Source organism: Terrapene carolina, unplaced genomic scaffold (assembly GCF_002925995.2).
Source record: "Terrapene carolina triunguis isolate 2854851 unplaced genomic scaffold, T_m_triunguis-2.0 Scaffold103, whole genome shotgun sequence".
In the NCBI taxonomy this organism is placed as follows: Eukaryota; Metazoa; Chordata; order Testudines; family Emydidae; genus Terrapene; species Terrapene triunguis.
In genome coordinates this window covers 3,380,806-3,452,894 of record NW_020664454.1, presented here as the reverse complement: position 1 = coordinate 3,452,894, position 72,089 = coordinate 3,380,806, and the positions used below count along the sequence as shown (strand labels likewise).

At 44.1% G+C, this 72,089-nt stretch overlaps 1 protein-coding gene and 1 pseudogene across 1 annotated transcript in view; one reads left to right on the top strand and one right to left on the bottom strand.

The window, feature by feature from the left end:
* Nucleotides 1-50,351: 50,351 nt before the first annotated feature.
* Nucleotides 50,352-51,518, bottom strand: LOC113406536 (annotated as a pseudogene).
* Nucleotides 51,519-67,646: 16,128 nt separating this feature from the next.
* The window catches only part of LOC113406526 (doublesex- and mab-3-related transcription factor B1-like), a 10,850-nt gene continuing 6,407 nt past the window's right edge, over nt 67,647-72,089 (top strand). Inside the window, exons 1-2 of the mRNA XM_026651789.1 lie at nt 67,647-68,070; nt 69,985-70,217. Of these exons, the coding sequence (XP_026507574.1) occupies nt 67,647-68,070; nt 69,985-70,217 (657 nt within the window). The remainder of the gene's footprint in view (nt 68,071-69,984; nt 70,218-72,089) is intronic.

Sequence of the window (72,089 nt, the reverse complement as noted above, 5' to 3'; positions counted from 1 at the left end):
ATTACATTCTGAAAACTAGATCTGGATTCAATTGTCAACATACAAGATACAAACACACACCATATGCAGAGCAGAGAGCAACATGGATCCACAATCCCTCTTCCATGTTTTGGTCTCCAATTCAATCCCACTGCAGGGACTTTTGAAAAGGTCAACTTCATAAGCCTGGAGAATAGGGTGTTAACTAATTATATGCCCCCCTCCACCAAAAAACCTCAGTGATTCACAATCTTTTATGTATTTATCTTCATAAAATCCCTGTAAGGTAGGGAAGTCCATTCTACAGACGGGAAATTGAAATGGAGAAAGACTAAATAACTTGCCCACGGGTCAAAACAACATAAGAATGGCCATACTGGGTCAGACCAAAGGTCCATCTAGCCCAGTCTCCTGTCTTCCGACAGTGGCCAGGTGCTTCAGAGGGAATGAACAGAACAGGTAATCAACAAGTGATCTATCCCATGTCGCCCATTCCCAACTTCTTGCAAACAGAGGCTAGGGACACCATCCCAAGAAGTCTGTAGCATATCAGAGCATTGAAATCTGGTCACTAAAGCCCCAGACTAGCACCCAGGGCCGGCTCTAGGCACCAGCAAAACAAGCTGGTGCTTGGAGCGGCACATTTTTAAGGGCGGCATGGCCGGCGCCAGAATGCCGGCCCTAAAAATGTGCCCCGGCCGCCCTAGCTCACCTCCGCTGCTGCCGCTCGCGCGCCGCTGCTCGCCCTCCCTCCCAGGCTCTCAAACCTGGGAGGGGGGGAAGATCCCGAGCGGCCGCGGCGCGCGAAACAGCTGATTCACGCGCCGCTGCTCACCCTCCCTCCCAGGTTTGAGAGCCTGGGAGGGAGGGGGAGACTCCGAGTGGCCGCGGCGCGGGCGCCGCTTCTCCCCCTCCCTCCTAGGCTTGAGAGCCTGGGGGGAGGAGGCAGGGCTGGGGATTTGGGGAAGGGGCGGAGCTGAGGCGGGGCCGGGGGTGGGGTAAGAAAAAAACGGGGGGGGGGAGGAGGGCGGCCAAAATTGTTTCTGCTTGGGGCGGCAAAAATCCTAGAGCCGGCCCTGCAAGCACCCTGACCACCAGACCATAATTTAAACACTTGCACTGTGCTTTCTATATTGTTTTAAAACAATTAGTTCAGAATTACCTTTTTGACATTAACAGAAAGATTTTTATTTTGGACCTAATAGAGAAATAGCTATATCCTATACTAATACAGGTGGACTATGAAATACAGATTGCTGGACTTCACTACTGCATCCAAATTGGAGCCAGACTATGAAATTAGCAAACAATGCTTTTTTATACTGATGTAAATTTAAGGAGGTAGCTGTATTTTTTTTAAACAGAGGGTTTCATTTACAAAAACAGGGATAAGAATATAGCTGTGTAACCAACATGCTATAAAACAATTTTCACACATTGTGTAGAATCAACACTGGGGTCTTTAGTAACAATAAGATAACATAGCCGCCAACTCAGATCTTCTCCCCAAACTTGACTACTCAGTCTTCTCTTTCCAGAGAATCCTTTCCCATCTCCCGTATATCAGGGAGAGTAATGTGCTGACTGAAGCAGGCAATTCAACTAACATGGGTCCAGATCCACAACTGACTTAAATCAGGCCATCAGCTTTTTCATGGTGGGGTGTTTAAGGCAAATAATTCTTTTTGCTCACAAACATGACAACACTGACTTACCGATTTGACAAATATCAGAAGTACAACCAAAAACCTGAACACCAAGAATAAAAAGCTTGGACTTTAAAATACTAGCTAGGATATAGGCTCTACCTCAGGGGTAGGCAACCTATGGCACGCGTGCCGAAGGCGGCACGTGAGCTGATTTTCAGTGGCACTCACACTGCCCAGGTCCTGGCCACCGGTCCGGGGGGCTCTGCATTTTAATTTAATTTTAAACGAAGCTTCTTAAACATTTTAAAAACCTTATTTACTTTACATACAACAATAGTTTAGTTACATATTATAGACTTAGAGAAAGAGACCTTCTAAAAATGTTAAAATGTATTACTGGCACGCAAAACCTTAAATTAGAGTGAATAAATGAAGACTCTGCACACCACTTCTGAAAGGCTGCCGACCCCTGCTCTATCTGATTATATTAATCTACAGCATAGTAGTATGCAGACCACTATAAAATACCCATCCTTCCTTTCCTTTTTTTCCTCCTTCCTTTATCCCTCTTTTCTTTCTTCCTTAGCAAGCTCATATGAACTCTCTAATGGCTGCCATTTCATATATTCTTCAGGGTAACTAAACAACATATTTAAATCTAATCTGGTTACTACTAGTTAATATCTAATTTATATGAACGTATGTGTAGGGTTCAGTGTATCAGGTATTAATTACTAATGCACACTTGCAAGTGATAATTAAATATAGTTGCACATGAATTCTTAGAGAACAGCAAAGAATCCACTTCCCCCCCTCACATGAACCCATTTGAAAGCTGGTGCTGATTCTTTCAAATGTGAATCATTTGCACACATGCTATTCTTGTCAGACTCCTTCACATTCTAGTCACCTGTGAAAGCAGTTTCTGGCTGCCGGTGCTTTAAGCCACTTATCCACCAACATTTTTGTGCACATGTTCTTTTTTGTTCTCACATCTGTGAGAATGCCTATTTAAGCAGAGTACCACATTACTGCTATTTCAGTGAGAGCAGCCACCTTACTTCAGTAGGTGTTTCTTAATATACTGAATTTGTTTTGTCCTTCTAAGTCTAATAGTATTTCTCAATCTAAACCTAAAAACCACAGCATACCTTTAGCTACAATACTTGTAACAGAGTTAATCAAACCACCAGATTTTTATAGCTTCTCTGAAACCAAGCAGTAGCTATGAGGTAAAAGACTAGCAAAAAAGAGTAATAAAATAGTGAAAGAATGGCTGGTTTGTTCTGTCATGGGAGACACATTTAAAGAGCAAATGCAGGATATCATCTGGTTGTCAGTGGGCTATGGGGGCTTATCTGAAAGTTTGATAGCTCATAACTCATGAGCTGCAGGGGCTCAGAACAGTTTTCACACAAGAGATAACTTGCTATATAACACTTCTAGCAATCGACTGAGCTCACTCCATTTCATTCCAAGACAGAATTTCTCTGTAAAACTTTGCAAGTGCTGGAGTTGTTTGTACAGACTGTCCTGAGTCGGGATCTGTTTAAATAGTGCCATAATTTAAAGGGTTGGCTTCGGTCTGAATTAACACTTCCAAGGTTGGTCCACACTGTCCAATCCAATGACAGAGCCGCATGGGCATTGGATATAAACAACATAGTGTATGCACACAGTAGGATGAGATCAGAAGCTTCTTTAGTTCAGCTATGTGGACTACTTTATAATCCACACCAGTTTTTTAAAACCTACAAATCCCTATATTCAGAATATTTCAGAAGCAGATTATTTGGTAGAAGATACATGTCTCTTGAAGGAGAGGTGGCTTCCAGTAAATCTTGTTCTCCTCTGAGTAGAACCTCTGAACAGCTCAAGAGTTATAGGATCTATGATCACTTACTTAAACCTGCACAATGTCTCACCATAACCTTCCATATTACACAGCAACCTCTTACTGTTTTAAAACATATTTTCTTGCAGCATGCAATGCTGACAGAATACATACAAATATCCAGGATACACAAAACTATCATTTCCTCCAGTACTATAAAACAGGATCATTTCCCCTTGATAATTACAGCCTAAGAGAAACATTGGCTTGTGAACATTATATGAGATGGACCTGTTGGGATTACTGTCTGTTTGCACTACTGCCACAGTTTCTTAGATTATCCACAATGTATGCATAGCTGGAGCACTGGCCAATATCTTCTTTGCACTTATGTACAGCAAGGAGTTGGCTTCATATGAGCTGCACAGTAGGGGATTTTCTTTTTGAATCCAGACATAATAGCATATGGACGCTTGTCATACATAAAGGGAGATAATTAAAGTATGACATTGCATAGAGTAGGAGAAAGTCTGACAGCTGGGTTCACAGCTGTCCATCCAATGATTTATTGAATTAAGTGAAGATTCTTATTCCTGTGGCTTTTATTATTAAGAGCTAATTACTGATTAGCTTTAAGATTGAGATATACTCATTTTACATAAAATAAGCAAAGACTAGCTCTGATTCTGCTCTCCTAGACCCTGGTGCCTGTACAGAGCTCCTTGCAAGGCCACCCAGACACACTCAGTAGACAGGTCCAATTGCATTTTTAGGGTGCTCTCACCATTCATGAGTTCCTTGGGTTTAATAAAATGGGTTTCATAGACTCTCCTATGTCTCATTTGCTTCCTCCCCATAAGGCAAAGCCACAGGAGAAGGACAGTGACCTGATATAGGTACACCATGCTACACCATGGTGCAATAGTCACTTCCCCTACTTCTCAGTGAGTAAGGACATTATCTTAACAGTACTGCCAGCATGGGAGAGGTTGGCAAATTTATATTTCATGACTAGATAATACAATTTGTATTATGAATGAAGTACATTCTCTCCTGTATATAGATTGCTATAAAATTCTAGGAATGCATTAACACATCTTGAGTAAGAAGTACAGTCTCTTGCAATTGTTCACTATATGTTTTCTGAATGGGCTCCCTCACACTTTTTCCTCAGTGCTGGGCCAAGCAAGCAATTTCCGTATCTTACTCTTCCACTCACATACTTTGCCTTTATTGTATTCTAGTTGTGTGATTAGACATTAGTTCCACATATAGTTGCCTTTTAGTGGCAGATTTTTGTAGCATGCATACACCTTTCCTGTCAGTACTGTGATCTCTTTCAGTGCCTTAACATTCCTGATCAGCCAAGACCAATGGTCATTAATGTTTTTGTTTGCAAGAGTTGAATAAAACATAATTTGACACTGGAGGTAAGCTTTTGTTGAATCCTAAACCCAAGTATATGAAAGATCAGTCCCTTGGTTGTGTCTACAGCTTGTGTGGATTTAGATTTGATCTAAAATTTAATACCAGATTTGCTCTTGCAGTCTGTCCCTTTATAGTGTTCTGGTAGAGAAAAGGACAGAGAAAACTGCTGGATCTCCCCAGCTACGTGTTCCTAATGCACACCTGGCCTAGAGCAGGAATAACCTGCTCCTACACAATTCCCAATCCCCACTCTCACAGCCTCCTGTACGGGAGACACGTCAGGGGCCTGCAGGAGCAGGTGGGAGTATTATTGCACTCCAGCTATTCTCCACCTGAGAGTGGCCCCTTGGGGTCTGTAAACAGCCAGCGTAGGCTAGAATGGCCCTGGGGCTCCGGCCCTTCTCAGCCATTCTGAGGGGATGTCTACACTTTGAGCTGGGGGTGTGATTCCCAGCTCAAAGAGACATACTTGCACTAGTGCTCACCGAGTTAGTGTACTAAAAACAGAGTGCAGCCCCAGTAGAGTGAGCGGAAGGACGGGCTAGCCACCCCGAGTACATGCTTGGGTCGCAGATGGGTACCAGGTCTTCTTTCATGTTGGCCTAGCCAACCTCAGACTGAGTACCAGTCCCTCAATTAGACATATTCTATGGCCCTCCAGCTGGATATACTCTATGGCCCCTTTGACAAACACACTGTTTTATTTGCTCACAAGTACTTTGCTTATTGCCCAAGGTTTCTATTGTTTTTTATATACTTTGCATTTTTAGGAGCCACAGGTAGAGGAAAAACGTCAATACAATATTATATACAAGTATTAAAAACACAACAGAGATATTCCAGTGAAGAACTCTGTGTGCTCTGTGTGTGTGTGTGTGTGTGTGTGTGTGCGCGCGCACACACTGTACGGGGAGATTTTGGCAAACCAGGAAAGTGCCTGAAACCACTATGGCTTATTGTTAAAAGTGGCCATGTAGCAAACTCAGCTTGACCAAGGCAGGAGGGGAGGGAGTTTTGGCTGCCACAGAAAGGGCAGCTTGACCCCGCGTCCTTCCTGATAAGAATTGTGTTGAAGTTGCTGATACATTTTAGAAGAGCAGGATGTTCCCCAGGAATGTCTATTGGGGTCTCAAGGCTGCAAACTCTGGAAAAACTCACACCTGGTTAATCAATAATCAGAAGGAGCCTCTTGCTTGACTATTGGAACTGCTTGCTTAAAAAGTTTTCTTTAAGGGACATGTCATTCTATTACTAATGTATAAATAAGGGGGAAAAGTTTGAGGTAGTGGGACTCTTCGGGACTGGTCTCTCCCTCTGGTTGCATCTTGTGTTCCCCATCGGCAGACAGGCTGCCACTGTGCCACTCGAGAGCCACACTCAGCTTCGGTAATTACCGAGGGTTGGGGGTGTTACACTAACCTGTTGCGGACGTGTGTAAGTGCTTGAGACTAAGTAATGCTTAGCTTTAAGTGAAAGCACTCTTGTGTTGTCCTGTTTGTGCCAGCCATCTATCGGTTGGACGGCCGTGTCTCCCCTGATTTATTTCCTGACACCACCTCGCACAGAGTAAGAGTTACCAGGAGCTTTGGGTTGCAAGAACCCCGGGTAACAACACGTGCACACTTCACTGCCCTCTACTGGATACACTCAGAACTGCTCAATGGTGAGTCATAGACCCTAGCAACTAAGCAAGATTCTCTTTCAGCTCAAGTGATGGGACTCTGTAATTTCAGAGCCAGAGAACCTGAATTCTATCCCCTACTTTCTCTGTGCATTTTCACCATGGCCAAGGTGTACAACATAGTGACATGTGTGAAGTCCAATGAAGTGGTCATAGCTTTGGTATGATATTATTCAATCTTAGTCTCTGATCCTTTAAGTTATTCCATTCAAGTGCAGAGGTCTGCCAGTGCAAAGTGGCTTGCATGACTGGGGCTTTCTGCTGTAACTATCTATATAAACAAGAGAAGGGAGGAAACCAGATTTTTCATTTTGTGGGAAATACTGCAGTTTTGATTTTTTTTCCATTCTGAAACAAAACCAAAACCAAAAAAGGATAGATGTTTCCAGTGAAACAAATGTTCAAAAAAAGGAATCCTTTCAGGATGATCAAAATGTTTTGTTCTGATAAAAACAAAACAGTTCCTTTCAATGTTGACTTCTAAAATTTGATACTCTATGATACAATTTTTAAAATATTTAATTAAAAGGCATTTTGTAATGTAAAATTGAAATATTCCATCTTGAAAAGGCTGAAACAGAATACTTTGACCTTATCGGAATGCACTATTCTGTTCAGCCCTTCCAAAAACCAAAGCATTTTCCAATAGAAGAACATTCTGTAAGAAAAATTCCGAAAGCTCTAGTATAAACCTCATTCAGCTACAGCAATGAAAGAGCTTGTGTCAGGATGTAGATAAATTTTACTCTCAGATATTAAGAAGAAATTATACTGAACAAAGTGAAGGCCTTAAAGAAAAAAACAACATACCATGACATGAATATAAGAAAGAAAAGGATAATGTGCCTAAAATCTTTATAGATGCATCTGGAAGGAAGTGGGAAAAATAAAGTAAGTTCCACCATAAATAATGCAGCATGAAAGTTATCCGATGACTGCAGTGCTATGAAGTTAGATGGGTCTGTAATGATGATAAATATGCTAGTCTTTGGAAAGTGACAAAATAATTCCATTATCATTGTGATTTTATTCATGTAGCACAGATATGTTTAAGACACAAAGGGCTTAAAGGCTCAAAAATTAATAAAAAATACACACAGAGCTGTAACATTTTGGATCTGTATATTGGAATGTATTTTCAATCAGCCACTCTTATGAAAACAAGTACCTCATTAATGAGGTATAAACAAATTACAGATGCACTTCTCAGACGAGGATGTTGTTCTATGAAAGTTGCTATAATTACTGGAGATGACCCTCTAAAAGTATTAGTCATCCCTAGCTGTCAATCTTAGCCAGCCCTTAATAACAGAATATTCTAACTGCAGGTGTCACAATGCCTGCAACAGCTTACTTAGGAAATCAATGCCAGGTTTACCAAACAAAGGCACCGCCTTTCTCCATGCAGACAAGTAAACTAGAAGTGTAAGACATATACGCAAGGTCTAGCTAATTAAGAGAGAGAGAGTGTCAAATTTATTCCTCTTGCAACTCCGGTGAAGGGTACAGAGTTACACCTGAGGTGAATCTGGCTGTGTGAGTGAGAGAGGGATCAGTGTGATGATGTCTTTTTAGTCCTTTTTAGTGTTTTGCCATTTCTTAAGTTGTATTGTCACTTGGTTTTGCAGCATGTTTAAGGGCCTGATCCAACTGTCCTTACAAAGGCAAAACTCCAATTGAAGACAATAGGCATTTTGCCTGAATTACGAGTAACGACCAAAGGATTGGGTTATGCATGTCAGAGTGATTAGTTTTCATTGAAAAATACTTGCAAAATCTGTGAACATTTCAAGAGGTGGGGGAAGTGTCAGTTTGTACGCAGACGTAAGCTGGTTCTGTGGCCCTATACACTGCTTGGGATGGGTTCTGAAAAGTTAGCGAAGTATGAGAGATGGACGGGGAGGTGGGGGGTAAAATAGCTGCTATGTCACAAATAAATTAGTAATAACATGTGTATCATTCGGTTTTAAAAAACACCAAACAAATACTGTACATGGCTGGCACATAGAATTGTGCTTCTGCATGGGCCACGCTGACATAAATGGTCAAGGGCATGTTGAGTACAGTTGTCTGGGGCAGGCTTCTGACATATTTAAATAGACACCTTTCTGCCTGGGGCTTTCGAATGCCACAGTAGTCTATACAAGAACAAAAAAATCTCTTATCTCAACACAGATATTAACATCAACTAGAAGACAGTTCTGCTAATGCACGTTAAGTGCACAAAGCCACAAAAGACAGTCTATAGCTATTGTACCTCCAGATGTACCTGTTTATCATCTCTCCTTTTTTCCTTTTGGTCTTTTAAACAGTTTTCTTTCTTTCACTTTACTACTGCCACAGAGGAGCCTTTCCCTCCTTCCATCAGTTTCCAGAGAGAAGGATTAGGGGCAATCAGAGTTACTATCCGTCGCCTATATTTCTCTAATTTAAGTTTCAAGAAGTAAAGCAAGGAAGACAAATGACCTGTTTGTTAGAGAGAGAGAGAGAATGCAACACTAATATTAAAGACATATGTCCCCTATAGCTTTGACCATTGCATAAGATTCACCCAACTCCCTGTTTACATGCTCAGACAATGAGGTCTCTTTAGGGATAGAACAAGCAAAAAAGAATTTAACCAAATAGCACAAATATCCTCCATGTTTACGGAGCCGAATGTTTCTGAAGAACAATTGAAAGCATTCCGTTGTCAGATATTTAGGGGTATGTGTGTTAAAATGAAGACGGAGACTTCCTCACAAGAGCATTTCAGCCAACAAGTGATTTGGTTTATACTTTCAGTCATGTGACCTAAGTGAGCCATTTTGCTGGGATTCTGCAGCCTTCAAGCCCTTTGCTGTTTTTCTCTCCGTGATTCCCAGAGAAGACTAGGAGGAAAAAAAACCCTCATTGACACAGTCACTGTTCCAAGGAAAAATACACCCGTAGTGTGTGTACACCCCAAAGTACTGTTTCTTACTGTGTGTTTGTTGATGGCCTAGCACAATACGGTCCTGATCTCACCTGGGACTCCTAGGCTGTAACTTAATATTTATTTTTATTATTTGAATTAAGTAATAACCGGCCACATACCTACTCACATAACTTCCATGTTCCTGCAGAGCTAGACACTGGAAATTAGGTACTGGACACATAGCATTCATTATGGGCAGCTGAATACAGAAAGTAACCCCCAAATTTAACCTTTCCACCAGAGTCTCATTTTTATTGAATTTCAACCTTTAAAGGCATATTAGGGCTAACAGTATATAGAAATTATCTGAATTTCTTCTGTGAGCCTGTCACGTAGACTAGGAGGCTTACAATTTTGGTGAAATGGAAGTTATCTTCAGTTACCACATATATGTAATATATTTTAGCCAAAACATTACTATTTTTGTGGTGGGGGGAAATAAGCATAAAAATCACATTCATTTAAATGTTACATATTGCTGCCTACAAGATGACACATTTCTCACAAGCATGAATTCAATCACTGGCTGATAATGGAGTGTTAGTAACAGACTGGGGTAAACAGAATGATTACATCCCTCACGGTGACAATATGGTAATTCTACAGCTTCTAAACAAGCCCAAGCAATAGTATGTTCTTGTGACATGAGAATGATCTCTCTACCACTTTTACAATTAAATTACATCATTCCATTTTTAAGCAGACAATGAAAACCCTATAGGCAATGTTAGCGGGAGGCTGGGAAGCTTCACATTTATGAATAAGGGATCGATTATTAAGATAAAAGCCTCCCTTTATTGGCCACCAGCTGCCCTCTTTGATTAAAATAATAAAAGAGTAAATAATGTCACAACATGAAAAATTCAGAGTTCTCCACCAAGGGCAAACAAGTGTGCCACAGGCACTAGTGTTAGGAACCATGTGCACCCACAGAGCAGACAGCTCTGTCTGGCTATCAATCAATCATCCATCCACACAAACATCATATACATGGAGGTCATAGCCATGTGGTAAATTACATGTATCATGATCTTTAGACAATGGAAAAAGAAGACCCATGGACAGCTTGAGATCTGACCCAGATCTTGGGAGATCACTAGCTCCAAGGTCCCCCGCCTTCCAGCTCTCCAACAGAGTCACAGTGCCGAGGACCCTGCACCAGCAAACGCCCCTTGGACCACCCATGAAGGCATACAGGAACGATATACAGAAAATGTAATGCAGTCTGAAGGTGTATTACCTTTTGCATGAATTGCCTGCAGGGCTTGTGTCAAGGCTGAATTCCCACTCTGTCACTCCGAGTGCAGAAGGTGGGGGCCCTCAAGGATTCTAAAAATTAATACACCTCTACCCCGATATAACGCTGTCCTCGGGAGCCAAAAAATCTTACCGCATTATAGGTGAAACCACGTTCTATCGAACTTGCTTTGATCCACCGGAGTGCGCAGCCCAGCCCCCCCGGAGTGCTGCTTTACCGCGTTATATTCGAATTCGTGTTATATCGGGTCACGTTATATCGTGTAGAGATGTACTTGTCACTCCAGACTTGTATTAAACTCCCAAGGTTACAGCTTTTTTCTGACCTTGGCTTGGTAAACGCTGCCACCACCCAAATGAAAAAAACCTCCTTTGGACCCAGGAAGGAACACTTGGGAATTCCTCCCTCTGGGGTACCCTCAAGCTCTTTCACCCCCCCCCTGCCCCCAGGGAAGAGCTGAGAAAGAAAACAAAGGAAATTAGCTGTGGCCACCAGCTAATCAAACAGCATATGCACAAGCCTCTTAGGACACCAAAAATCCAATTCTGTTCTTAAAAAAGGTAAATTTTATTAAAAACAAAAAGAAAGAAAATACATCTGAAACTTAGGCTTTTGCTAGATTTTAAAAGAGCAATTCTAAAAATTAAGCACCCAAAATAGCTTTCTTGGGGGTTAGCTTAAAGGTTACAAGCAAACAAAAGCATCTGGGGTTAGCACAGAGGAGTCCACAAGCCTTAAAAAATAAACAGAAATAAACCTAATCGCATCTTCCTAAACATTCCTAATTTACTTACATCTTTGGGTTGTTAAAAGTCTTCTAGATATGATCTGATGGTGTCTGGTTCAAACTTTACACAGCATTTCTGCTTATAGCATTGCTGCTCCGGAGAACAACAGATAAAGGGAAAGTTTCTTTCCCAATTTTAAAAAGTTCTACCTTCCCATTGGCTCTTTTGGTCAGGTGCCCACTTCCTTTTCTTTACCTGGGGGACTTTTTAACCCTTTACAGGTAAAGCAAGTAGAGAACAGCTACCAAGAGGGATTTTACAGCTAACTGGCTGGCTGGGTGTCCATCAAAGGGAGCTACCCCCTCCCCCCACCACTTCATTTATCACAGCTTGGATAAATATTTCAGTACACACCGCATTCAACCCCATACTTTCCTTACTGCCCTCAACAAGTTCCCGGCCCACATACAGATTCCCGGATCTCCAGAGAGCACTCCACAGGTCTGGTCACCCCTTCTGCATGTATACATGGAGAAAAATCCCAAGGGTTTATCTTCTCCCATTTTGTGCTTTGGCACAGGAGCGGGAGAAGTAGACACAGAAGTGGCAGTGAGGACCTCTCTCAGTCTTTGTCTCTGGCTGCAGTGATAAAGTAAAGCTGGAGGGATATTAAGCAAGGGCTAGGTAAGCACAGTTACACCCTGGCAGTACATATCAGACATAGAATCATAGAATATTAGGGTTGGAAGAGACCTCAGGAGGTCATCTAGTCCAATCCCCTGCTCAAAGTAGGACCAACACCAACGAAATCATCATGACATAGGGCATTGCATCCGTGCACTACAATCTGTGTTGGTGATGCTGCTCTTTTCTGAGACCCAACACAAATTTTACTGCCACCATTGTTGGTTGCTGGGCTTAGTTTGCAATTTTTATACTTTTTAAAACATCTGGGTCCAAGGTCATCCCTGGTGTAATTCTACTAAAGTCAGTGGCATAGCACCAAACATTGCATAGCCCCTCAAATTCTAGAGAAGGACTGTAATAGATCATATTGGGTTGGTCTAGAGAGACCAAATACTTTTCATTTTATATTTTAAAAAGTAAGTCATTGCAGTGGGAATGACCGTGCTGCCAGTTAGCTCCGGGCTATGAATGTACACTGCCCACCTGCCAACACAGCACTCCATCTCCTAGCCTTCCCAGGTACTGTTGCTGTGATCTGCCACTCAGTGCTTGCTGCCTTTGTCTCTAGACCACACCTGTATTGCAAAGGGTACGAACATGTGAAATAAGAAAATACGCCGGGTTCTTCTCACAGTTGCCCTGCTCTTGTGCTGCTGCTGTTGTCCTTTCTTTCTATCCCAATATAACTCATATTTTAGCCCCATTTTGTTCCATCACAAGCTTTTCTAAATCAGAATAGAAATATCAAGTAAAAGTAGCAGCCTCTTTGCCCATTACATCGAGGACAACACTGCAACTCTGGGAAGTTCCCACTCAGGGTGCAGTCCTCCTGCATGGTCTGGGGCCACAAGGGTGAAATCATTGCTTAAGCATAGGCAGTGTTGCAGATCATTGATTCCTGTAAAGCTCTTATGTTCAGGTTTTGATTTCTCTAGTAGGCTTTTAATGTTCACAGTTATGCTGCACCTCACCTGTGGAAGGTCAATATTCCAAAATAATTGTTTATTCATTAGTTCTAAAAATGTCCTCTTCCCTCAAATGCTGCTTAGGTAATCAACAATACTATAGATCTGAAAGCTAAAGCCACTTCATTAATGCCTACATTCTTTTATATAAAACCTGTAATGTTTGCAATTTGCTCAGTTGAAAGTCAGGTCATGTCTGACATATGGAAATCTATATTTTTCCATAAAGCTTGGTTATCACAGGTACCTCTGAACTGGGCTCAACACCTGTTTGCATATAGTCAGTATGAGAATTGCTTGAGTTAAAGAGCAATTTCAGATCTATTATATAAACCATAATATTCTGTAACTATCTTGCATTAGACATCTCTGATGTTACCCTCCCAACCTCCCATTCTTCAAGCCAGCAAGGAAAGGCAGAACAGTGCAAGCAGCAAGCTCAGTCTCTGGGGTGGTGGCAGACAGATGGTTTGCTTCAATGAACAGCATCCCTTCCATCCAATCAAGACTCAAAATTGATGGGCTCTGGAGATAATTCAATCCAGGAAAGAGGGATCATGGTGCCCAAAATGTGTGACTTAAAGATGGGAGCATAAAGCAGGAAAAAGTGGGTTGGGAGGAATTCTCATGTCTCTAGACCAGTGGTTCTCAAACTTATTTGATCAGACCCCCCTTCTTTATGTCTATAGTCGTTTACGCCCCATCCACAAGTATATATACACACCACCATCCAGCTCTGAAGGCAGAGCGGAGAGTGGTGGCTGCTTGCCGGGCACCCAGCTCTGAAGGCAGCGTCATGCCAGCAGCAGCACAGAAATAAGGGTGGCAATGTGAAAAGTGACATTTGTCAATATCACTTTTCACAGGGGACTTAGCGCCCCATTGCCACTCTTACTTCTGCACTGCTGCTGCCCCAGGGCAGAGAGCCAGAGTCTTGCCACCTCCAGGTTAGGGATTGGGGTGAAGGGGAAGCCCGGGCTGCCTCCCATTGGGAGATTGAGGGAGTCAGGTAAAGAAGAGCCCGATCCCATGCTGCCTCCTGGTGAGAGATTGGGGGAAGGGCGGGGAAGGAGCGCCTGAGCCCAGGAGGTGGGGCTCCAGCTGTCCTCTTTATCCGCACCTCCTGGGTGTGCACAGCCCATCTGCATGAGCCCCAGCAACCCGGGGCTGACAGCCAGAGCTCTTACAAACAAAAAAAAGAGCATACAGTTCACGCCTCACTTGACACATTCCCACGCCTCCCTTGGGAGGCCTGCCCCATAATGCTGCTCTAGACACAATGTTAAGGATCCACCTGTGGGAAATGACATCTCTGACAATGCAGATTTCCAACAGGGCAGTACAAAGGATCATGCACATGTTCGGCTCTATCTATTAATAAATAATAATAGTTGGGGTATTATGGGAACAAGGAAGAGAGAAAACTGGATGAGTAGAGTTCAGCTGTGTATGGTTTTCCCACAGCAGTTTAACAAACAAATCAATGGGGAGTATGTATATATCACTGTGCACTAACAGAGGTCAACTTCCTTTCAGGAGTGAGTGTAACGCTAGTGCCAGCTCTGGCCTAGGCCGTAAGCGTCAGCCAGAAACTGACAGACTCACAACTGGAAGGCAGGCCAATTCACTTGGGTATATATAGAGCAGAGGTTCTCAACCTTTTTCTTTCTGAGCCCCCCCCTCCCCCCCCGCTATAAAAACTCCATGGCCCACCTCTGCCACAATAACTGGTTTTCTGCATATAAAAGCCAGGGCCAGCGTTAGGGGGTAGCAAGAAGGGCAATTGCCTGGGGCCCCATACCACAGGGGCCCCCCACGAAGCTTCAACCCCAGGTGGCAGGGCACAGGGACCTGGGCTTCAGCTCCATGCAGTGGGGCTTCGGCTTTCTGCTCTGGGCCTCAGCAAGTCTAATGTTGGCCCTGCTTAGAGGCCTCCCCGAAACCTGCTCGAGGCTCCTTAGGGGGACCCCTGGTTGAGAACCACTGGTATAGATCAAAGTGGTTGTTGAATTTGTTTGATGCTTACACCTCATGAAAACTAACGGAATGTTGCATGCATAGTTTTCACTTATCTGCAGCCTGTTAGAACATAGAAGCAAACATTTACATTGTATATCCCCTATATCTAAGTGATCATCAAACAGACAGAAGCCTTGTGTCATACAAATGAAGGACTATAACAGGAAGGTGCTAATTCATGCACTTTTCAAAGCAAAGTGGTCATTGTGTGTGATAATCAAAGACTCAAAATGCATTCCCCTCTCTCCATCATCAAAGAAGGAGACCACATGGGTAGCCAAACTGTCAACTTGTTTTTCTGTGAGAAGAAGCCATAAGTATGGACACAAGGAAAAAATTCTTCGTTACTGGCCTATTTAGATTCTAACAGGGTAGAATAACTGAACAAGAAGACTGAGATCCCCAGAGTTACTCTGGGTAGCCCTAAAAGAATTTTGGGAAACTGGCCGATTACTACATAGAATCATAGGTCTGGAAGGGACCTTGAGAGGTCATCAAGTCCAGTCCCCTGCACTCATGGCAGGACTAAGTATTATCTAGATCATTCCTTACAGGTGCTTGTCTAACCTGCTCTTAAAAATCTCCAATGATGGAGAGGTAGGAGATTGCCTACAACCTCTGCAGGCAATTTATTCCAGTGCTTAACCACCCTGACAGTTAGGAAGTTTTTCCTAATGTCCAACCTAACCCTCCCTTGCTGCAATTTAAGCCCACTGCTTCTTGTCCTACCCTCAGAGGTTAAGAAAAACAATTTTTCTCCCTCCTTCTGTAACAACCTTTTACATCACGTCTCAGTCTTCTCTTTTCCAGACTAAACAAACCCAATTTTTTCAATCTTCCCTCATAGGTCATGTTTTCTAGACCTTTAATCATTTTTGTTGCTCTTCTCTGGACTCTCTCCAATTTGTCCACATCTTTCCTGAAATGTGGTGTCCAGAACTGGACACAATACTCCAGTTGAGGCCTAATCAGCGCAGAGTAGAGTGGAAGAATTATGGTACTTCTCATGTCTTGCTTACAACACTCCTGTTACCTTTTGAAATTATAGACTGACTCATCTGTATATACTTACCTGCTTTAACCTCTCAGTAACTCTCATTCCTTTTTCTTAGCTAATAAACCTTTAGTTAGTTTACTATAGAATTGGTTACCAGCCTTGTCTTTGGTGAGAGATCTAGGATAGAAATCAACCTGGGTGAGTGACTGGTCTCTTGGGACTGACTGTAACTAGAATATTTTGTGATTTTTGATGTAAGTGACCATTTATCACATAGTTCAGCTTGCCAGGGTGGCAAGATAGAGAGTGTCTTAGGGGACTATCTGTGACTCCATTATAAGACTATTGTAATACTTTGGGAGTTCACATTTGGTACTGGGTTGGTGAAATCTAATTATAGAAAATACCACCAGTTTGGGGTGTCTGCCCTTTTTATAAAGGTCTGGCCTTAAGTAGGCACTCATGGTCGTGAGTTACTCCAGAGAGTGTGACAGTGAGTATTCTAAAGTTTGTGTCATCCTTCTGGAGGATAAGAGAAAAATACAGTGTACCTTCTAGCCACGACACTATTAAAAGATTCCTTCATTTCCAAGTGATAGCTTGGATTCCATCCTTATCTGAAAGATCTCAAAGTATTGGCCCCAATGTTTGCCTACCTTTAAACACGGCCTGATTTTCAGAGGTGCTGAAAATGCCAGTCTCCATAGGCATTACAACTTGGGTGCACCTTCTCTAAGGTCAAGCATGCTCCCATGGGAAGTGGCTCAAAATTGAACTCAGAACTCCTGATTCACAGCCCTCTTCTGTACCCAGAGGTCTAATCTTTCCTCTCTCCTGATTCAGAGGCAAGATACCTTCTTATTAGTCTAATAAGAAACATCATAGTTCATTTTTGCTCACATTTAGCAGAGACACTTGAGCACATGATGATGGATTTCCTGGGTGAATTCATGCTCAAATAAATAGATAGTGAATGGTTCATTTTAAGGCTGGGCTCTCCTGTCTCTGCAGCTGCAAGAACTTTTTGGAAGCAACCACATTAGCTGTGTATAACATAAACATTGGTTTTTGTGGTTGTTTGGAAGGTTATATTTTGAGCTGAAACTATATCACTTAGTTATGTTTTAATTGTCATTTTATAACTCATGTAAATGATTCAAGAGACTGCAATAAGCATATTCTACAGAAATAAACTAAACCTAGGTTGTGTTTTTTTGTTTGCTTTTTGGCCCCCCCCCAATCAATGAATGGAGATAAAACATGCAGCATACAGACTACAGCACAGCAAAGGATCACATTGCAATTTCTGCTAACAGAGCAATATGTGATGGCAATAGAGGAAGGTGTTGAAAATGCACAGCATGTTCATCAGCCATCTGTTTGTAATGGTGTATCAATCTATCGCTGGCATTTGTAAGGTGCCCATCACATTGTTACCCAGCTCTTCTCTGTGTCCCAGCTGACCTTCCTCTTCTGTCACTGGTATGGTGTTCTTTCCAAGGTAAAGGCAAACGAAAGCATCGCAAATGCCCTCAGTATAGGAATGCATTCCAGGGATAAAAGGTGTGAAATATTTTACTCTGAAAAGTTTCAGTGGAGGCAGGATCAGGCCTCAAATCAGCTGCCATTCACCTGTTTACATGGTTTTCTTTATATGCAAAATTTTTGCCACCTTGTGAAGATGGCCTAGATCAACAGTGCAACTAGAGGGCAGGTAAAATGCTAGTGTTTTTGTTTTATGCAGTAGGTTATGCAAGATGCTGGTCTTTAATTAATAAGGTAATCTCTCTCTCTCTCTTTTCCAATATGTAACTTCTCAAGGATTACCCATTCATGGCCACACAGATACAAATCCCATTTTATACAACTTTGACATTTGTATGCTGGTGATGTGACAGCACTTAAAGCACATCAGCTGCATATTGCACACAAATGGCTCTCTCATAAAATTCTCAATGAAATCTTTACGTTAACGCCACATGAAGATGTGCTCCCGAAGTTATACGATAGGTGAAAACTGCTCCCATTCTGCAGTGCTAAAAGAATGAGGATATGTATGTTACAACAAGAAGTAAAACACTGTTTTTAATTTTGCATTTGAGATGAAGAACTTTCTATATAGAACTGTATTGTTTTACATAAATCTGTATCAACAAAAGTTGATCCTTTATTTAGAGGTGTAAATTACATGCTGTTGCACATCGGCATTATTATTAACAATTGCTTTGCCCAGAATTAGGATGGTGAAGAGACTATGAATGGCAAATAGTCTTGATTCCAAGCAGATGTGCAGACTGAAGGATGCCGATTAGATTTTGCTCTTAGATTAGATCTCCATGGCTTCTATTGTCTGCTCTATTACATCATTTAGGACGTAATAGAGCAGACTCAGTGCTTGCAGAACTTTGTGTGTGCTGATAGTTTTGTTTTATTCCCCCTCCTGCCCTAGAAATACCCAAGAGACTAAACCAGCTTGAGTTCTTGAAAGATGTTCATGAAAACAGAGCAGCTGCTTTTATGATATTTTCTATTCTGCTCTTCACAAAGGACTCAATCATTTCTTACATCAATAGTCCCAAACTAAATAGCAAAAGAGAGGAAATTGGCCAACAGCACTGAAAATACAAAATTTTGGATGCATGAGTTACTTGTTATATTTGAAAAGCAAAACATAACTACAGGCAGGGCCGGCTCCAGGCACCAGCTTACCAAGCAGGTGCTTGGGGCGGCCACTTCGGAGAGGGGCGGCACGTCCAGCTGTTCGGCGGCAATTCGGCAGACGGTCCCTCACTCCTGCTCGGATCGCGATTGCAGCTTCTTTTTTTTTGTTTTTGTTTTGTTTGGCTGCTTGGGGCGGACAAAACCCTGGAGCCGGCCCTGACTACAGGTCCCCAGTATTTTGAAAGGGGAGAGCGTGGTTTTCTGGTTAGAGCAGGAAACAGGAAGCTAGAGCTTCTGGGCAGGGCCATCCTTACCCATACGCAAATTTCCTGCTGCCCTGCGCAGCTGCGTGCTGCTCCAGCCCCTGCTCCGGCTCTTCCCCAGGGCCTCCTCCCTGCTCCGCCCCAGCCCCACCTCAGCCCCGCCCCCATTCCCGAGCTCTGCAGCATAGCCGGGTCTGCACTCACCGGTAGCGTTGGCCCCAGCCACGCCGCCAGTGAATGGTTCCCCCCTGCCCCCAAGCCAGCCCCACTCCCCCCCCCACAGAGGCCTGGGGACAGCCCCTCCACTCCCTCCGACAGAGGCCTGGGGCCCCACACACTCCCTCCCCCCTGCAGGGGGGCTGCATAGGGCCCCAGAATAGCTAGGGACGGCCCTGCTTCTGGGCTCTTTTTCAAGATCTCTCACTGATTGTTTTATTATTTCATGTTGAGTGCTGACATTGTGCTTGGCCATTGTCCGTTCTTGTAAAAAAACCCCACAATTACTGCCCCAAAGCACTTACAGATCTGATACAGACCCATACCAGGTGAAGGTGGAAGCTCAAAATAGTGGCGGTATCTAGGAGAGATCATTACTGAAAGGCTTTATAGAAAATCATGTTTTAAGGGGGGAGTTGGAGGTGAGGGAAGTTTCTGGATGAGAAAAGGGAGGAGACAAAGCACACCCGGCCTGGCTTTAGAAACACGGACAAGTCCCTTAATCTGTCTGTGCCTCACTCTTCCTGTTTATAAAAAGGCGGTAAGATTTCCCTACCTCATAGGGATTTGGGGCGGAATAATTCATTAATTATGAAGTATTTGTGAAGGACACTGAAAATCCTGGATGAAAGGGACTTTAGCGGCCCAAAGAATTATTATGAGGAAGATATGCTATTTTCGTTAAGGATGCTACATGAAGTCAGGGCTGCTCCTTGCTCACTTTCTCTCTTCCTCAAACAAAACACATCCAGACCTGTGTGCATAAAGACAATATAGGGGGAAAGGATGCTGTGACCCTAATAGCATCCCACTGCAAGAAGGCAAAGGGCTTATTGGTATCTGGTAGTGAATTTCATCTAGCCTGATCCATTCAGTGTACCCTAATTCATTAATGTCAAACGGTATCTGATGTGTGTCATGTATCATTTGAAAACTAACACCACACTGATCATTAACAATCTGGCCAGCCATAGTGTATGTACCGTGATCACCAAGGGAACCATGCAAACGTGAAGGAAATGTGGAACTAACATGTGTTTACCAAACAAGTCCGAGTAGCGGGTAAACAGGTTTCTCCCAGACAAAAGGACAAACCGAGATCCTGTCCAAGGGGGAGGTCAGCCATCTTGCTGGAAGGAGTTGTGGTAAGAATCTTAACAAAACTACCATCTTGGTTCAGGGTAAATCCTACTCACTAGAAAGCATTTTTTCATTTTGATTTGCTTGTAACCATTTCTAACTTCATCCTTGATACTTGAACTCACAAATTCCTCTCTCCTTTTGTTAATAAACTTATTTTACTTTTAAATCTAAGTCAAGCCAATGCTGTATTTGACTTGAAATGATTGTTAACTCCAGTTAACATGGCAAGATGCCGGCTACTAACTCTTTAAAGGAGCAAATGAACCTTATTATTCCTCTGTGTGGTCCAGGAAAGCATGGACATTGCAGAGCACATGGCTAAGGGAAAATTCAGGACTGGGGTTGTGTATTGGAGTCATCTTGCCAGATGTAACCAAAGCTGGTGGAAACCGGGGAGTGACTCCGTTGCTGCAAACGGAAAACTGCTGAAATCAGAGTACTGGACGGCAAACAGATACAAAGTGCATACTTGCTGCTGACCTTGAGCATCCCACCTAGGGAGCATATAAAACAGTTGGGGTTACAGGGCAAGTCGTGACAACCCCTCATTGGTCTGGATTGCACAGAACATGACAGTTGCCAACTACATGAAATTTCCTAGCACATTTTTAATTTTCCCCTGTAAAAAACCAAAACCAAAAACCAAGCTACCCTGTTGTGCTTTCAAAACACAGAACTAAAATTCCACATACATTTGAAGAGAAATCTCTGTAGAATAAGGCTCAGGGCAACTGAATAGAGTGAGCACTTTCCTGTCTTTTACAACACCTAAGTGATAAAGTATTAACCTAAATCACTGAACAGGTTTCTTTGTTGTCTTTGACAGGCTAGGCCCATTCTGTCCCTGCCGTGTGAGCAACTCCTCTCTGCCAGAGAGTTTCATTCCAGTCTCGTTCTGAGCGACAGAGCATTTTGTCACAGTAGACGTCAATGACCTGAAAAACGATTATCTGTAAACATTTGTTATGATGAGGAAATATGTTTAAGGGTCCTCCTAAGGGCATCTTTCATGTTTATATAGCACAATAATGTTGCTTTATTTTATCAAAGCGTTTCTATTTAGGATTTTATGTGGTCTCCAAATGAAATCTGTTTTCAGCAGAGGTGAGAGGAATAGGACACAATAGTACCGTAAATGTAAATAGCAGCTAATCTTTTAGCAAGCATGACAAAGAATCAGAAGCCAAAGTGTTACAATACACATCTACCTCCCATCTGTTTTCATTTAGAGATATTGTTTCAGTGGGAGCCATCTGAAAAGGGAAAAAATGTATTGAGCAGTTTTATAAAGTATCACGCCAACAATGAGAGTCCACACTCTCACCTTTTTCTGTTTTAGATTAGTTTGGGATTTTTACCACTGCACATGCAGAAAAATATTCCCCAAACAGAAATCAGTCAGTGGGAGTTTTGCAGGAGTAAGGGCTACGGAAGTTGATTTTCTTCCTCTTTGGAGATAGGTGAATAGTACCGGAGCCCAGGTAGCAACAAAAAGTGAATGTGACTACTCAGTGAATTATAAATTTGCATTATGGTAGGTGCTCTATAAGTGACACTCACGCTGGTGCAGATGACCATCATTTGGGTCAACCCCCACTCAAGTCCCACCAAAATAAAGCTCAAGTAAAACTTTAGGACTTGAGGTGCACAGGCCTTGAGCTGGTCATCTGCACAGGGATGAACTCTACCCCAGGTGAATATAATATATATATAAAAAAAAAAAAAACTAGGGATGGTGAACTGAAAAACCTTGCTGGTATTTTGATTTTCATCCAAGTAGCAAGGTTTTCTGGACAAAAGCAGAACTTTGCTTTGTCTGAACACCAGAAAACAAACCTGTCACCAATATCTGTTTGGCCTGCACTTTCCTTCCTTCACTGTGACAAAGGAATAAAACCAGGTTGGCTGATCAACAGCTCTGTTTTGCTGCTTGTTGGTGTATTCCTTCTCCTACCTTACCTGATGGGCGGCATGTAGAACTGGGCCTAACAACCACAGTGAACTCTGAAAGCCGGGGCTGTAAGGAATGGCTTTATCTTGTCATAAAATACTAGAAAATTAGACAGCACTGAAGCCCCACAAAGAGCATTAGAACCCAGCCATATTACCAGCTCACCCCCCAAATGATTTGCATTTAAATTGCAAAAGTATTTTTTTAATTGTTGCATGTTGAGTCGTGAGACATCTAGGTGAAGTCTGATGCAAGTCAGAAGAAAGAACTCCTATGGTGAAAAACCTGACACATCACAGCAAAACAGGACTTATTTGATAATCAAGCTGTGCAATGTGTTCTTGATCGCAGAGCAAAAAATCTCATTATTTAACTAATCATCAGGATGTGAAGTCTGAGCAGATATACAGGGAAAAATATACATTTCTGTTCTTTAAGGTACAGTCAGCCTGATTCTGATGTCAAACTAATTTTACATCCCAATAACTCCATTGCTTTAATGGCGTTCCTCTTCTTTTACACGGATGTAACAGAGGACGCTCAGGTCTAATACATGCACCAATAAGTGGCCAGTGAAGAAGAATCCTTGTCAAGAACATTTTGTTTAGCTTCCTGTGGGTGCTCATGTGGATAAAATGATGCTGTGAGGTCAGAGAGACATCCTCCAGATTAATTGGTACTAACAGCCACTCATAAATCTGATGAAGATTTGGGATGACAGTGAAGATAAGCAAGTTAGCATTAATTGTAATCTATCCCATATGATTTATAACTGCTTGTCATGTCAAGAGTCTTGATAGACAGATGTTCATCACTGATAGGTCAACTGCACATCCTTATGTGCATATGACCAGATTTCTGTGGTATCCAAAAAAAAAAAAAAATAGGATTCCTTTTGCTATAACTTCATGATTGAATGTTAAAATAAGTATGAAGGGAGTGCTGGAGGTCTCAGAACACACAATACATACTGCTCACTTAGCAATATAGGTCTGTGGCAGCGTATAAAGCAGACTTAGAGCTGTGGCCAATATTATTGAGAGGACTAGTGATTTTGGATGCCTCAATATTTAGTGCCCAACTTCAGCCACTTTAGGTGCTCAGCACTTTGTAAAAACCAGGCCTCTTTAAGCAGTCTCAAACTGGGCTCCCAAAACCTGAAGCACCTAAATTCACTAGTCACTTTTGATAATTCTGGCCTAAACGGTTCACAATAAGAACGGCCATACTGGGTCAGACCAATGGTCCATCTAACCTATGTAAGCTCTTGGGGCTAGGAGTGGTTTGGAAAGCCCCTATTACCCTTTTGGTGCTCTTATTATCGTATTTATAATTTATATCCTAAGTATAATGCTACCATAAAGATTGCAGGATGCAGTCTACAGCTACATCCCAGAGAAATGTTACTTCAGCAGCTGGTTGAGATAGTACATTATCTGTAGTGCACTGTCTTCTAAATTGGTATTGCCAAGTGATTCTGAACTTTTTACATGTTTTTCTATTGTTTATTATATTATTTACTGCATGCTGCTTTTCTTCTAGGAAAACATTGCTATTTGATTTGTTAAGCATAGGATGTTTTAAGATGTAGAGATATCTATACTTATCAAATATTTAAGTCAAGGGGATTTGAATGTGCACTATATTAATGTGCTCTGCAGGCGTTTTATTGTACAAGGCAAACATACAGCAGCTACTGAGTATGAACAAACACCAAGTCATGCCACATAACAGATTTGCTGTTGAAGTAAACAGCTCTTAAAAGGAGATGAAATTGGGAACGCTCTAGATAAGCACTGGTATTCTCATAGCAGAGACCCTCTTCCCCAAAGTCAAATTATGTATAAACCTAAGTTTGCAGTTACAAATCTGAAGGATTGAAATGTTGGCTACAAGGTAATGTGCACTGGCTGAATAAATCTTTGCAAGAGAGGGATGATTGAAATAAAGGATTTGCTAGATAAAGGACTGATAAATAAGGAAAAGTTTCTTCCCTGCATGTGGTTCTGTACTGACACACACACACACAGACACACACACACACACACACATATAAAAATAAAACTACTGATCCCTCACATTTATGAGAGGTTTCAGAGTAGCAGCCGTGTTAGTCTGTATCCGCAAAAATAACAGGAGTACTTGTGGCACCTTAGAGACTAACAAATTTATTAGAGCATAAGCTTTCGTGGGCTACAACCCACTTCTTCGGATGCATATAGAGTGAAATATATTGAGGAGATATATATACACACATACAGAGAGCATGAACAGGTGGGAGTTGTCTTACCAACATTTATGACTGATGGTACAGAGGGAAGCTGTATATTTCAGGTACTGGGAAAAGGGAACCAATGCAAGATTTGATGTTCTACATCTCTCTGATAAGAACCCCCACTTCTTCTCAGATGTACATAGAAAGAATAAGAATTTCAGTGGTTTACTATAGCATTTCTATAATGTACCAAAGCATTTTTCCCATTTAGAAAATGCAGATATCCTCCTTTGCCATCTGATGGGTTTTCTCAATGTTACGATTACTTTGACTTAGTTGTTTTTGTAACACGTTAGTTATGGAAGTGTATGTATTTCAGGACAGATCTTCTGCTGGGGTATCTTGGTGTTGCATCATTGATCTCAGTGAATCTACACCAAGTATTGGGCCCTTTATATATATATATATATAATGAATGACAGGTAAGATGAGCTACAGTCACCTGTATGACTTACTTCAGGGTCTTGAGATCTAGTTGACTGGTGTAGCCAGGCTTTTCAGAGAATCACCAAACCAAGCAAACAGCCAACCACAAACCTCTCACAGGCAGTAGCTTGAACTGAGCTCACTCAGGCTTCCCTCAGCCTGGCTCCTAAATTAACTTTATCAAACCGGATGGCTTGAAATCTTGTTTCCAACTAACATTTCACTCCTTTCTGACCCCATCCCCCAGAAAGGTGGATCTGGCTTCTCATGCCCGATATCTGGGATCTCTTTGAGCACAACATGCTAATAGCATGCCGGGGACAACCAATATTCATCACAGCTGGCTCATCCCACCTACCCTGAGGCTGGGACACACACCTGTGGAATTTTCCCTTCTCAGGAAGGGAGTATTGAATTTTTTCCTCCCAATCCCTGGTTGGGGTCTGTAGACCCCATCTCCATCTGTTTCTGTATCTATATCTATTTGGTTAGCCCAAACAATCTACCTGATAGTTTACTCCCTGTGCAGATAATGGAGAGTAACTGCTTAGACAGGAATTTTTATGTCCCATTTGGTACATCTCAACCACGTCTAAAGCGTTAAAAGCTTCATTTTCATTTACTAATGCTTGTTTGAGCCCAGGCAATTACTTTTCAGACCTAAATGATTCTGTTATTTTAATTGTGTTTTTACATCCCCTGAAAGGCATTAGTTAGCATGAAGGACTAACTGGGAGCAGACTTTCATTTTTAAAATGTCAGACAAATAGTCTTTTAAAATAGGAGATTTATTTGGCTTTCACGTAACTAAAGTTGGATAGATTTAGGTGTCTAATTTATATTCAAAATCATCAGTTCAGTACTAGTGATCAAAATTTCATAAGTGAAGGAAACAGACCATTTTAGAAATGCATGTGCACATTACAGAAATGCAATAGCCCTATATTTGCTTGCATCAACTGGCCTCTGCATGCTAATAAGGGGTTTTGAAGGCAACCTTGTCGCAATCACATTTGCAAATTCAGCCTTAGTTGCCAACATGATGTTAATTAAGATGACCAATATATATAACCCACCCCTGGAGAGCTCAACCACCATAGATAATAGAAACCTGAAGCAGAGCACTGAAATGGCACTAGTAAAACAGGGAACTGTTCTAACTTCGAGGAGTAGAGATGGATCCCTGGTAACTCTCCTGACTGCAAATCAGCCTTAATGAAAGTAGCCCCTTGCTATTACCCTGGCAGCTGAATTCTAACAGGTTCTAGCAGGTGAGTAAGCATAGGCACACGTATGACTGAGGATACTTTCTGTTCTGTTAAACTTGCCCCTTATGTGAGATGAAAATAAGGGTTTCTGTCAAAAGTAAAATAAACCCGTTTCTTCTTGTCTCTAATTTGTATTATAAAAGTTTTAAAAGTACCTATTATAGCTCCTGCCTTGGGATGGGACGAAGTCACACTTTCGCATAGAGGCGAAAATAAGCCGGTCACTGTTATTATTACAGTAACATCTAGAGGCCTCAGTTGAGATCAGAGCCCGCAGTGTACATACATATAGTAAAAGGCAGTCCCTAAATTGAAGAATTTACAATCTAAATAAATGACGCAGAGAAAGGAAGTATTAGCTCCATTTTACAGATGGGGAACTGAGGCAAAATGGAGTGAACAGGGCTACTGTGTGTAATCACTCACATATTTGAGTAAAGATTCCACATTTTGGCCTGAAGTGATTTGCTTCAGGTCACACAAGAAGTCTGTACCAGAAGTAGGAACTGGACCCAGGAGTGGCGGAAGTGCCTTGAAAGGGGGGGTACAAGCACCCAAACTGTGGCCCCGCCCCCATGCCGCCTTTCTCCCCCCAAAGCTCCACCCCTGTGCCACCCCTTCCCTCCGAAGTCCAGCCCAGCACTGCCCTTCCCTTCCCCCTGAGGCCCCGCCCCTGTTTGCTCCTCTCCACCCTCCCCATCACTTGCTCTTACAGCAGGTAGAATAGAAGGGCATACCCTCCCACTTTTAAAAGTGGGGTGGGTGGCCAGGGGCCATGCCCCCCCCCCCCCCCCGTTCTGGTGCTTCTGAATGGACCCAGCTTTCCTGAGTCCCAGTCTCGTGTCTTACCAACAAGATCATCTTCCTTCCTTGTGACTCATACTTTTGATGGATTCTTTTACCCCACAAAAATATTGCTTGTTAAAAAAAAGTCAGAATGTTTAATAGCTACTGCTGAAATAAAGAGTTATTACAACAGAATGTCAACAACTTTTTCAGGTTCCACTGTGCAAAATGCAACCAAATCCAGCTTCAAATGATATCATACCAGATGGTTTGTAACATATACAGCTTTGCACCTTACATCTGTTGTTTTACTCCTCATTGATCAATTTATCAATTCATCATAAGATCACAGCTGGAAGGAAATCTCCAATTCTCTCTACATCTCTCTCTATGTAAAAAATGTATAGAATTAAGCCACACAGCACCCCTGTGAAACAAGTACCGGTAAATATTCTTATCTCCATTTTATAGACATTTAAACTTGACACACAAAAGAGCTAAGAGATTTACCCAAGGTCATACAACAGGTAAGCAATATAACCCAGGTGACCTACCTGCTGGATTTCTGTTCCAGTAAGTACTCACTTAACACTCCTATATGGGTTTTGTTTTATTTATAATAGTACCATATCTTCAGTGAAAGAAAAATTTACTCTTGGCACATAAATATACTCTGCTTGGGAAAATATAATCAGGCGGTTGGGTTCCTCCTCCACAGACATTCATACTTAATTCTTTATTTAACAGGCAATAGTATAATTCAGGGTGGTCAAACTGTGGCTCGTGAGCTGCATACATCTCTTTTACAGTTAAAGTGCAGCTGGCAAAGCTCCCACACACTCCCCAACCCACTCTCTGCCTACCAGATGGGGGGGGGGGAAATCTTGGGGCTTCTGCACAGCAGGGAGGGGGAATCTTGGGGCTTCAGCCACGCTGGGCACATCTGCCGGGTCTCCAGCAGGAGCAGAGCTGGAGCCCTGGGCGATGCCTCCCGGGGTCTGAAGCCTCGAGACTCCCCTTCCCACAGGGTTGAAGCCCCGAGCCTGGGCAGGTGCACCCTGACTCTCGAACATCTGAAGACTGTCATATGCGGTTTGGAGGGTACATTTGGCCACCACTGGTATAGTTTGCAGGAGAAGGGTCTACCCACAGACCACAGCATGTATCAATTTACCAGTCAGGATCATAGTAAGTAGAGATGGAAGAAATACAACGGAGACTTCCAGTCAGTCCATCCTTTGTAAGTGCAGGATTTATTCCCCTAGCTGAAAAAGGAGGTACTCAACCACTGATACTCTGGATCTTAGCATTCCCAATGGAAAGTGTAAAAATAAAACACACCCTGTACACTGTAAATTTATTTATTAAAGGGTCTATTTTAATTACTACTCCAGTGCTTCCACCTACTTTAATGTCATTTCACTTTACTCACTCTTCTAACACACTACCCTGTTAGACAAAGACTGCTCAAATAGGTCTTACTCTTCTCAAAAACACATTCAATCCTCTACACAAATTTAAAATAGAACATTAGTGTCTGTCTCCTAATAAAGAGACTCCTTCCTTTCTCACTGTCCCCCAGAATCCGATTCTAAGCTTATTTAGGGCTTATCTACACAACAAGTTACTGTGCTGCAAGATAGGATGTACAGCACACCATGTTGCCATGCACAAATGTCCAATGTTGACACAACTACAGTACACCCCACGGATATTCATTGTGCTGTAGCAGTGTCCATATAGGATGTTACTGTGCAGCAAACTGATGCATCTTGGCTTTGCATGATTGCCATAATGCAATCCTGGCTTTCAGTACAGTAACTTGCCACGTAGACATGCCCTTACTCTGATGTAAATCGGGAGTAACCCCACAGAAGTCAATGGAGTTACATCAGCATAAAACTGATGTGAGAGCAGGATAAAGTTTATACCAACAAAAGCAGAAAAAATAAAAATATTAGAGCCAGGAGTGCCACTCAGTTAATAACCCATCCCATTCTGCTAGGCATTACTGTATGATGCTAGAGACTCACACAGTTCTCAGAGCCCTGTAGTGCCTAAGCAAAATAAGTTGAGTAAAAGAAGCATCACTGACCTTAAATCTGAGTGTTCTTGCTTTGGGCCCAATTGAAAGTCCATTGGATTCAATGGATGGACTCCCATGGACTTCAGCAGGCTTTCGATCAAGGCCTTAGTGAGGCTCACACTGGAACACTAGAATTTATTTATATTCCCCACTACCAGTCCAGTCAGTTTTGTTTTCACTCATCCTAGAATTTCCTTGCATTTTGCACAAACCTCTCTCTTTGTTTAGCACAGCTGTTCTGAATTGTGGGGAGCCTCAAATAATGTCTTAGCGGAAACACAAATATTCCTGTCACATTCAGCCGGGTAATGGAGGGCTAGTTAGTACATGTCAGCAGAAATTCAGTTATCCCCTCATAACAGCTGCACCTGAAGGGGTCTGGATTACCAAATACCTGTCTGTCTTCTTCAGCATGTGAGACACAGCACAGTTTAGGATGTAGGAGGCAGCCTAAAACGGAACTGATTTGTTATAGTCTAGGCTTTTTAGCATTCACTCCTCTGATGAATACATAAACTAGTTTTCGAATAAAAATAAAATTTTAATACATGTGTGTGTACAGCAGGCAATACTGCACAGATGACCCTCACAACTTTCCCTCTGTCCTCTCATGGGAAAACTCTGCCCTGGCCCTTTGTGTCTGTTCCTGAGACATGTTGATGGTCTCCATATATAGAGCGTGTGCTGGTGTGTGAACCCAATTGTCAGATGCCTATGTCTGGGCAGCTGATTCCACAGGTTTTTTTTTTTTTTTTTTAAAGCGATAACTACTGGACTGTCACAGTCACTTTCATCTTATTTGAGTTCTGGTCCAGTTGTGTGACGCACTGTTTCTGCTGCAAAATCTCTGCTCTTGATGCACTCAATAGTGCACTATCTGCAAAATTAAGGTCACCCATGTCCTCAGTGCCAGGGACCATGGCTCATTTTCTTTCCTCGTACACTTGTTCAGATAAGCAATCTACCATATATCAAGCAAGCTGCAGAGGGGGTGGGGGGAAAGCAGATTTTCCTCACTCCACTTTGCACTGGAAAGTAACAACCTCCATTTATAGAACACCTTATCGTGCCAAGATGCCTCTGGATGCTTTTGGAGAGATGTACAATAGTTTAATAATAGTCTGCAATGATGAGCTAATAATTGAAAGTAAGATAAGTGGATTTGCCTCAAGGAGTTATGATAAAGCAGCTGACAAGATGGTAACGGCTGAAACTACGTTCCTCTCCCACCTGCTGTGCCATGTTTAGGTACAAGGAAGACAAGCAAGTCAGTATCAGATGACTGCAGTCTGTGTTTCAGAGCATAATAAAAAAATAACTGGGTTGAAGATCAAAATGTTGACTTCCCAGGACAAAAGCACCACTTAAGTTAATAGGAGGGGATTCTGGGCAGCTGTCAGTGCGGGGTCTTCTATGGAGCTCCCCTGCCAGGGAGCTGGGAGACAGAAGGAGGGAAGGCTGGGGGCTCTGGAACTAGTGTCTCCAAGGGACCCTTGGCTCTTCAGCTCCCAAACCCCGCAGATCTTGAACTGCTTTCTTCCATTATTGTGGGAAGGAAAATGGAATAATTCATAGGAAATTTGCTGAAGGCCACCTCTCAGGGAGAGATTTTCTCCCCGAGAACCACACAGGAGAGCATAATAATAATATCAACTTGCTTGCACACACGCATGCAGTTCATGGGCTGGATTCACCAGTACATGGGCTACATTGTGATGCTTTGGTGACACACAGCAGCCATGAACTGAATTTACCTGGTTGGTTAGGCTGGTTTAAGGCTGCTTTGCACAAAGTGGTAGAGGTGATCCTGGCCCTATATACGTACGTCTATGTGTACAATACATTTCCCGGATGACTACATTTATCAGCTTGGTATAACTGATCCCACTTAGGCCAACTTGGGACTTGTAGTGCTTAAACCAAGAGCCTCTAAGAACCACATTTTAAAAGGTATTTAGGCACCTAAGGAGGTAGATAAACACCTAGTGGAATTTTTAACACACTTGATTTCAATGGGAGTTTGGCACCTAACCTGCTTAGGCACATTTGAAAATTCCACTAGGTGTCTACCAGAATCTTTAGGCACCTAAATGCCCTTGAAAACCTGTCCCTGGACCTAGAAAGTGTATAAGCAGTAGCAGATTCACAAGCCACATCTCTGAGCCAACCACTAGAGGGGGGGCAAAGACCAACAATCTCCTAGCAAGGGTTGCATGCATTTCCCTGACAGCCATGGCTCTGCAATCACTGATCAGGGCACTGCAATCTCCCCCCCCCCCCCTTCAGTACCAAGAGTTCTCTAGAATCCTTTTCTTGGAAAAGGGTAACCTGCCTTTTCCTTGAGGTTCAGTTTGCAGTTCTCATACCTGTTCCATAGCACTATATGGAATGGTTGGTGTATATACAAAGTTTGTGATCTGCAACTGCTTACATCTACGGGACTAGAGTGAACTGACAGAACGAGAAGATAAGGCTTGCAGAAGTGAGCACATTGTTGCCGCGAAACTTTGCTGCAGACTCTCCTAGGCACTTAAAGTTGCTTCTTGGGGAGGTCTGTTTTCATTTATTTCAGAATGTGTAATTATTTCATCTTCCTGTTTTTCCCCAGTGTTCCCCACCATACATGAACGTAAAGTCAACAAGAACCGTGGATCTAATATCACACTGTCTTCCACAGAAGATAAGCCATCAGAATTCAAGCCAACAGGTCTCATAAGTGAGATGCTCTAAAATACCTGGCAACAAAGGCTTCTCTTGACAGACAAAGGGTTTTCCTCACTCATTCTTTTTTAATCTTAAAGTATAGAGGATTAGCCCAATTGGACTGATGGTGGAATATTTGGTTGATAATTGAGCTAATGACATGAAGATAGTTAGATTAAGACACTGGAAGGATAAGTCTGCTCTGGTTAAAGCAGAATGGTTTGCATGCAAGTCCCAGATGGCTCCTCTAGAGAACAAGAAAGAAAGAGGACTTAACGGAGGCTATATGTAAGACTTTAATGGATTTTATACATAATGGGAATGCTGTTCCCTAAAAATAATGCAATTTATTGTCACCTCATAGGAAAGTTGGGGCTAAATTTGTATTCTGCTAGGATTATGAACCATGAGTTTTCTTTATGTTATTGTGGGGGTTGTTATAGTTTTTTCTTCCCTCCCCACCCCTTGGCAGGGAGTGGTAGGGGTAAACCCTAACACTAGAAATGCAGGGTTTGGGATACAAATTGGCCACAAAGCTTCCCAGGAGAGATCCACTAAACCGTGAAGCTAATAGCGAGTCAGAGGAGCCTCCATTTCCATATTTAGACCTTGGGGATGGATTATATTTCCCACCACTTCAGAGATCTCTCTAGCACATGTTTGCTCATGCAAATCCTTCTAAATAAAGTTATTGGGCCAATTCCACCTCTGGTGGAAGCCCACTGAGGAGTTAGTCCACTGTGACTGACAGCACAAAATTAGACCAGGCGCCAATTTTTTCAGTGTCTGATCTCCTTTACTGCCACCCAGATTTACAACTGCTGTGCTCTCTTCTTTGTAGAGCTCTATTTTAGGGAGGTCCTATAAATCACCCAGCTGGATTCTTTAAAGGGCCAAGCAGTACATGGGCCTTTTTTCCCCTGGGTACTGCATAAAGCATTTTTATATGGAGTATTCATTCTCTATAGCTTAGCTGCATGCAAAATGCTTAATTGGTCTTTGGTACATTTGAAGTGAAATATCATCCAGTAAAACACAGCTTGAATGACATTTTTCTGATTATGAATGTAAGCAAATCAGCCTTTACAACCAGATTCCTACCTAGGGAGCCAATTCGGGGAGGTGTTTTTTTAAAATCATGGATTTTATATTAATGATTTATAGCCTCAGAGTCTGTCTGGCTTTATCCCTCTACTTGTTGTCATGACCCCAAAGGAACAAAGCTATTGACTAGCTGTTTCATAATAATTACTCCACCAAGCTAGAGCTGGGCAAAAATTCTGGGGGCTGTTTCTTTTCGCTTCATGCAGGTTTTTTTTTTTTTTTGCCAGAACTGTAAAATTTTACTCAGTTCTTTGCAGTGTGAAATGGGATGGAGATTCATGATCGGGGCAGCAGCCTTGTACAGCAGTCATAGTTATTTTGTGAATAAGGCAGATAATATGGTAGCTTTTATTGAACCAATTTCAAACATACTTACAGTTAAATGTTGTTTTCCTCCACAGAAAAATGTCACGGTTGACAGAGTTCCACAATCCCAGAAGACCTCTTCCCCTTTTGACCACTGGAGTAGAGCCTGCACTTCCTTGCCTGGCACTGGGCTGAAGGGGATGCACTGCCAGTCCATGTCTTCATGTGAAGTCAATGAAGCTATCCTGATTTCCACGAGCTGAGAAGCTGTCCTGCTATCTCTAAACCTAAGGCATCTCTTTAGCCCAAAGAGATTTAAGGTAGATTACTAAAGAAACCATGCATTTAAACAGGTTTCAGAGTGGTAGCCATGTTAGTCTGTGGGCTTGTCTACACTTACCGGAGGGTCCAGCGGCAGGCAATCGGTTTTCTGGGATCGACTTATCGCGTCTAGTGAAGACGCGATAAAATCGATCCCTGATCGCTCTGCCGTCAACTCCGGAAATCCACCGTGGCAAGAGGCGGCAGCGGAGTCGGCGGCAGCGGTCGACTTTCCCCCGTCCTCACCGCCAGGTAAGCCGACCTAAAATACGCAACTTCAGCTACGGTATTCACGGGAGATCACTCATAGGAAAGTGAGAAAGTAAGAAAATGAACCTAATTCCTTTGGACTCTTTCCAGACATTAGATACTGGATGAGGATAGTAGGGGAACTGATCAAAGCTTCCACAACTTCCAGCCAAGGGATGCAAACAGACTGAGTATTAAATAGATGGGATGATTCCTTTATGCTTGCTTGGATTGATCGTTCTTCTTGCATCCTTTGCTTTCTGGTTGCAGGAGCTGTAAGTGTCCATGTGGATTCTTTGTTGTAAGACAGGGAGGAAAAGATATGGGACAAACTGGAATTTTCTTCCGGGGCCAGCACAACATACTTTGCCCTCTAGCATCTATGCTCAATAGCCCTTTTCTCAGGTTAACCCTAAATCTGTCTCTATGTATTATTTGTGAGGTTCTCCTGCTGATACACTATCTTAATGTAATTCCCGTCTCCCCCCAAAACACTCTGGTTGCATCTGTAGATGCCAAGGTTGCATTTGACATTGTTGCCTGGAATTTGTTTAAAATTCAGAATAAAATTTGGCCTGGGAGCTGGTGTTGCAGTGATAAAAATGCACATCTCAGGATTCTCCTACGCTATTGGTTATAATAATAAGTATGTACTGCTCAGGTGATTTTGCCAGGAGTACAGGGACAAGTCACAGATGCCTGGTTGGTATATCCACTGTTTTATCCCCTTTGTTGTGAAACTTTTTGACATCACTCTCATCCAACTGCTCTATTGTAGGCAGTTAGAGTCAGCTCACAGGAATGCAAGGAAACACTTTACAGAGACAATATTTCTCTCTCTCTCTGAGGACAAGGTTCCAAGTAGCTGTCTCTGGGATTAATTTTCTCGGATCTTAGGGTCAATTCTGGCAGATCTGTAGATAAATTAATTTCCAGTTGTACTAGCCTATTATTCATTTTTTTCTTTTGACAGAGTTTCAGAGGGTTTTCCTACCAAGCATCAACGATTCCTCTGCATAAACTTAATTAGTTGTCTGTATCTATTTTTTCCTTCTTTAACAAAAGATCAAAGGACTTGGACAGATGGAAATTCCAGCCACTAAATGTATTTCAGCTAAATAGTTTAATTGAAAAGCCCTTATTTCAGGTCTTGCCTGAATTTCAGATGCTATATTTAATAACTGAGTGATAACAATCAAGACCCAGAGTACTTTCTGGGTATTGAAAACCAGCTGGGATAGTAGATGGCTGAATCTGAGGACCTTTAGCTCCAGAGATAGCATTGGCTGGGGACTGAATGACTATGCACTGAGGTTGCTATTGCTACTTTAATCTTTTTAACTAAAGAAAACCAAAATATGTTTTGCATTATTCCCAGCAGATCCATTGCTCCTTCAGGGTACCTGGAGGAGCAAGTTTTAGTGGTGATACTGTGCTGCTGTACAAGGGATTTCTGCCACATCAACAGCCAATTGCAAAGCCTATTTGAGTGTGTGCTATCAGTGTCAGAGTTACAGGAGATCCTGGAGATCAGCTACATAGAGAAAGCCTGTTTTAAAATTAAATAAAAACAATACATGGCAGTACGATTAGGAGACAGCCTGCTTTCCAGTTGATGAATTTACTTTGTAAGGAGCCTGCTCTTGCTCCCATAGATGTCAATGGGAGTCTTGCCATTGACTAATGTAACCTGCCATAGTCTGGCAGCCCATGGATATTGGGTGGGTTCACAGCCAATGGCACCCATGGGAACTTTGTGTGCAAGTTTCTTGTACATTTAGAGGTCCACTCACTTGGCCTAGAAGCTGAAGGGAGATCAAAGCAGCATAGACCCCCCAGGGAGATGCTGTAACCCCTGCACATCAGTGATCACGGTGCCAAATCTCTGCAGCAAGGAGTGCAACCAATCCTCCATGCATCCGGCCTGGTCCAAGAGCCACTGAAGTCAATGGAAGGATTCCCACTACATTCCTCCAGGGGGCATTGGATCAGATCTTTAGGGCAACATGTCCTCTCAGAGCACAGAGATGCAGATGTGCTACTCCTTCCCATCACCTGCTGTAGTGGCTGCCGCCCCACTGAGTAGGAGCCTGTGTGAGGAAGATTCCATCCCCACAAACCATGGCACACTTCTTGTGGGAAAAGCCTTATCAGCTCATCTTTGCCATTTAGGGATCTGGGGCAAAAATCTGTCTGGGGATTGGTCCTGCTTTGAGCAGGGGGTTGGACTAGATGACCTCCTGAGGTCCCTTCCAACCCTGATTTTTTTTTTTTTTAATAAAGAGAGAAGATGAGAGTTGTTTAACATCTGCCTTTTTTTGATAGATTACATTAAGACTGTATGTGCTTTAAAGGCAAACAGTTCCAACAGAATTCTGAAACTACTACATGAACTTCTATTTTTTAGGAAAATTCTTGGTGCTAATTTTGGAGTTATATGGATTTTATTCCAACCCCTTCCTCTATCAAACTCAGTATTCCCCTCTTCCCAAATTTTAAACAATATATTAGTGGGGATAGTTAGCAAACAAGTAAAAAGTGGAGGGGACTATCTGAAGAGTAGCAAAAAGCATCATAATGCTGGAGGGACTGAGTTATGAAGAAAGGTGAAAGACCTAAATATACTGCACACCATAGTCTGAAAAAGGTGAGTAAGGGCAGGCATGATAACCTACAAATATCTGAACAATAAGGATGGAGAGGAATCATTTATGGTGGGACAAGGGAGTATAACTAGAAGTAATAGTATGAAATTAAGAAAGGGAAAATTATTAGGAACACATTTCTGATAATGAGATGTAATAAGCTGTTGAATAGCCTCTCAAAGGAAGTGGTGGAAGCAACAGAACTTGGGTTATTTAAAACACTAGGAAAATGTACTCTACATACCTGCAGGGGTGGACTAGATACAAGAGACCCATCTCTAGTATTATGCCTATAGAATATAATTTTTAAGTGCATAAATCCCGAGTGATTATTTAAGGATATAATTTACTCTTGTAATTAATATCTTCTCTAAACAGCTGTATGTTTATCTGACTAGTGATTCAGGACTAGAATTATTTACCCCGGAGCTCCATCTACTGACACAAGAGTGATATAACTTGTTAGAAACAAAGAATCATGACTTTTGTACTGTTATTCTTTGGAAAGCATTTGCCCTCTAGAATACGTCATTTTAAGTAACTCCCATTGACTTCAATGGACCTTATATCAGGTCCATAATTGGTACCTTTCCACTAATCCCAAATATATTTTTCTGCAGGTTGCATCTCCATTACATTAATATTAATCATTTGCAACCATAAACTGAACCATAGGATAAACCACAAACATTTGCTGAGTGTCTAGACTAGCATTTACAATTGTACCTATTAACTTGAATTAACTGTTAGTAACTCAAATTAAAACTGGACCATAGATCTAGTGTACACGTACCCTGAACACAGACATGCTGCACCAGTGTAAAAAGTAACTTGCCCCACTGTAATTTAGCTCTGTTTCAACTCAGGGTAATCCTGAGATTCAGCAATCCATAGTGAGGGCTGTGTGCCACTATAGCCCAAAAGTGAAGGAACAGCTGCAACACTCTACTGGTACAGCTGCAAGGATGCCTTGGGGTGCTCTGCTGAGGCTATAGTGACTCATCAAGAAACTGGAGGTCTATGGATGGTGCCTGTGGCTTGCATAGGTCTCCCAACCGACACTAATGTTACACACAGTCCACTGGCAACACTGAGCATGTGACATACAGAGTCACAAAACACACCATTTTGCATGAGAGAACCATGCAATACATAAGTGCAACTTACACATCAGCAAGATGACCATGTCAGATCTCTTGTCCTGGATCCTCAGATTCTGTCCTGGATGCCAGCTGGGAGATGAGGCAGATGACCTCTGGCCTATACACCTGCAGACACATGAGGAGAGTGATATGAACATAAAAGAGGGAAATGGTGATCCTAAAGCCCACCATAAGTCTCACTTGTAAGAGGTGGTAAAACAGAAGTCTGCAGACTGCTCTTTAAAGGACACTCTTTCTATCCTCCCACTAGAGGTCTTTGATGGCTATTGATTAATAGTTATTTATAAAGTCCACCCCACACTCCTCTTCTTCTGCATTTTTAGGGCAACGCAAAGTCAAATTGTAATAACAACCCTTAAACCAGTCAGACAGGCATTTAAAAATGTAAAATTATAAGAGGTCAAAGTGAGATTGTGCTATCAGACAAGCAGGGCCGGCTCTAACTTTGTCGCCCCAGGCAAAAAAGAAGAGCGCCGCCCCGCCGTAACACCCCCCCAGCGCTGCACCGCCGACTCCCACGTCCCAGCGCCGGGCTGCCCTAACCCCCGGAGCGCCAGGCCGCCAACCTCTCCCCCTGCCCGAGCGCTGCGCCGTGCCACCCAAACTCCCGGAGCGCCGCGCCGGTCAAACCCCCGCCCCCCCCACGAGCGCCGGGCTGGGCCGTCCAAACCCCCGGAGCGCCTCCCCGGGCCGTCCAAACCCCCGCCCCCCACCCCCAGCACCTCGCTGGGCTGGCCAAACCCCCACCCCCGAACGCCTCGCCGGGCTGCCCAACCCCCTCCGAGCGCCTCGCCGGGCGCCGTGCTGGGCAAACCCCCGTCCCCCCGCGAGCGCCGCGCCTTGCTGGGCCGCCCAAACCCCCCTGAGCGCCGGGCCGCGCCTTGCTGGGCTGCCCAAACCCCCCCGAGCGCCGGGCCGCGCCGCTGAATCCCCCGCCCCCCCCCCAGTGCCGCGCCGCCGAAACACCCCCACTCGCGCTGCCCGGCCGAAACAAAACAAACAAACAAACAAAAACCCTCCAGCGTCGCCCTGCTGAACAAACAAAAAAACAAAAACAAAAAAAACCACCACACCACTGCGAGCGCCCTCGCCACCCCAACATTGGCCGCCCCTTCTAAGGTGCCGCCCCAAGCACGTGCTTGGTCGGCTGGTGCCTGGAGCCGGCCCTGCAGACAAGTCATTAGACCAAGAAGTAGTATCTTCAATAGCTTTTACTGCCCTCACTCCTTGACATAGTGCTTTTCAGACCATTTCCCAAGTTTATTGTACATTTAATTTTTTCCTTATTAATGCTTTCCTTTAATGTGTATGATGCATTACAAAGCATTAAGAGCTGATTTTACAGCTCACTAAGAACAGAAGCATCAGTAACAGATCCATCAGTGTGGGCTCTTGTTTTTTATTGAGTTTTGCTACGGTTCTGCCCCTATATAGGAAACAGCTACTTAATCCATAATGTTTTTCTAATTAATCTTTTCAGATATTACTGTCTACAAGAAAACTGCCACCAGGCGTTATGAGAGAAGCAAAACACAAACGCATGAGATAAAGAAATAAGACCCAAGCAGACCTAGCTAGATGTTTCAATGCCATAAGTGACTAGTTTGATTTGAAATTCTAGAGCTAACATCAACGTTTCAACTACTGAAAATACCTTTCAGTTTCACGTTGAGGTAATAATAGCAAAGTTTTGCAATGCATGTTAATGAACAATGAAAAACGTGGACGGCAGAGAAGTGGCTGTAAAATAGGTAAAACACTAGCTGCCAAACCAAACACAGCAAACAGCTATTAGTGCATAGCAGGGTGCTGTCATCTGGAACAACCACTTGGGCTGCTGCGCTGGAGAATCTGGCTCTGCAGATCTGTAGGGGCCTGGCTATTTTCCACAGGTTAGGCAGCTTCCCATTGCTGCCTCTGGGCTATTTGGGCTAGTGCCCCCTGCTCTTGTATTTTCAGTAGGGCTGATATGGGATCCATGACCAGGGCCGGCACCAGCGCAGCGAGCAGGTGCTTGGGGCGGCCCATGGAAGGGGGGGTGGCACGTCCGGGTCTTCGGCGGCAATTCGGCAGCGGGTCCTGAATTGTCACCGAAGAATGAAGTGACGCGATAGAGCAGCCGCCAAAGTGCCGCCGATCGCGGCTTTTTTTCCCTCCCTTCGCCGCTTGGGGTGGCAAAAAAAGCTGGAGCCGGCCCTGTCCATGACCTCCAAATCTTTGTCAGGCAAAAGAGGCCAAAGAGATCCCTGACTCAGGGAAGGCGTGCAGATGGTTCAGGCTCTAGGAAGCCTAAATCCCTGCCAGTGTTCAGCCAAGGAGGGGAAGCATATTCAGAACAGAGCCTTCTTTTCCCCTTCTGCTGCTGCTGCTTTTCAGACACAGCTGGACAAAGACTGAGTTGCCTCTAGAATCTTTGCCGGTAGAAGGGTCACTCACCAGCCGGTGCACCCCTTCTTGGCCAAGCATGGTGTAGCAGACTCTTCAGCTGTGGTACCCACCATCATGAAGCACTCCAGTCCCTACAGTAGCTTGCCCCGTCTCACAACTCAGCCCTCCAGCCAGGTCACTTGTAGTCCCTCCCCTTCTGAGGTAATACAGAGTCCAGTAAAGTAGAAGTCTAATGATTCTGTCCCAAGCCTTCAGCCCCATCCTAGGCTTGATAGTCCTTGTCCCCATTTGTGTCTGGGTGGTTATTGTTTTTTTTAACCTCCCCTTCCCAGTGTACGGAGGGGGTTCAGTAGGGGAAGCCAGGCCCTCCCTTTCCTCTGGGTTCCAGGCCAGAGACCCCATATTAAGCAGCAAGGGTCTGCTCCCATAGACTCACTGTGCTTTCCTGGGCTGCTTCCAACCTTCAGGCTCATACAGAGCCCCCTCAGGCTCCCTGACAGCATACAACCCCCTTGCAGGCTGGGGCCTCCTCCAGCTATCTGGGAGGTCTTGCCTTAAGTTCCTTTTTCTGGAAGGTTCCCTGGGAGTAGAGCTCTGTTCCTCTACATTCTCTCTCTCACTCTAAGAGACTTCTCTTTCTAGGAGCAGCCTTGTCTCTCAGCTGTTGCTGGTCAGCCACTTAGTCACATCTGGGGAGGTAACTGTTCTACCTGTTAACTCCTTGATGGCTACTACACTATAGGGTTTAAATACCCCATCATAGAGTCCCACCCCCCAATTCATTTATTCCCCCTTCCCCAGTTTATCCATGATGTACTTCCCTCCCTCAATGAATTCAGTACTCCCCCCAATATTTCAGTGTCTCCCCAAACAAATCCTATCTCTTCCCCCTGCCCAAGGACCATGTCTCACTTCTGAGGCAGTGCCTGCACATCCCACAATTCCCCTTAGCAGCAGCTCCAAGGGGAACGTTTCTCACAGGAGAAGTGGTCACCGATTGTCTCCCCTCCCGCCCAACCTGGACAAAGTAAGGGGCAGGGCAGGGAGGCACAAACCCCTGCAGAGTCCTGGGAGTGAGTGGGAGGCTGGAGCTATTCCCCTTCTCACACTACACATTCACTGGAAGCAGGTGGTAGGGGAGACTCACCCCCCCCCCCCGAGTTCTAGCTCCAGGGAAGGTGCCGGAAACACCTGGTGGGTGCCTGGGGTGCTAAGGATTATTTGGTGGGGGGGCTAATGGTGGGGGGCTCTCTCCTCACCTTACGGTTGCTCCCTTTTTACAGCTTGGCACCCTGGCTGCTGCTCTATGAAGCCTGAGAGCCGGCAGCATGTAGAACGGCTGCTGACAGGATGTAGATTGTGACTGCAGAAGTCAGAAGGGACACCCTGCATACTGGAACTAAGGCAGGGCCCTGGACTGTACGGCCAGAGCTAGCCGCAGGCAGTGGTTTCTGCTGTGGTTCTGTTAGTTTTAAAAATAATAATAATATGGATTGATCCAGGTTCTCGTTGCTTTAGTGCAGCGGTTCTCAAACTGTGGGTTGGGACCCCCAAAGTGGGTTACGACCCTGTTTTAATGGGGTTGCCAGGGCGGGCTTAGACTTGCTGGGGCCAAAGCCCAAGCCCGAGGGCTTCAGCCCTGGGTGGCAGGGCTCAGGTTACAGGCCCCCAGTCTGTGGCTGAAGCCCTTGGGCTTCAGCTTTGCCCCTAGCCTGGGCAGGTGGGGCTTTGGATTTGCCCCCCGCCCTTGGGTTGGCGAGGCTTGAGCAGGCTCAGGCTTTGGGCCCCCCTCCTGGGGTCCTGTAGTAATTTTTGTTGTCAGAAGGGGGTCGTGGTGCAGTGAAGTTTGAGAACCCCTACTTTAATGTAAAGAACAACACAGAGAGATGGAGGCAAAAACAGCAACCGCAGTGGCCCTAGGGGACGAGGAGGAGCCACAATCCCGTCCAGTGCATTGCAGTGCACACCAGGCAGGCCCAAGAGAAGGAGCAGCAGCTGCACAAGGAAGTGACATAAAAGGTTGTTAAGAAGAGGAGTCAACTCTTCATGTAGGTTTCTTTAGAATATGTTATCTAAAACTTTGCAACTAAATTTAGACATCTAAAACCATATTTAGGCATCTACGAGGCTTGGTTTTCAGAAAACACCTACATTTCTGGATGCTCAGCAGTTTTAAAATCAGGTCATTTTGATATCTAAATATGGAGTTAGATGACTAGTTTTAGGCACCCAAGTTAGAAAATTTGGCTTTTATATATACCCTGAGAACTTCCATTACCTTGTCTTTCAATTTTATGGGCACTGTAGTTATGCCTCTATCAGTCATTCAGTAGAAAAATAAATGTATGGAAGATGCATATCTATGCGCCTGATTCTCCTTTAATTTAAAATTACACTGGTACAATTCTAGTAGGCTGGATTCTGCTGTCAGTTATACTGATGTAAATCCAGAGTAACTTCAGTAAGTTCAGTGGAACTGGTCTGGACTCACATTGGTGTAATTCATAGCAGAATGACACACTATAAAACTGGTGTAAATAAGATCAGAATCAGGCCCTATATTTTAATTATTGACCAACTCAGTTGCTGTGGTTTACTTTTCTTCAAAGCTTGGGTGCTCTGTGAGTGGTGTGCTGCTACCAACTTCATTGCCAAGTTTTGTCTGAGGTAGTTGATCCATGCTTTCCACTTGGTTAAAGATTGCCTGTCCAGAGAAAGATACATTACTTTGCTTTCAGTATATATGTAGTAGTATATAGTAAGGCCTTGCATATTGTATATAATTAATAAACACAAGTGTCTGGTTCTTTCATATTTCACTTGTGTAACGAGCAAAAGACAACAGCCTGATTCTACTCTCATATTGGTGTAAATCAGGAGTAACTCGTCCAAAGACATAGAATATTAGGGCTGGACGGGATCTCAGGAGGTCATCTAGTCCACCCCCATGCTCAAAGCAGGACCAATCCCCAGACAGATTTTTACCCCAGTTCCCTAAATGGCCCTCTCAAGGATTGAGCTCACAAACCTGGGTTTAGTAGGCCAATGCTCAAACCACTGAGCTATCCAGTGGTTGATGGTGTGAGAGCACAATCAAGCCCATAATCCAACAAGTCATTTAATTTTAGTGTTTTCTCTTCTATTCAGCCATTTTCATTCCCCAAATCCAGTTATTTTTAAATTCCAGTTATATTTCTAAACAATTCATAATCTGATAGCAGCCATGTTATTATAGCACTATTATATGTATGCATAGCACAAATATACCTAGACCTTTCATAATAGAGCTCATATATAGAATTGCAAAAGTTCAAAAGCATTTCAATTTCTTATTTATTGTGGCAAAATCTAATACATTTCATTGTTAATAAAATTGTGACTTAACAAAGGAACTTTATTATGAAAATAAATCCTGCTGATAACTACGTTACCAGACATTTTGTAATTAAAGACAGAAGTATGCAGTAAAGAGAAATGTAACATATAATAAACTAGCCTGTTTCATTCATTAGCTCAACACTCCTGTTAATTTTTAGTCATTTGTACATTCTATATTAAACTGTTTAGAGATCCATTCTTATTGACTAATTTTGTATTTTTAGATCAAGACCTCCTAAATTAAGGGGACACTATCAGGCTACAAACAATGGGTTTGATTTTAATTTCACCTGTGCCTGTATAACTCTATTGACTTCAGTAGAGTTACTCGAGTTGTTTGTGATTTTCAGGAATGAGAGCAGAATCAGACCCCAAAATATTGTTAACAATTCAGTTTTCTGTGTTACTAACAATAGTTATTAAAATGGAATCATATTTTAAAATCTAATTAACTTTTCACTATTGAGATTTGCTGAGTTTTTTTGCATTCTTGCACCTTGGACTATGAAAATAGACTAATTCCACATGTGTTTAGGGTCAGTTTCTAGTGAATTGTATTTTTGCTAACTATTTCAATTGGATTTCTTTTTAATCATGGAAGCATGGTGTTTTGTAAAAGTTTGCTCTGAATTAACTTAAGTTTGCACCAAATTAGACATGATAGGCCCTGATTCTGAGGTTCCACTGGACCCGCACTCATCATAAGAATGACGGGAATAGGCCCACTTTATTCCTCCTACATTCAAAGGCTGTTTGTGGCCTCTCTGGCCCCTGGCGTTAGTTAGAGCAGCATTAGGGGAGCTATGTCAGGAGGTTGGAGAGGGCTGGAATAAAACTACTCTGGCAACTCTGTCTGGTGCATTTTATGCACTACGATAGTCCCCAAGGGCTATTTCCACTCTTTACATCATTGGAGCCATGTAAAGGGGTCACAGTAAAGCACAGAATAGAGCCCAAGGAGTTCTAGCCAGGAGCCAAGAAACCAGCCCAGTAGGAAGCCAAACAGTCAAGATGGGACAGTGGTTTTGGAGTGGGGGTGGGGGGAGAAGACTTGGTAAAAGGTAGTTGGGAAATATTTCAAAATTTGCATAGGAGGAGGAGTTCACTTCAACGTTATTTTGGGCAGCGGGGTGCTTTGTTATGTCATTGCTTCAGCTATATTAGATCTAAAATATGTATAATAACATATGATAAATACAATGAATAGCTAATTATAAGGTACCAACTATAGAACTGCTGATTTACTGAGGCAATGTTAGAATGGACATCCAAAACATAATTACAAATTCTAAAGACGGGGTTAGCGTCCGATTTAATCTCCTAATATTTAGAGAATATTTTTGATGTTAATGAAAGAGGGGTTTGTTTATATAAAATCAAGACCACTGACGAGCATAGGTATAAAACAAGAATTCTGCAGGGACAAGCACTTTTCACTTGTGTTTTAGAATGTTAATAACTGAAATTTCAGGATTAGAACATAAGCATCTTGTAAAAAGTGAATGTAATATCCTGCAAATGCTCACCACTTAACTACTTTGCCTTATAACATTGTGAGAGCTCCAAGAATTAGTTGCAGGCTTTTGTAAGCACATTTTTATCATAATAATTCAAAATCTTAGCAGAACAACGTACATGCTAAAAATACATGCACATCATAAATTGTTAGAAGGTGAGTCCGAGAAAAACATCTCCTGATTTGTTAACTTCTTTTGCCAACAGCACTGTAAACTGTACAAAAGCCAAAAGGAAGGACAGACTTTATTGTTATTGATTTCAATAACATGAATCCTCCAGGTTGTTTTCTCTTTGTTTTGGCAAGATAATCGTTCCTTTAACTATATTTTGCTACAAAATGTTTCTTGTATGTACTTCATGCTATAGTTTCTCTATACTTTTCCCGAGATATTGGCTAATTTTACAAACCAATTCTAGAGGAAATAGATTCTTTATTGTCCTTGAATGTTTTGAAGTGTGGATAAAAGAACATATAATGGGCTTCAAACAAAATCCTGCCCATCATGCTCACATAAGCAGTCTCACTCACATCAATTGGGAACATAATATCTTCTTGCCTTTATAGTTACTCTCTAGTTGTTAATCATGTTTTGTTGTGGAAGAACTGCACATTGTATAGTGTGTATGTGGATATGCATCTTCTGTTTGGCCAGATGGTCCAGGGAGGGTGGCAATAAACCCTACTAGTGAGTTACCAAAATACATGCACACGAGGGAAGAGTAATAATTTGTTGTCATGGCTTCTGGGCATTGAGTCGTTGTGGACTTCTCTATATACCTCTACCCCGATATAAGGCGACCTGATATAACACGGTAAAGCAGTGCTCCGGGGGGGAGGTGGGGGGAGGATGTGCACTCCGGCAGAGCAAAGCAAGTTCGATAGAACGTGGTTTCACCTATAACACGGTAAGATTTTTTGGCTCCCGAGGACAGCGTTATATCGAGGTAGAAGTGTATTTCCTGGATGCAGAAAACTGCTAATGTGATGTAACAAACAGTAGCTTATAAACTAAAGTGAAAGTGGCCATGCCCCACACAGTGAAATGGGAACTGTAGGGGTGCGGACTCACCCCTGTGGCGCCTCCTGCTGGTTGTCCTCAGGAATTAGCTCTCCCAGCCTTGGAGCGCCCTCTGCAGGCTGGTGATCCTACCTTGGCACTGGCCCCGTGTCCCTCCCAGGACCTTGGTGCCCCTTTATCTGGGTGCTGCCCCCTGGCAGTACCCCCACAGTTCTGGGTCTCCCCCTCCCAGGGGAACCCCCACCCACTATCCCCACTTCGTCTCAGTCTTGGCTACTGCCCAGTCTCCATCTAGTCCCCGTTCACTGGGGCAGACTGCAGTATCAGCCACTCATCACAGGCAAAGGGGTTCGGACCTGCTGCCTCTGCCTACCCATCCCTGCAACCCAGTACATAATAGGCCTTACCAGGCCTACAGCCTGGGGCTTTCCTAGGCCGGAGCTCCCCGGCTCCCTTGGCCTTTCCCCAGCCCTGCTCCACTCTAGGCACTTAGGGCAGGTCTACACTTACTTCCTGGTCTGGCCGTAAGCAATCGATCTTCTGGGATTGATTTATCGCGTCTTGTCTAGACGCGATAAATCAATCCTGGAAGTGCTCGCCGTCGACACCAGTACTCCAGCTCGGCGAGAGGAGTACCCGGCATCGACGGGGGAGCCTGCCTGCCGCGTCTGGACCCGCGGTAAGTTCGAACTAAGGTACTTCGAATTCAGCTACGTTATTAACGTAGCTGAATTTGCGTACCTTAGTTCGAAGTGGGGGGTTAGTGTGGACCAGGCCTTAGTTAAGCTCCCTGCAGCCAAGTCCTTCTCTCTCTGAATGCAGAGAGAGACTCTCTTATAGGGACCAGCTGGGCCTGATTGGGGCGTGGCCCCAGCTGTTATTGCCTTACCCAATCAGCCCAGGCTTTCCTTCCCAGCCTCAGCCCTCTCCCAGGACTGGCTTTAACCCTTTCTGGGCCAGAGCAGGTGACCACCCCGCTACAGGAACAGTGACAGTATGTAGGGTATGTCTACACAGGGTGTGATTGCCGCTAACGTAGACATATCTGGGCTAGCATTAATCTAACTAGCTTGAGTACCAGAACTGTGAAGCCATAACAACATAGGCTTCATTGTAGGCTGTACAAACCTGCCTGGAACCCTGGATAATTACTCGGGCAGCTAGAATGTCTACACTTCAGTCACACCCTGTGACTGCAGGGTAGGCATACCCATAGCAGCTGGCAGCAGTCCGAATGGTAGGTGGTATCCAAGTGCATCTAGTGCTCTGGACTGTACAGGCCCAATTCACCACTGCCTTGTACCTTGTGCAATGACATCAGTGCAAAGTGGGTGTAAATTACTACCATTCTGATTTTGGTACATTTTACATCCATTTTGCACTCAGCTTGCACTGGTGTAAATGACTACAGGTGGTGCAGGATGGGGAATCTTAATTTCATTTTAAACTTAACATATGTAAAATATAGTTACAGTTTTTAAAAACAATTTGTATTTTGACAAAAAAAAAAACCCACAAGAGAATGTTTGTGCTGAGTTTTTGAAAACATGGTCATCTTTCTCCAGCCTGTTAATCAAATGAGTAGGACTCTAAAACATTTACTGGTCAACCCACTTGATTCATGAGATTTGTGCAGTATCTCATTTACAAAACATTATAGACAACATATCAGGAGCCTAAAATATACAATTTGCTAGAATTACTGCTTAATTATAGATGCTATTTCACTTAAAAGTGAATTAGTACAGAGAAGATTGAAATGGTTTGGGACTTACATATAACTGGCTTCCAGTTTGTGTTGTGTCTCAAGGCCAGCAACAGGCTGCACACTTGGGAATTCCCAAGTTTACTATGCTATGCAGGACCCATTGGTGACAATTCAGATGCACCTTCTTTTCCCTCTTCCACTTTACTACCATCTTTGGAAAAAGATGTATAACAGCAACATGGTGAGAGGAACAAGATGAATGGAAAGTGATAGCTGCTTACATATTTGATAAGAGTTCAGTTCTCACTATTTTTAAATGAATATTTATCCCACATCTACATGGTGTCTAGTCTAACAATTACTGTGCTCCTTAAACAATTGCTAATTTCAATATAATTGCTGAGATGTCAATGAACTTTAGTTAAGCTTAGTATCATTGTAAAACTCATAAGTTTTCAGCTTCAATTGCAAAACATAAATGGGAGTTAATGTACAGTTCTTTGTGCTTCCAAAATTATGTGTATTGAAATTAGGTCGTTTTGGATCTTCTCTGACATCAAGCTAAAGATTGCTTATTCATTGCAATAAGCAGCTCTGTCATTGCTTATTCTGTACAACTGCTTACTTGATAGGTGGCATATAACAGGGGTGCTCAACCTTTTTCTTTCTGGGCCTCCCCCCCAACATGCTCTAAAAATTCCACAGCCCACCTGTGCCACAACAACTGGTTTTCTGTATATAAAATCCAGGGCCAGTGTTAGGGGGTAGCAAGCAGGGCAATTGCCTGGGACCCCATGCCACAGGAGCCCCTGTGAAGCTACATTGCTCAGGCTTTAGCTTCAGCCCCAGGTGGTGGGGCTCAGGGCCCCAGGCTTCAGCCCCACGTGGTGGGGCTTTGGCTTTCAGCCCTGGGCCCCAGCGAGTCTAACGCTGGCCCTGCTTGGCAGACTCCCAGAAACCTCCTTGCGGCCCCCCAAAGGGCCACAGATCCCTAGTTGAGAACCACTGACATATATGTTGCGATTTTTAACCCTTTTTGCATGTCAGTGAATGCAAGATGTAGAACAGCAGCTTATCGTGGGCCATTTAATGTTTTGTGTAATGTAGTATATACCATGCAAGCATTTCAAAAGGGTAAAAGTTATGTACATTTCTGGTCACACATTTCTTGGCCATGACTTGTGGCTATTTTAATTCTCCAGGAAACTGACCCAAAGCCCAGGGAAGTCAATCAGAATCTTTCAGCTGATTTCACTGGGCTTGGATTAGGCCCCAAGAACAGAACACTATATTTTTACATTTATTTAGAAGTGTTGCAGAATTTTCTTAGTTATTCCATTCAAACTGTAAATGCCCACTGCACATGACCTGTATACTACAGTTACTTTACTGTCTTACTAGAACAGCAACAATTACATAAAGATTCTATATTTCCACAGTGACTAAAACACTTTTATAAATAATGATTTCCCACAGGACAAAATGCATTTTTATTTGCTTTGTTAACTATTTAAATTTCCACATAACGTTTCTAAACATTTAATAAATAACATTCTTGGGAAAATTATGTTCAGATGTATATTATGTCTGGCATTCTTGAATAAATGAGTGACTTGCAGGCCATATCTCATATAAGTTACACCATGCCCATATCCCTTTTATTGAAGAAAACCCACAGCACATATCAATTTGATCTATGTTTAAATAAAGGTGGGTGTTTGCCACATAAGAGATAAAAATGGCACCAAATTAGGGCATATTATACTCATTCTTCTATCCCAAATTATTTATTAAAAATAAGGTACGTAAGTGAGAGATAAGCAGGATTAACTCTATTTTATGCCCAGATTTTCTAATTTGGGAGCCAGGACACCTTTGTGTAATCAACCATTAACAAATACTCCTTCAAACATCTCAGCAGTTTTATTTCAAACACACATAAATAACTATCATTAATATTCTAACCTTTACAAAATATAACATTCCGTAAACAAAATTGCAAATATGCAATTCCAATAAACAATGTAGATAAACACTTTAGTCTGGGGTTACTGTAAATTATTATATTCTGAACATATTAACATATTATTCATAGCAATTTTTAAATGTTTTGGTTCCACTAAATATTGTATATGAGTGTAAAATAAGCACCCATTTAAAATACATGTCAATTTTCTCTATAATAGGGGAATATGACTGTTGTGTTTCAAAGTTTTCAGAGTTACTATCCACGGCAAACAAAATAAACACAGGCATTAAGAGCCACATACTGATAGATTTAAGCCTTTGCAGAAATAGACCTTTAACAGAGCTGTCAAATGTAATTTCATGTCAAGACACAAAGTCCAGAGATGGGGGCATCTAAGATGATGGTTGGAACCTAAAATTGACAGAATGAACTATGTAGTGAAATGACAGTGTAACTGCAAGGTCTGTGGGAAAAGGCTAACCACTCCCATCAGTCTCTCTCTGGAGAGGTAGCTTTTTGAGATGGGAGTTGGTCCAGGACCCTGAAACAGATCCACAGAGTCGAAAATGAAACAGTACAATGCAGCAGGAACGTAGCTCACAATGCAGGATCTATGGGCTGAATTTACTTAAAGAAAAAACCCTCTTTCAGCGATGCAGGCATCTCTGGTGGTGGGGGCCGAGGGAGCCTGAAATAGACCTTGACTGAGTCATAAATGAACCACTGCAGGGCTGTCAGGGTGCCAATCATGAGGATGCGGGCAAAGAGGCCCTTCCACACGCCTATGAAGCCCAGCTTCTTGAGGACTTCCATAGCGCTGCTGCCCTTTTCCTTGTTGAGCACAGACACCACAGAGTCAGCTGGGTGGGAGACTATAGCACAGAAGATACCGGCTATATAGCCAGCAACAAAGGTGACGCCAAGCTGCTCAGGCTTGGAGCATTCACTGCGCGGCTTGGGCACCACATAGGCATAGAGGGCCTCCAAGGTACGCTCAAAACAGGCAAACTTCATCATGGTGTAGGGGATCTGGCGCATCCAGAGTGGAGCCACCCCCTTGTAGAAGGCCCACAGCCCCTCCTCAAGGTACATCTTGGGGACAGCCACCCGTAAAGTGTTGGCATAGCCTGGCTGCGTCTGGATTCGCACCTTGACTGCCTCCATGGGGGACAGAGCAATGTCAGCAAAGAACTCGGCACTGGCTGAGGCGGCCAGATAGAGGCTGGTTCGCCACAGGTAGGCTCGCTCAGGTCCCAACATGTCAGCATAGCGCAGCTTGAAGACTTCATATAAGCCAAACTTGCAGAGGCCCTGCAGGGAGTAGCCCACGCAGGTAGGGGCCCATCCTTTGGCCAGGCCACGCATCCCCTCCTCTTCCACGGTGAGAGCAAAGCCCTGCAGCATGCCCCGGTAGCGACTGGGCTCTGCCTGCATACGGCACTTCACCAGGTCCAGCGGCACCACAGCTGTGTGGGTCAGGCCGCAGCTCACCACGCCACCCAGGCCGCACATGGCCAGATACTTCACAGAACCATACTCGCAGCTGTATTCCTCCTCACCCCAGAGGGCAGGCAAGGCGGCCGCCCATAGCCGGAACCAGCGCTCAGGACGAGGGGTGGTGCTACTGTCGCTCCTCTCTGGGGCCCCTAGATCCACCTCCTCTTGGCTGCTCAGGTCACTGCGCTGAGGGAGGGCGGTGCTGCTGTCACTCCTCCCCAGGCTGCAGAGTGTGGGGAAAACGGCTGCCCACAGCCAGGCTGGATGCTGAGGGGAGGCCGGGCCGCTGCCCATCTCCCAGCTGCTCTGGGGCCTGCACCCCTCTGAGTCCCCTGGGGGCTGGGCCATCTCTGGGGTGTGGAGGGGCCCTGCTGCGGTCTCCTGTGGTGTGGGGGGGCCGCGCGTCTCTGGGGCCGTTGTCGTGGCCTCCTGCCTCAGGCTCGTTCCAACTGCCAGTGCCCTTCGGAGGCCACAGGATTCTAACCATAGAGACTCTGCCTAGAGTGTAGCCCAGCCCGGCTGCCACAAGCCTGGGTAGAGCGCCAGCACGATGGACAGGGGGACAGTGGGTCAGCAGCCACTCTAGCCATATCTCTATGGCCCTGGGTGGGTGGGGACTCATGCTCCAGGCGGCGTCAGGGAGCATAGTGTGGCAGGGGAGATGGGGAGGACAGGAGAAAACTTGAGGGCAGAAGTGGAGAGCTAGAGAGAAGCTGTGGGCAGGGGAAGAGTTGAGTGGGGGAAGGAGAGCCTGCTGGTGTCACCGAAATGGCAAACGGCGGAGACCCAAAGAGAGGGCTACAGGGAAAACGCAAGGGGAGGTGCAGGCAGAAATGGGTGGCAGAGTGAGCGAGGGGGATTTTTGTGGAAATAAAGTGATGAATATCCTGCAAATATGCAAACAAGGGTTTTCCATTAAAAAAAAAAATCTCCAAATTTGTGGGGCTCCAGCATTAACACTCTTCTACAACAGTGGGACCCAGCATCACTATGTGAGACAACTCCCAGCTGCTGTGGTCCATTTGAGATCCTAGTGTCCAGGCCCATGGAATCAGCGGGTCCCAATATGTAGCAATCCATCCTGATCTGGAGCCCCAAGTCTACAGAAATGACAGGTCCCACCGAGCCATTCCTACGTAGTCAATCACAGCCATTTTTTAACCATCACTTTGCCAACCATATCTCTTGGTCATAACTTATCATGCGGCATGTTGTGCCTTTTACATCCAATTGTACAACATCCATCAAATACACAAACTCATCTGGGGTTATTTGTATTGATTATTTCAGAACTTCAGTAAGAGCAGAAAAGCCTCACTTCACTTTGATACTCTCTTTATAGGTGTAATAGAAATCCATTCAACATTTCAAGGTTTTAATTAATGTTTTCAGGTTAAAAAATTGTTTTTTGTTTTGTTTTATAAAAAGGATGAAGAAATATATATAGAAAAACTGGCCAGAGCATTGTGTTCCCCTCACAACAGGATGGGCTAAGAATGGAGGGCCAGATCCCAGCTCTTGGCAATGCTGCTCTGGCAATTCAAAACAGTCAGGGTTCCCCGGTGTGGAGGAACCCCCACTGTTTGTACAGGGCCACTCTGTGGCTAACTCTATGCCATCCTCTTACTACCCCAGAATAGGAGGCATGTCAGAGCTATTGAAGAGGTGATGACTGGAACCCTGCTGCATTTGAGCAGTCCCTGGCTGTAAAACAGTCTCTTTTGCAGCCAGGTGTAATTTAGAGCAGCTCTGAAGCTGCCCTAAGTTTTACAGGGAGAACAATTGGTACCAAGGATCAAAGGAGCACAAAGCTGGCTAATGGTCGCTTGTGCTCCCCACCTCTTTCAGCTCTGAGCTCTGGTGTAGCTGAAGATCTGACCTGCAGAATCAGCTTTGATTTTGCTTGCCTTTATGAGAACAATTCAGACCCTTAATATTATGTAGCAGTCGATATTTATATTTAATTTCTGTTACTGTTCTTTTTTATTATTATTATTTTATTTTTTGTTTTACAGCAGGGCCAGAGGATCAAGGGCCCATTGTGCTAGGTGCTGTACAAACACAGAATAAGAGATACTCCCTACCAAGAAGCTCTTAGAATCCAATATCTTCAATGAAAGCTTCTCTGCTGTGCTTTATTTATGGGCTTGAATTCCTTACACACCCAGAACTTCACTGACTTTACTGGCAGTTTGGGTATGCCAAGAGAACGGGAGTAGATTTAGTGTGCCTCATGCCTGCCCTAGAAGAACCACTCCGGGACTCAAAGAATTTACTTATGACCATTGGTTTCTTGGTCTCTGTCCAGATGCAAATTAGAACTAATTGGTAAGGTTTTTGGTTGGTTGGTTTTGTGAGGTAGGCAGATGTTCACTAGAAATCGTGGATTGAGACCATTACACATAAATCACCAAACATCCAGCAGGAGGCCATGACTTCTGATCACTACTGACCTTGTATTTCATTTCCTGGTTTTTAATATGAATATAAATAGTCAGAGAGGAAACGAACCATGAGTATAAAAGCTTTTCACACAGATAAGTTACATTTGTGACTTAGCGCTATGCGATGTGTGAAGAGTCTGAGTGCTGCTGCTAGGCAGCTTGCTGCCCTTTCATTTCTTTCTGCTGCTGTATTGAGAGGGGGACAGGGATGGGGGAGGATGGCTTATACCACTGCCCAAAGCGCTAGTGCTTCAGAGGAGCTGGTCTTATTTTTTGCCTTGAGAGACAGCTCCACTGCTGAAGGGACAAAGCTAGAGAGGAGGATTCCTGGAGGAGTCACTGCTGTGTAGGTCAAGCTCTCCCTGTAGCAACTGGCAACCTTTTGTGACAGTTGGGTCCCACAGCTCCTGGGGTGATTGTGACATGATTTTCTATCTTTTGTATTTATTTTTTGGAGATGGTCAAACTAAACTTCTGTGATTCAAAGTCACTTTTTGCAACAGGTTCTTAGACAATAATAATAATCCAAGACCTGATTCTGTAACCATTACGCTGTGTAGCACCTTTCTCTGCAAGTAGTCCCATCCCACTGATTACAATGGGCTAAATTGTGATTTTTCAATCACATACAGAGCAGGGGATGGAGGGTAGCAAGTAGATGTATCCTCCTTGGCTTCCCTTTTGCCTCCAAGGTGATGATAATTTGCTACTGGTCCATACCAGTATCTCTCACTCACTGTTGGTCTACCACTGACCCTAGGGGAGAGGGGGCCACATTGTCAGGTGAATGCATTGTATGTTCAGTGCCGCAGTTATTTTTCTTTTTCAGTTTCCACATCATGCTCATGGACTTTGTAGCTGCAACATCCAGCCAAGGTAGCTCATCAGCACATTTCATTGTTGCAAAGATGTTCAGGAGGGAAATGAGTCTGTGATGAGAGTAGAGCCCTGATTATCCAATACAGCACTTGGGCACTTTCTCCTGAGCTGTGTTATTATTTTAAAATTTACCCCCTCCAGCAAAAAACAACACAAAAATACCCCAGCAAATGCAAATACATTGGGATGTTTCTGCTGTAGTTGTCTAGAGCAGGCATTTTATGTTGGCAACATGAAAGGGAGAAGAAAACTCCTGGGTTGGATTCATGCAGCACAGACTAGACTTGGCTGGAATCAGTTGGTGTAAAAGTGTGCTTTGTATTTAAATATAGAAAATAAACATCAGAGATGGAAAATACCCCTGATCATTAGTTAGTCCGTCCCCCTCTCAGATTGTTTCCTAGAGTCTCGGATGTGCTCTGCTTAGCTTATTATTAACTAAGTACTGAGGATGTGCTTGGTGCTCTACATGATCAGTCTGCTGCTATTTGGCCATTTTGTGTTTTTTAGCTGGTTTAATATAGAATATATCTGAAGTGCTCAAACTGGAGTGGGTAAGGGGTGGGAACAGGGCCGGCTCCAGGGTTTTGGCTGCCCCAAGCAGCCAAACAAAACAAAAAAAAAAGAAGAAGAAGCTGCGATCGCGATCCGAGCAGGAGTGAGGGACCGTCCGCCGAATTGCCACCGAACAGCTGGACGTGCCGCCCCTCTCCGAAGTGGCCGCCCCAAGCACCTGCTTGGTAAGCTGGTGCCTGGAGCCGGCCCTGGTTGGGAGGAAGACTTTGCTATAATTTCTCTCTCTCTCTCCCAAGTGTTCCTTAGGTGAAAGTCTGAGCTAGTTTCTAAATGACTTTACTTTATACTATATAAGCAATTTCAGATATTTTCAAAACTGATTCAGCTCTGAGATGGAGAGATCATCACATATCAACTTACATGCCATAAGTATGTTAAAAAAAGAACTATGTAAGTTCACGGAGGATAGGTCCATCAATAGCTATTAGCCAGGATGGTCAGGGATGGAAGCTGGGAGCGGATGACAGGAGATGGATCACTGGATGATTGCCTGTTCTGTTAATTCCCGCTGAGGCACCTGGCATTGGCCACTGTCAGAAGACAGGATACTGGGCTAGATGGACCGTTCATCTGATCCAGGATGGCTGTTCTTATGTTTTTATGTATAGAAGTACTGCACGTACAGCAGTTTCCCAGCTTGGAATCCTGCCCTCAGCAAACACATTTGATGTTCATAGTAGTCTTTCAGCTGCCTACCCACTGACCCATCTATAACCATTTCTGTGGGCCTGCTGACAAGGTGATATGACAGTTTCACTAGATAGGTGCTAAGCACAGATGAATCTAGATGGCCAGCCTGCTTGATGCCGCAAGTGCTGTTGTTTCTGCTTAACGTGCCTTTATGGCGTTTGGAGGTATTTAAATTTTATTTTGCGGTATTCTTGTCTAATGTAAGTTGACAAGAACTATAGCTGAGAGGAAGGAGAATGAGGACTCTGGATTAAAAGTGTGTTTATTTTTCAGGGCAGAAGATTGATTGTCAGGCAGTGTTTTGGAATCAGGGCTAAATCCCACCAAATGTCTAACCCATCTACATTAGGACGGCTTTGAGCACATGTCATTTCTGTGTATAATCTGAAGCTAAAAGAGTGTGATGTACCCCAAATTTGCAATTTCTCTTTATGTCAATGTCTGCTAATGTTGCCTTTCTGAAGGAATTTGTATTAAAATGTATTGGCAAGATCCTCAGCTGGTGTAAATTAGAGTAATGCCACTGAAGGCAATAGAGCTTCACACCGAGGAACTGGACCAGGATCGTTTTTATCTTGTATCAATATTTGTATATTGTAGTTATATTAAGGGGTGTAGCATGAGCACTCAAGGAACCTGGAAGATTCTTGACTGTGAAGATGCTCCAAAGCACTGAGGAGCATAAATACTGTTATTATTTATTTGTATTACCATAATGCTTAGAAGACCTATCATGGACCAGGACCTCATTGTGCTATGTGCTCCACAAAACGAAAAGATGGACCCTTCCCCAAAGAGCTTAAAATTTAAGTATAAAATGAGAGATAACTGATGGATAGAGATATACGGGAGTACATAAGAATGGACATACTGGGTCGGACCAAAGGTCCATCTAGCCCAGTATCCTGTCTTCCGACAGTGGCCAATGCCAGGTGTCCCAGAGGGAATGAACAGGTAATCATCAAGTGATCCATGCCCTGTCGCCCATTCTCAGCTTCTGGCAAACAGAGGTTAGGGAAACCATCCCCGCCCATCTTGGCTAATAGCTATTGATGAACCTATCATCCATGAACTTATCTAGTTCTTTTTTGAATCCTGTTATAGTCTTGGCCTTCACATCATCCTGTGGCAAAGAGTTCCACAGGTTGACTGTGTGTAAAGAAATACTTCCTTTACAAGGCAACAAGGAGACAGCGTTGGTCAGCATGATAGGCAGTGATCTCAGCACACTAGCAGCCTGACTATGGTCACGTTTATGTAGGCATTATGGAAAAGGAGAGTGTTAAGGAGAGATCTGAAAGATGATAATGAGGTAGCTTTATGGATGTTTACGGGGAATGTCTCCAAATCATGAGGGGCAACATGGGAGAAAGCACAAAAGTACTTGTTAAATTTTCAGACAAGTGGGCCAGGAAGCTGGCATGATTGGCCAATTGGAGGCAGCAGTTGACATCTCAATAACGACTGAGAGGTGATAAGTATGGGATAAGTTGTAAAAGATTGAAAGTGAACATAGAATCTTATGTTTGATATGCTAGAGAAGAGGGTGCCAGTGGAGGGATGCAAAGAGAGAGGTGACATGGTCAAAGCCAGGGGCTAGGAAAATGATCTTTGTAGCAGCATTCTGAATGGATATCAGTGGAGCAAGATTGCATTTGTCAAGGCCAGGGAGAAGGTTATTGCAGTAATTATGATGCGAAATGACAAGAGCCTAGAGGAGAGGTTTCGCAGTGTGAATGGATAGGAAAGGCAGTATCTTAGAGATGTAATGCAGAAAGAATAAAGTTTTAGACACAGCCTGGATGTGGGGACCTAGAGGCATCTGAGTCAAAGATGATGCCCAGGTTATAGGCTTGGGTGACAGGCAGGATGGTGATGTTGTCCACGGTGATCAAGAAAGGAGGTAGTGGAGGGGGTTTGGCAGAAAGATTACGAGCTCAGTTTTAGCTACGTTAAGCTTGAGCTGATGGCTAGACATCCACAAGAAGATGTCAGAGAAACAGACTGAGATTTTAGTTTGCAAAGAAGATAGGTCTGGAGTAGAGAGGTAGATGATTTACCCACAAAAGGAAAATCGTCCTGAATTGTAAATGTCATTGTAACGTTTGCCTTTATTCTGATACAATGCTATGATGTCTGTGCTGCATTATCTCATATTGAACTGTATCAAATATATAATGTAAAAATAATGAAAAGGGAGGTTATGTATTTAGCTAACAGCTGTAAAAAACAGATCTGATCAGTTCCTTAAAGAATTGTAAGTAATGATAACCACCAAAGAAAATCCACATTGAACCTGAATATCATGACTCATAAATAAATCATTGATTTAGTGAAAAATATCTATTTGATGAAAATTTGATGAAACACTATTGTGCTGAGAATGCCTTGCTGTTTGGCATAATCATATTTTCCTCTCCTAAAATGTTCTGCTCCCTCACCCTCAGGGCCGGCTCTGGCTTTTTGGCCGCCCCAAGCAACAAAACAAACAAAAAAAAACCTGTGGCGTGGGCGGAGCCAGGGTGCAGGGGGACTCCCTGCGCCGCAGATGTGCCCCGGCTAGCGGGGAGAGGGGGAGGGAGCGGGGGGGAGAGAGAGAGAAGGGGGGCGGCCCTGCGGCCCCGCCGCCTGCTGGAAGGGCTCTGCGCTGCTCCGGTCGGTGGGGAGGGAAGGACAAGGACTGCCCTGCCGGGCTTGCTGCAGGGCGCTCCCGTCCTCTGCGCCGCCGCCCCCTACAGGGCGGCCGGAGCGGAACACCACCAAAAAAAAAAAAAAAAAAAAAAAAGCGGCTGTGCCGCCCTAGGATTGGGCGGAATGCCGCCTCCTACAAGCTGCCCCCCCAAGCACCAGCTTGCTCGGCTGGTGCCTGGAGCCGGCCCTGCTCACCCTATATTCCATATCACATCACTTATGAAAAGAAAACCTTCACTGCAGTCAAGTAGCAACTGACCAATCAAGTGCTTGGGAACCTGAGTCTAGGGATCCCATCAGAGATGACTAATTTTATTAACAGAGCCAAGAAGAAGGCATTACGGCTCCAATCTGTAAAGGGGAGAACCATGTAACCCAGTGATAGTGGAATGGAGCTGAATAAGCCTTGCCTTCTAGTAACAGGACAGGAAGAGCAGCTCTGATGTTCCTTGCTGGTTTAGAGCATCCATTCCTTCAGCCTGTCTGCCTGTCCAGTAGAGAGATCAGTAAATTAGCCCAGGAGCTCATCTGCCAGTGCAGGAAGCCAACAAAGTCACTACAATCAGTGATGGCAGGAGACCATCTACCAGCCCATCAGGGAGTCTGAGAGACAAGGTACTTGAGTTAGGATGGATAGCAGGGAGGCACAGGATATGGCAAGACTGCTGGTGAGCATCTCAAAGGTGTACCGGAGGGCAAGTTCACTTCAAAAATCTTTGCTTGGGCAGCCATATGTATTCTTATGTCATTACTTCAATTACACCATATCTAATAGCTGTAAACAAAGGATTAATTGACTAATATATGATGAATATGAAGAATAGCTAATAATAAAGCCGCTACTATATCACCATCAACGTCTTATTGCAATACATAGCGGAGGCATCCAACATACAAACAGAAATTTTAAAAACAGGATTTTATCTTCACCTCTTAACTTCTGCTGGAAGCCAGCTTCAATGTGACTAGTAATGGTGAGAGCCTGATTGTAGCAACTTTCCCTCAGTATGAAAACGGCCTGTTTCTTTCTCAGTATGGCTTCAAAGATAGGGGTGAAATGGGCCAGTAAAACCCTCTTCATTAACTTGTAATTTGTGGAGAGGAGCGATATCAGGCATCATTTGATGGTTTCTCACGTTTGAGGAGGGAAACAAATATTGCCTCACACCAGCTTTGTGGAATCTTCCCTATCAAATGTATGTTAGTGAACAGGTCTACCAGTCATGGCTTGACCCTTTGGCCCCAAATCCTTGAGGAATTCAGGATAAATGCTGTCCTTACCAGCTGCTCTTCTGCTTTTAGTGGCTACGAGAGCCTTGTTTATTTTTTCTATAGTGTATGGGGAAGATAACAATAAAGTGGTGGGGCTCTGTCAGACATTTAGAAGGAGCTCTTTCTGAATCTTCCATCTAGTCAGCTTGTCAGTTTTGGTCTTTGAATTACAGAGAAGATATGAGGCAACAGCATTAGCCATCACTTTTGGTTGACAGTGTTTTACTGGGTTAGCAGCATCAAGTTTACAGAAACATGCCCAGGCTTTGCGGCTGGTATGAGGGAAGTCACGACCCTCCACTGTCTCATTCCATCTCTTCAGGTGGGCAGAGTTCAATGACTCCATTAGTTCTTTCACTGTGTCTGGTTCACCATTATTTTCATACTCTTTAAAGAGTGCTTCTGTTTCCAGCTGCCAGCAAGGAGTATAAACCTTGCGATAGTTGCAAGGAATGTGTTTTGTGACAGCGTGGATAAGAAGGTGAGGTAGTCATAGTTTTCTGGAATCGGCTTGATACAGTGTTCCTTGTCTTCAACTTCTGCATATCTTCTGATAGATTTATCCACCACCTTCAACCTGGTATGGAGACGTGGGCTTTTGCCCAAGGCGTCAAGGCTCATCAGATGCCTCAGCACTATGCAATTCCTAGCCACAGTGTTGAGAAACAGTAGATACGACATCATTTTGAACTGGCAGATCAACAAAGCACGCACCCTCAGTGATTGTCTATCTCAAGTATCCACGTTGACTCCTTCACTATTCAACATCTACAATAGTAACCTACCTGACAGAATTCTGCATACATTAATATATGCCAGTGACATAGCTCTTGTGGGTACAAGCAAAGACCTCACCACCATCAGCGACATCCTCTCAACTGACCTCAAGATAGTGGTGGAATATTTTCAGTGCTGGAAGCTCCACCCCAGTGCTTCAAAGACTTTGGTAATAGCCTTTTACCTAAACAACAAAGCTGCCAAAGAACCACCTAATATCACCTTTTGCAATCAATGGATCCAAAATAAGCCCTATATGAAATACTTGTGTGTGACTTTGGGCAGAAGCCGGACTTGTAAAGATCATCTGGAAAAGACATGCAAACAGATAAAAATAAAGACTAGCCGAATTGGAAACTCACAGGGATAACAGGGGGTGCATATGTGCACACACTTCGAACTGTAACTTGAGCAATGGTATACTCAGCCGCTGAATATCGCACAGCAGTCTGGGTAGGCAGCTCACATAGCAACTCTCTGAATGTGCAGCTCAATACTAGAAAGAGAATTATAACTGGAACATTATAATCAACACCCATCCAATGATTGCCCACTCTGGCACATATTCCCCCACCCAAAATCCAGAGGGACGCACACAGAAACATGAGTACAATCAAACAATGACCAACCTGAACTTACCAATTAATTAGGATCTCCAGAACCTTCCAAAGCCTTTTTCGGATCGGACAAAAGTCGTTAAAGCATCTTAATTCAATCCTGAAGCACAATGGAAAGAATTCTGGGATAATGCTAATGTCCCAAACACCTGATTGCTTATGCCACAAAAAGAACTTCCAGGCTTCAACCTACCCCGGAAATAATGATCTGCACTGAATCTTTTCAGAACATCACATGGCAGATGCTGTCATTTCTTGCACTTCTGGAAGATGAGACACAGTGTGACGGTGGACACCAGTTGCAAACTGGAACACATTGTAAATCAGTGCCTGCTTTGACTGATTGCTGGTGTCATCTCAGACTTAAAACAAGACACTTTTGAAGTGACTCATTGGCTCACTGAGCTGTACTTGGTTATTTGAACGTTGCTAATCACCTCTCTTGCCATACGAAAGAAGAAGAATAAAGAATCTCTTAACTATTTAAAAGATATACTTAATTGGCATTAATAGAAAAATGTGCTCATTTATAGCAAAACAAGTCTGTAAATGTTTTCAATATAGACCCAAGGGTTGTACAAGAATGAGTTGCTTTCACTTGGGTTTTTTGCACGCCAGTAATATTATTGAAACAGTTTTTAAAGAATGAAGGCAATGTGCTACAAATGTTCATTTGCTAAATACATCTTGCTATAACATTATTATAGCTCTGAGAAGTGCTGCAGACTTCAGAAATCCCAAAGCTAAGCACAACAATTTGCATGCCAAAAGTACACTTACATCATATAATATTAGTAGGAAAGTCAGAGAGGGCAAAAAACCGGCAGTTTTTGCCATTTAATTTGATGATAACCAACTTCCTGATTTGTTCCTTTCTTTTAGCAAGAGCATTGTTTTTGTCCTTTCTGTTTTGCCCATAGATCTCCATACAGAATTATCTGTGTACCAAAATTATGCTTTATACTGTACACAGTACAGAAGTCAGAGGGAAATACAGACATTATTGCTATTGATTTCAATACTATGAAACCTCTAGATTGCTTCCCCTTTATTTTTGGCAAAATAATCATTCTTGCAAACTCTATTTTACTACAAAATGCTACCTGTATATACTGTGGGCTACATATTTATATTTTACTCCACATATTGAAGTAAATCTAAAAATCAGTTCTGGAGAAAACAGATTTTTTTATTGTGCTTCACTGTTTTTCCAACAAACATATAATAGTTTTTATGCCAAATCCAGTTCACCTTATTCACATGGAATTCTGCATTCCACTCAGAAGATTTGTGACAAATTTTGTGTGTATCTTCTCTGCCTGGTAGTTTTGTTAATTCTGTGTGATAGGGTATCTAATTAAAATGTATATATAAAATTATAGCAGATTGGGAATAGCAGGATTCCTCAAATTGTCTGCAGAAGTGAATATTCATCTCACAAGGAAAATAAAAAAATCCCCCCTTAAAGAGTCTCGCCACGTTTGAAACAAATTATATCGAATGTATAATAACTCCTCTATACTTAGATGAAAAATGTTCAAAGCTTTCAAAAGTCTGGGTTTATTTATGTAGAAACTATTAATGTCTACACCTTGTCTTGAGGGATAAGAAAAATAAATAAATATGCTTGATTAAATATCTTGAATATTAATATTATGTAACTGAGAGATAACATTTATCATAGCAAATGTACATAACTCACCAATACCCTCTACTTTTTTAGTATCCCAATGAATTTGGATGTATTATGTATCTAAGGCAAGATACATACTTTTTAAAAAATTTATAGGCAAATATACATATGTACACAACATACGGCAACAACACTGAGACGGATGATATGGAATCTGCCAAAAAATTGCTATAAAGTAGAATTAATGTTAAGAATAATTAAAGAAATATCCTCCATCTTTCTAAGGCGCTGGTTCAGCAAAGCAGTACTTCAGGACATCACGTGTGCATGTGCTTAAGTCCTATTGAAGTCAAGTTAACCACGTGCTTCAGTTCTCTCCTGAACTGGGACCTAAGGGTAAAAATTTCAAAAATGTCTAAGGCTATGTCTACACTGCTATGTTAGCCCAGGGTTTGAACTCAGGCTCAAGCCTAACTCTTCTTCGGTCTAAACACAAATCGTGCTAACCAAAGACTTGGGTCACAGGACCCCACAGAGGTGGAGGGTCTGAGCCTGAGTCAAGCTAGGACCCAGGGTTCAAGCCCTGTTGCTTTGCAGTGTAGTTGCAGCCCCATTGAAACTGTGCTCTAGGAGTCCACCAAAAGCATCTCACAGTCCAACTTTCTTTGCCCTCTAGAGAGTTAACTTTGGGAACTGTTAAATTTTCCCACACAGCACCATGAACAAAGGGCTAGAATAGCCACATTTTGGGAAGGTGCTAGGAAGTCTGGGATATAGGTGATTGGACTCGAGCCCTCATAATGCAGGCCCCAGGTTGGGTTCTAGGGTTCAACAATCCCTAACCTGGGATTACAAATGAGTGTAGATACTCAAGCCCTAGGTTAACAAACCCAGGGTCTGCTAACGCAAGTTCTACTAATCCAGGGCTTATGGGTGCAGCGTAGTCATACCCTTAGTGCAGGGGTGGGCAAACTTTTTGGGCCGCGGGCCACATCTGGGTGGGGAAATTGTATGCAGGGCCGGGGCAGGGGGTTGGGGTGCGTGAGGGAGTGCGGGATGTGGGAGGGGGTGCGTTGTGCAGGAAGGGGCTCAGGGCAAGGGATTGGGGCAGAGGAGGGGTGCGGGTGTATGAGGGGGCTCAGGGAAGGGGGTTGGGGTGCAGCAGGTGTGCTGAGTGCAGGAGGGGGCTCAGGGCAGGGGTGTGGACTGCGGGAGAGGGCTCAGGGCAGGGGTTGGGGTGCAGGAGGGGTTTTGTGGTGTGGCAGGGGGTTCAGGACAGGGGGTTGGGGTCACAGGGTGCAGCAGGGAGCTCAGGGCAGGGGGTTGGGGTGCAGAAGGGGTGCGGGGTGCACAAGGGGGCTCAGGACAGGGAGTTGGGGTGCAGGAGGGGTGTGAGGTGCAGGTAGGGGGCTCAGGGCAGGGAGTTGGGGGGCAGGGTGCAGGAGGGGTTCGGGCTCCAGCCTGATGCTGCTTACCTGAAGCGGCTCCGGGGTGGCAACAGCATGCACTAGGGCCAGAGCAGGCTCCCTGCATGCCTACCCTGGCCCCACGCTGTGCCACTCGAGGAAGTGCTGCGGCCCCTGGGGGAGCAGGGGGTGGAGGGTTCTGCATGCGCTGCCCTTGCCACGCCTCCAGGTACCTCCCCCGAAGATCCCATTGGCCAGCGTTCCCCATTCCCAGCCAATGGGAGCTGCGGGAGGCGGTGCCTGGAGGCATGGGCAACACCTGGGGGCCACAGGGAAGTGGTGCCGGCCGCTTCTGTAGAGCGGTGCAGGGCCTGCAGCGCCACGGGGGGGCAATCCCGCGGGTCAGATCCAAAGCCCCGAGGGGCCAGATCCGGCCCACGGGCCGTAGTTTGCCCACCCCTGCCTTAGTGACTTTGGGTATTTCTACACTGCAATAAAACACTATGGCTGGCCTGTATCAGCTAACACAGGCTTGTGGAGCTTGGGTTGCAGGGCTGTACAATTGCAGTGTAGATGTTTGGGCTTGGGCTGGAGCCTGGTTCTGAGACCTTCCCCTCTCATGAGGTCCCAGACCCTGAGCTCCAGCCCAAGCCCAAATGTCTACACTGCAATTTTATAACTCCGAAGCCTGAGCCCTGTGAGTCTGAGTCAACTGAGGTGGGCTAGACGCGGGTATTTTATTAGGGTTGCCAACTTTCTATTTGCAGAAAACCAAACACCCTTGTCCCGCCCCTTATCCGAGGCCACCGCTCCCTACTCACTCCATCCCCCCTCCCTGTGTCACTCGCTCTCCCTCATCCTTGCTCACGCACTCATTTTCACAACTGGGGCAAGAGGTTGGGGTCTGAGAGGGGTTGAGGCCTCTGGCGGTGGGGTGTGGGCTCTGGGGTGGGGCTGGAGATGAGGGGCTTGCAGTGCAGGAAGGGGCTCTGGGCTGGGGGTTGGGGCTGAGGGATTTGGAGGGTGGGAGGGGAATCTAGGCTGGGGCACAGGGTTGGAGTGTGGGAGAGGGTATGGGCTCTGGGCTCGGGGTGCGGACTCCGGGGTGGGGCCAGAAATGAGGGGTTCAGGGGGCTCCAGGCTGCAGGAGGGGGTTGGGGTGCGGGAGGGTGTGTGCACTCTGGGAGGGAGTTTGGGTGCAGGAGGGGGCTCAGGGTGCAGGCTCCAGGTGGTGCTCTCCTCAAGTGGCTCCCGGAAGCCTTGACATCTCCCTCTGGCTCCTAGGTGGAGGCACGGCCAGGCAGCTCTGCGTGCTACCCCTGCCTGCAAGTGGTGCCCCCGCAGCTTCCAGTGGCCGCAGTTCTTGGTCAATAGGAGCTGCACAGGTGGAGCTCGGGGCGGGGACAGCATGTGGCGCCCCCGTAGCCTCTCCTCTACCTAGGAGCCAGAGGGAGATGCCAGCAGCTTCCCGGGAGTCGCGTGGAGGCGGGCAGGCAGCCAACTGAACTTTTAACGGCCCGGTCAGCAGTGCTGACCAGAGCTGCCATGGTCCCTTTTTGACTGGGTGTTCCGGTCAAAAAACGGATGCCTGACAAACCTATGTTTTATTGCAGTGTAGACATACCCTTTGAGGCCAGATTTCCAAAGCTAGTTGGGCACCTAAAGGTTTCAATAGGTGTCTAGTGGGATTTTCAAAAGTGCCTAAGGAAGTTAGGCACCTAACTCTCAGATTTCAGTGGGACCTAGGCATCTAAGTCATTTGAGCACTCTTGAAAATTTTCCCTAAGATAAGTCGGAAGCCCCAGTGGAACTCAGTGGGACTCACACTTGAAAGGCACAAGGAGCTTTTGAAAATGTCATCTTAAGTGTCTGACAGGAGACTAGTTTCAAACTCAACAGCTTTTGTTACAATTTCCACCCAGAGGGGGTGGGAGGTGCATGCAAGCCCTGCAAGGTAGGATCTCTGTCACTTTGAAACATATTCTGTTGCTTATTAAAACTCTCACAAAGCAGCAAGAATACATACGTCACCTTGTGACTTAATGCTCTTGAAGCTGATGAGTAAATGAAGGACTATTTTATGGTTAACTGTTGCTTTGCTTTCAACAGTTTTTTCTTTTAATGAAGAAAACGTAGAGGCCACTGACTCGCCACAAGGTCACAAGGTTAACTCTTCTCAGCTGAAAAAGATTTGCTGTATTCTTCCTTCCATTGCCTGGGGTTCAGCTTTGCCCTGAAAATGGGCTACTGTATACTAGTTATAGTTTTGTAAGTGCTAACCCAGTGGAACAGTAACAACCTGGGTAGTTTTACAAGCAATATTGAAACTAGAGCATTATTACATTTTTAATTTTAAACCCATGTTTGTTTCCAGGTAATAAAGATGTGGCAAAGGGAGATAGATGGTTGGAGGAATTAGACATGCTTTCTGCCCTCGTCGTGATACACTGGATTAGATGAACATTGTAAAAAACAGAATGGTAAATCAGTATTTTTTTTACTGAAGGAGTGAGACTCTCCCTCCTGTTCAAGAAAAATACATTTGAGTTTGAAAAAAAGGAACGGAAATAATGATTCCAGTGTAATAAGGTGCATGCAAAATATGATGGTAACTGTGGGTATAAAAAGGGGAGATTGCCTTTTAAATGAAAAGCAAAAAGGACCCAGGGTTACCAACCCTCCAGGACTGTCCTGGAGTATCCAGGAATTAAAGATTCATTTTTAATTAAAGATTATGTCATGTGATGAAACCTCCAGGAATATGTCCTACCAAAATTGGCCCCAAGTAGATTCTGTTTCTATGGCCAAAAATACCCTTTTGCAACCACTGCTTTTGCATGTGTAAATCAGGTGTGTTACTCTCCAATCTGCACATGCAAATGCAAGGGATGTGCCCACAAATGGTTGCTTGTGCAGAATCAGAGGCCATGTTTTTGCAAACTTGGCCCTGTATGTCTTCTTTTCAAAGCCACACTGATTCATTGTCACGTCTTGGACCTGCAAGTGCATGGAAAAGGGACGAAAGTCAACATGCTGCACTCACAACCCCAGCAGAGTGCTTATTTCTATCCCCAGCAGGAGATCTGCCCACTTAGCCCTGGTGGAGTGGAGGGCTCTATCTCAGAGTAGATCTGGGCCCCAGAGTGCTGGAGATGCCAGCTGCTGGAAAGTGCAGAACTGTTCTTGCTCAGATCCTTGGAGGATTGCTCTTCCTCCACTTTCTGCAGTCCCAACAGCACTGATATCTATGCACACTACCTCTTACTGGGAGTGGAATTCATCCTCTCCCCTTGCAGAAAGCCCAGCAGGCTCAGTTGCGACATTGTAGCTAGTGGTTGTGGGCACACCAAGGCTCTGCCCCGCCCTGCCCCTGAGCTGAGCTTCTTCAAGTTCTGGCTGCACATGGTGCTTTAGGTGCCTGCCTGGCTGGGGGTGCCATGGAGGCCGAGGCGGCAGTGATGGCAGAGAAGACAGCTCTGCGCACCCCCAAGTGCTCCCGCTGCCGGAACCATGGCTTTGTGGTGCCAGTGAAGGGCCATACGGGCCACTGCCGCTGGAAGCTCTGCCCCTGCGACAAATGCGCGCTCATTACAGAGCGCCAGAAGATCATGGCGGCTCAGAAGGCGATGCAGGGGCAGGACCCGGATGCCCCACCCAGGGAGACGTCTCCGCCTGCGGCCTGCACCCCAGTTCATGGTAAAGGTCGGAAGGTTCCTGCAGTTGGCCCAAACGCCTCTGAACACAGCAGCCACGTGGCCGGGTGTGAAGGAGCTAAGACCGCCCCAACAGCCAGCAGCAGCAGTAGAACCAGGACCCGCAGGGCAGTACCTGCTCCCAGCTCCCCTCTCTTCGGGGACTTCGGTAGGGACCAGCTCAGCATTGGGGTGTCTGTTCCATAGGCCTCCACTCAAGATGATGAACTTCTACCTCTGTGTCCATCTGTCTGTCTGTCTGTGTCCATCATTCAGTGTCTGTCCATCTATCAGTGGGTATTGTTGAGTCAGTGTCTGTCCATCCATCTTCCATGCCTGTCTAGTGCCTCAGAAATATTTAGGTCCCAGGTGACCTGTTCCCCAGGGCTGGTGAAGCTGCTCTCACTCTACTTCCCCGTTCTGGGGACATGTTTTCAGGAGCGTGTGTTTTGTATGCAGTGCTGCACTTATTGTTGGTTTTGCAAAGTTTCCAAGCGGCGCTCATGGACTTTGTAGCCGTAGGAGCCACCCTAGGCAGCTCCTCGGCTTGTTTCCTTGTTGCAAAGATGGATTCATGCTACTAGTCCTTGTTTAAGAGGGAAATGAGTCTGTGACAGGACCCCAATTATTCAGTACAGCCCCTTGAGCACTTTCTTCTGAGCGGTGTTGTTATTTTTACATTTACAGACAGGCCCTCCAGCAAAAGCAAAAGCAAAAACCCCACAGAAAAACAGCAAGGACAGAGAAATGGGGGAGTTCCTGCTGGAGTTGCCTAGAGCAGGTTTTTTATGGTGGCAACATTAAAAAAAAAAAAAAGAGAAAGAAAGCTCCTGATCTAGATTTATGTAGCTCAGACTAGATTTGGCTGGAATCAGTTGGTGTAAAAGTTTATTTTGTATTTAAGAATAGAAAATTCCTATGGTCATTTAGTCCATCACTTCTGACATTGTTCTCTACACAGTAGAGTCTGTAGGGTGTGCCTTGTCTAATCCATCATTATTATTTATTAAGACTCCCACTGACCACAGTAGTCATTAGACTGGGCCCCCGGCGAGCTAACAATCTGGAAGACAAGACAAGAAAGACCAGATGCTCTGGGAGATGGGGAGGAAGGAATCGCTTTAGATAGTTCCAGCCCTCCCTCATCTACCAATGACTATTTAATTTTTATGCTTATGGGCCTCACAAGAAAAGTGGGCTTTAAGGAGGGATTTGAATGGATGAGGCCTTGAGACACAGATATAGTCTAGTCATAGATGATGGGGATTCCACTACTTTGGAAGATCACTTTGTGAACAAGATTTTTTTTAATAGCAAAATACATTGGTTCTTTGAAAATTAACTCTGTAGAAATGAGAGAGACCAGGTGGGTGAGGTCAATATCTTTTATTGGACTGCCTTCTGTTGGTGGAACTTCAAGCTTCATGGCTCTGCAGGTGACCTGAGATCCAGGAAGAGCTCTGTGAAGCTCAAAAACTTGTCCCTTCCACCAACAGAAGTTGGTCCAATAAAAAGATATTACCTCACCTACCTTGTCTTTCTCATATCCTGGGACCAACACGGCTACAACACTGCAAACAACTCTATAGAAATTACAGCTATCACAGGGTATAGAGCTCTTTATTCCCCCTCATTGATTTCAGTATTAAATTTTACTTGATTTACGAGTGTAAAAGGTGATTATTTTCTAACTGTTGCCACAGGAAACCAGAAATCAAGCTGTTTGTCATACCTGTTATGGCAGCAGAAGTATTAGAGATTCTACAATCAGTAGTTTGCTGACAACTTGGTTTAGGATGCACAAGGCAGACTTTGCTCTCCCAAAGCTGTATTAACCTGTCTTCCAACACTGTTGAGCTCCCTTCTTTCCTCCCCAATCCTAAATTTTCTAATAATAATAATAAAAAAAAAAGAAATTGAATAAGAAGAGAAGGTAAAACCAAAGGGCCAGATTCTGCCTTCAGTTACACTGCCTGAGGACAGAATTTGGCACTATGACTCTCTATTTCTGTTTACCTTCAAACTGTTTGCAGTGATATTTTTGCTTGTTTGTTTTTATTTTTCCTCGCTGCTTGTTTCATAGCCCGTCCTGCTTTGCCTCAAGAATGTGTTGTCAGCCCAGAATACCTGGAGAGAGAACCTCCAAAACTGTATCCTGGGTACTCTGGTATGTACTCATACCACCCATTCCCCATGGGCTTTGCCATCAATCAGCCAAGCTGCAGGGGAGCACCAGTGTCTCCAGGGATCCCCCTTCAAAGAGGGTTCAGACATGTCCCTAGCAACCATGGACCAGGGAGTGCTGCTCCTCTGTCAGTAAGTAGTGGTTTCTTTTAATTGCTGCTGAATACATTGCTCTTTGTATTGTAGGATGCAATCTTGCCATTAGAGTAGCCATGAAAAGTTAGCCTGGACACTAATTACTTCAGTGGAATCTTGATACATAAGCTGATCAAACCAGGAACAAATAATAATGTTAGAGGTCTGACAGGAACCTAGAAAAATCAAAAGGGTTCAAAGTTGTGGGCCAGAATCTGCAAGCCCCCTGTGCTCACAGCTCTTGTTGACTTCAGTGGCATTTCTGTGTGCAGAGGCCTTGAAGGATAAGGATTCGGAGGGAAAATTAACCACTAAAATGTGACCAGTTTGTGTCAGCATAGCTATCACAAAATGTCTCCTGGGTTCCCCAGTGAAATCCTCTTAGTATAACAGGGCTCGTCCCCCAGGACAACAGGCTGCACGGTGGAAGTTTTGGCACAGGAAAGATCCAGAGTGGGGCAGATCAGGAGCTGGCCAGAATGGGGAGGGGGCAGATCCGGCGTGGGAGAAGGCAGTACTACTACACTGTGATTATAGGCGCCGACTTCCTCAGTTCCCGGGGTGAGGGTGTGTGTGCTTGACCCCTGCTGTGCCCCAGGCCCCACCCTCCCACTCCACCCCTTCCCCGCCTCCATCCTGCCCCTGCCCCGCCTCCTCCCCCACCTCTTCCTGTCCTTGGTCCTCTCCCTCCCCCCAGTGCCTCCTGCACACTGCTGAACAGCTGATCAGCGGTGGGTGGGAGGGGGAAGGAGCTGATTGGTGAGGCTGCCGGCAGGCGGGAGGCACGGGGAGGGAGGAGGAGGCACTGATCTGTGGGGCTGCCGGTGGGTGCTCCAGCCCCGGAGCACCCATGAAGTCGGTGCCTATGACTGTGATTCCCATCTGCTGCAAGCCCCCTGGGGCTATGACAGGCAGGAGCAATTTAGGGGACCTCTATAGTTGCCCTAGCCTGTGTCAGCCTCTAGCATCAGCAAAATAGGAGCAGCAAGAATAACTTCTCTTCTGCCACTGCATCAGACAGGGATGAATCTGACCCTAAAATTCTAGATCCATATTTAAATGTTCCTGACTATCGCCGTATGTATAGTATCTCAGGTCATCGTAGCAAAAACCTGCCAACTGAGACACTGCCAAGGAGCCTTTTTGGTGGTTGTTGTTTTTTTAAATAAAAATATTTTAACAATGATCAGAAATGGGCTTGGCAAATTTAAAAAAAAAATCAGTTAAAGCAGTTTTGTGTTTGGATTTAAATAAACTCGGTCCCCCTTCATGTTTGCAAGCCAAATATGAAGCAGTGTGCTAGAGTGTGGGAATCAGAAAGTGGCACTGACAAGAAACATGAAAAGTGAAATGGACTAATCGATTTAGGTTCTCCAAAGTGAGAGAATTACAAAAAAAATATATAAACAAAAATAAAAAATAAAAAAAAATTCTACAGCATAAATGGTGAAAAATATATGGATTTTCCCACCCATCAATATAGTTATGTATTGTTAATCACACAGGTAAGAATAATACCAATAATATATTTATACCTATAGTGCTTTTCATTAGTAGAGCTCAAAGTGCTTTACAAAGGCGATCACTATTATTATCAATAGCTTTTCACAAATACCAGTATATGATAAAAAGCCTGTACTTTCATATTTTTCTGTTTTTGTGTGTGTATCTTTTTTCTCTTTCTTTTGGAGAGGGAGGAAATCTCTCTGGCTCCCCTTCATTTTTCTTTTATTCTGCCACCAAATCCTTCAAAGAGGGTTTAACTTGATTCCCAGCAGAGCCTATGAATCTTGCTTCTGTGTGAGACTGAGGGGTTGCTTTGAGAGCAACAGTGTGTGTGAAAACTCTGCCAGGCAGTTATGGCACAGT